Below are 72089 nucleotides of genomic sequence, written 5' to 3'. Positions count from 1 at the left end.
ACCAGTTGGATCAGTATTATTGATTTTTGCACTGAGATCTGTTTGACACTGTTCTGCACTAAGTACCTGAGCACTGTTTGTCAATGTTCTGCACTAAGTACCTGAGCACTGTTTGTCAATGTTCTGCACTAAGTACCTAAGCACTATTTGTAACTTCTTTGACCTTTGATAAGTAATGTTTGAAAGCTGTTTAAAGTGGGACTACACCTCGCCCCTCACCTTAGTTCTAACTAAGGTCCGATTGCTTTGTGTCCAGGGGTGGGTGTTACCACTCCTGGCCACAGTGGCAAGTAACCTTTAAAACACCAGAACCCACCAGCAGGCCCAACACACCTGTACTGGGACACTACAGTATGTATTAGCATCAGTAACTCTGATACAGCAGTGGTGTAGTCAGGGCTATGGGATGTCACTAGGTGAACAAAGTGAGATGCCAGAGGACAGGATGGCATCATAGATGGAATGGAGTAAGGGGTCAAAACCAGGAATAGAATAGCAGGAACCAGTCAGACATTTAAAGGACAAGGCAGGAGCATTGTCAGGAACATGAGTTGGGTCAGGACCTGGATCAATATCAGGACTAAATTACAATAGCAGAAACACAGGACAATATAAACCTGTGCAAACTTCTCCTAAGGATGCGTTCACATGTATAGGATCTGCACCAGATCTGCAGCAGATTTGATGGTGCAGATTTGATGCTGTGTTCAGTTACTTAAATTAAATCTATGGCGGATCTGCTGCGGATCTGCACCATCAAATCCGTTGCAATACGGTACATGTGAAGCTACATTTACAGTAAATTGCCAGGCTTCCTATCATCTGTGAGGATTAACCAGATTAACATCTTAAAGGAGAAGTCCGGCGAAAATTTTTATTAAAGTATTGCCTTTCACCCCAAAAGTTAAACAAATCACCAATATACACTTATTATGGGAAATGCTTATAAAGTGCTTTTTCCCTGCACTTACTACAGTATCAAGGCTTCACTTCCTGGATAACATGGTGATGTCACGACCCGACTCCCAGAGCTGTGCGGGCTGTGGCTGCTGGAGAGGATAATGGCAGAGGGACACTGAGGGACACTGAGCATCCCTCTGCCATCATCCTCTCCAGCAGCCACAGCCCACACAGCTCTGGGAGTCGGGTCATGACATTACCATGTTATCCAGGAAGTGACATCACCATGTTATCCAGGAAGTGACATCACCATGTCATCCAGGAAGTGAATCCTTGATGCAGTAGTAAGTGCAGGGAAAAAAAACACTTTATAAGCATTTCCCATAATGTGTATATTGGGGATTTGTATAACTTTTGGGGGGCAATACAATACTTTAATAAAAAAAAAATTGCAGGACTTCTCCTTTAATTATTCAATTCTGGTCAAAGGGTGTGAAGAAACATTCTCTTATGTTTTGTGCACAAACGCACTTTCTCAAGACCGTATCCAAGACCTTGAGCACCTTTGTGCACGAAACAGTTGGTGGTTTAGTAATTGGAATATTTATGTGGCAGAGGGGATCTATATGGCAGATGGGATTTATCTGGAAAATGGGGTCTATGTGGCAGAATGGGTCTATGTGGCAGAGGGGGTTTATGTGACACGGGGGGTCTATGTGGTCGAGGGGGTTTATGTGACATGGGGGTCTATGTGGTAGAGGGGGTCTATGTGGCAGATGGGGTCTATGTGGCAGAATGGGTCTATGTGACAGAGTGGGTCTATGTGACAGAGTGGGTCTATGTGGCAGAGGGGGTCTATGTGGCAGAATGGGTCTATGTGACAGAGTGGGTCTATGTGACAGAGTGGGTCTATGTGGCAGAGGGGGTCTATGTGGCAGATATGGTCTGTGTGACAGAGGGGATTTATGTGGCAGAGGGGGTCTATATGGCAGAGAAGAGTCTATGTGGCAGAGGGGAGGTCAATGTTGCAGAGGGGAGGTCTATGTGGAAGAAGGGGTCTATATGGCAGAGGGGGTCTATGTAGCAGATAGGGTCTGTGTAAAAGAGGTGATTTATGTGGCAGAGGGGGTCTGTCACTATGCACCTGATGATGAGATACTAATAACTGATCCACAAATGAAAAAGTACCGCAAGAGGATAGACATTGTACTAGATGAATCATTTTAACCTAGAAAAATCTATGCTATGGATTTATTGGATGTTGTCAATTTAATGCAATACAACTAACCAAGGTCAGGTAGGCATATGTTTGTGAGGTCTGTTTAGACTCATGTGTTTTAAGCATTTTATGAAAGCGCTTGTTACAGATTCGTAGAAACAAAGACAATGCATCACGCTGGAGATCACATTGTATCATGACTTGTGGCTATGTGGTCACAGAACTTGCTCTATACTATTAAAGAACCCACTACAGGGCAAATTAGACTGAAAAAGGTGAAAAAGCTCAGCGGTTCTTTTCTGGCCGCATGGCGGAATCTTCCTTATTAGAATGGGGCCTATGGCTGCGGGCAGATCTTCGAGTGGGAGTGCGCGGGGGTGGATGTTGGTGCAAGCACAAAATGAGAATGTATTGTACTATAGACTTGTACTTTAGACTACTTAGCTTTTGACACCATGCTCACCTGTTCCACTGTTCCACTGTCATGCTTTCGCATGCTTCTCTATGTTTCCTGCTCAGTGATGGCCCACTCAGCCAATCACTGGCTGCAGAGGGACAGCACAGTGATTGGCTAAACGGGCTGTCAGTGTGCAGGGACTTGGAGAAGCATGGGGGTGAGAGCTGGTGGAACATAGACAGGTGAGCATTGGTGTCAGGAGCTAAGTAGTTAACCTTTACAAGTGCCATAGACTTTAATAGAAATCAGTATCCCAGCAGATTTTACTGTGAATAACTCACAGTGTAAAATCTGCTGTGAGTGAGGCACATGTAAATCCACTCTAAAGTCATATTCAACTTATTTTGAGTACCAGATAACGGCCATTATTTAACATACATTAGCGTCTGTCATTGCCATGATGGCCGTTGATACATTATTTAATTTATGGTTGCATGATGAACACTTTCAGCACTCGTGTGAACAACTTAACTTCTATGCATTGTGTGAACTAATGGCCGCTGTTACCAAAGACTTCAATGGAAATAATTGAAGACTGAAAACAACAGCCGTTATTTTGAGCACTAAAAAAGAACATGTGAATATGGCCCTAAAGTGTCCCCCCCCCCCCCCAAACATTAGTGTCAGCAGCACTCGGCACTTGCAGATCACATATCACAATCTATATTATGAGCTTCAGCCTGTCTGTTCTCTTTTACCTCTTCCCTATCTCTGATAGAAGTAAATAACGCAATTGTTCAAGATTTGTGGTACACTTTGCAGAAAAGTAGACAACACCATAAAAATGTACTTATGACTAGCGGCTGCCCCTAAATCACAGATTATGTGATGTCAGCAGTAATGGAACGAAGAAAACAAATAGGTCATAACCATGATTATTATTGAGCCTAAATGTACTTCTGCGTGCCATAATATAGAAGATTATTTAAAAGCAGAGCCGTCCACCTATCCCGCACATGACACATTACTCCAGATAGCGCCTAAACTGGGAAGAAAATTGCGTTTATAGGCTGTGATCACCTATTTATTTATAGTGATGTCAAACAAAGTGCATTGGCCTTCAGTAAAACGCGGCTATATCATCAGCCACCATATCATAAGAAATATGCAGTGATAGCAAGAACAGGCTGCAAAACCCACTAGGATTCACTTTAACCCATTGATATTGGAGGCATCGACGGGCACAATGACCAGACACTGGAGACGGATTACAAAAAGATCAGGGAAGGGTTTTTTAAAGAAGCACAAAGAAAAAAGTATTGTCATAAGTAAATAAAGAAATGGACAACTAATCCAATGGTAACATGATATTACATGTGTGTATAACTATGTAAGTGTGTCATTGGTTTTATAAGGGATTCTGTGGTGTTAGTTTCTCTTTAAAGGGGAAGTCCAGCCAGGCCCATTTTCTTTACCAAAAAACTAAGAATTGTCTTAGCTGCCCCTAGCAACCAATCAGATTTCACCTTTCATTCCTTACAGATCCTTTGAAAAATGAAGGGTGGAATCTGATTGGTTGCTAGGGGCAACTAAGACAATTCTACTTTACACCAGTTTGATAAATCTCCCCCATAGTGCTGAAAGTGCACTGAACTGAACAGACTGGGACGGGGCTGATGATTTACATAGTACAACACTGTAGGTGTTCTGTGAACGGAGAACTGAAACTAGGTATAGGTGTCATGTGTGAGCAGAAATGAAAGAAATAGTATTACAGCAAGGAAAGGGTTACACTAAGCACTGAGCTGCTGTTGATTAGAGACGAGCGAATCGCTCATCTTAAAGCGTACCGCTCTGTTTGATCAGTGCTTCGTCCATCATGCTGCCGGCCTTTCAGTGCTGCTCTGCTCCCTGCCGCTCCACCCCAGGTGCCGGGAAAAAGCTGGATCCAATCCTGGGAAACTGAGAGAAGTTTCCCAGGATTGGATCCAACTTTTCTCCGGCATCCTGGGAAGATTAGTAGGGAGCAGAGCAGCACTGAAAGGCTGGCAGCACGAAAGGCGGAGAGACCGATAAGACTTTATGAGAAGAGCGTTGATCAAATGAAGCGCTTCACTTTGTTAAGATGATCAATTTGCTCATCTCTAATCATCATCAACAGCAGCTCAGTGCTTAGTGTAACCCTTTCCTTGCTGTAATGCTATTTCTTTCGCTTCGTTTAGATGAGCGATTTGCGATAATGATGATGATAATGATGAGAATCTAAAGGTAGATGGGAGGCAGAGGTACCATGTGTCCCAGCTGGGTATAGCCTTTAAACCCCACACCCACTTCCTGTGTCCTATCCTGATCTAGCTACTACAGACAGAAATGCCCTGACAACAGACAGCTGATTGCATGAAAGGGAGACACCTAAACTGAAGGGCCCCACCAAGTTTAATAGATCTCTCCCATGTGAATAGTCCATACATTTAATAAAAACAAGTAGTAAATATATACATACTAGGTGAAGGGGCTATGCCTGGTCCAGTGAAAGTCCTTAGCAGACACTGTCACTTATATAACAGTCTATAGTGTAGAGTAATGAGGATATAATCCTTTCCGTGATAAGCATGTAAATTTTTTTTTTCACTCAACTTTATGAGTCGATAGCTCGCAGTAGGCAAATAAAGCCAATGATTCATTCAAAGCAAAGATTATGTCATCTCATTTATTTCTGTGTTACATTCAGTGAAAGCATTAACCTTCAGAAACACCAGAGAAAGGGAATTAAGTATTCCAGACTGGTCTCGCCCCAGCTGTAATATGATATTACACACATACTAGTAATATCGGCTCACTGCAGGCGGTACTGAGGGGAGGCCGCATTATTAGCTCTGCTAGTGTCCCATAGATCTATGAGAGTTAATAGACAGAAAAATGTTACCTGGACTGACCAGATTCCAGCTGTCATATAGAAAGCAATGGTGTGACTGGGTGGTTTAAGTAACATTTCAATTTCCAATTAAAGTATAGCAAAATGCAGTTGAATACAATACCCATTGACTCCCATTGTACTCTTGTACATGGAGTGAGGGGGCATACATTGTATGCCTTGCAGCTTAGTTAATATTCACAGGGCTGAGTAAAGGGCAACTGCAGTGAGTGTATGTGGCCATGAAGTAGGTTATCTGGCAAATGTAAGAAGTGATGTATAATTTGTTCTGTCCCACGGATGTCAGATTATCAGAATGATAGTTTTTTGTATTATTGTGTTGTGTATGATTTTTTGTGTGCGTAGGCCTCATTCACGCAATCGGTGCCGTGGAGGAGTTTGACTTGTCCCTTGCTAATGTTGAAATGTTCCACACCCTGGCATCCTTGATGGTGTCCTTTATCATATCATATACCGGGCGGATTGTGCCTGATTGTTAGTATATTTGTATTGTCTGCAAAAGTTTAAATAAATTCTTTAAAAAAATAAATAAATAAATAACTTTTTGACATGTCATCAGGCAAGTCAAAAGTTATTGATCGCTATATAGCCAAGAAGAGAGCTTGGTGCCCATGCGATCCTCTCCCCAACCTCACACTTATGCTGACAGTTTAGCCTCATAGACTATAATGGGGCTACAGTATTGGAATAAGCTGTGGAGCGGGCTGCATGGCCACTGCGCTCTCTCCCCAGCTATATCTCCTATCACTGTGAGTCGCAGCATTGAGACCCACTGAGATCAATAACTTTTGACATGCTTAATAACATATCAGAAATTATTTTTATTATATTATTTTTATATATTATTATAACTATATCAGTTGAGGTGGAAATACTTCTTTAAAGGAACTGTACCATTAGGCCTAGGCTGAAGCACTGGAGGCGGGCTGACCCACCTAAAATGGGAGGAAACCCCCATTTTTCTATGATACAGCTCCATTGATTCTAATAGAGCAGTGTTATAGAGGGGCGGAGGTTTCCTCCCATTGGGGGTGGGTCAGCCCGCCTCCAGTGCTTCACTGTATAAGATAGCAGCATTATATACCAACAGACCCTAACTTTACTAGATCTATACCAGTTGTATACTGAAATGGTCTCAGAAAATTGTGCTTGTTGGTTCTTCAATGACATCTAAGAAAGAGAAGATCCATTAAAAAACAGTAACTCATCTGTCTACCAGAGACACTCAGGAATGTATGAAATCTTAAGATACACTGCAAACTCAATAAAGGCATACTGCATAAAAATAACAGCACTGTTCTTTATGTCTTTATACACACTACTTATTCATGAAGGAGAAAATTATATAGGCTATACACTTGCCTCACACCATATGTGCTGTCTGTGCAGCTACACAAGGGCCCAAGGGCACAGAGACCTCACCCTGCTGTCTGCTTCTTACACACCCTTTGTGGCATTCACAGCTGCAAGTGGCTTTGCATAGGTCTGGATCAGCTTGCCGCACTTTGCCAAAGGAATTTTTACCACTTATTCAAATCAAAACTGCTCCAGGTCCTTCAAGTTAGATGGTTTCCACTGGTGAACAGTAATCAAGTCTGACCACTGATTCTCAATTGGATCAAGGTCTGGGCTGTGACTAGGCCATTCCAATACTTGTCAATTCTTTGGGCGGATAGCAGAGTGTGCGAGACATCCTATTGCATGGGTCTCCAAACTGCGGCGCTCCAGCTGTTGCAATACTACATTTCCCATCATGCCTAGACAGCCAAATCCAAAGCTTTAGCTGTCTGGGCATGATGGGAATTGTGGTTTTGCAACAGCTGGAGGGCCGCAGTTTGGAGACCCATGTCCTATTGAATCAATGGGACAGGCAGAAACCTTTAAGCGGAGTCCGTAGCGTTGACTCTTGAAATTCTGTGCTGGTTCCATAGTGTGAACATATCCTTAGACGTTTCCCCTTAAACCACTTGAAAACCACTGCTTTAGCAGTATGCTTTGGGTCATTATCATGCTGGAAGGTGAACCTCTGTCCAAGTCTCTAGTCACTGACAGACCCAAACAGGTTTTGTTTAAGAATATCCCTGTATTGCACTATCCATCTTCTGCTTGACTCCATACATTTTTGGAAGTCTCCCACATGCCTTTTGGCAGACTCAAAAAGAGCCTTATTATTTATGGCTATAAGTAAAGGCTTTTTCTGGCCCCTCTTCCATAAAGGCCAGCTCTATAGAGTGTGCGGCTTATTGTATGGAACGTTCCTCCAGTCTCTGCTTGGGAACTCTGCATTAGAGTTAATCGAACCTCGGGAAATACTAGGTTCGTTTGGTCTCGAACATTCACGAACCTGCCGCATTTGATTGCTGATGCCTTCCCGGTCCATCGGGAAGGAGGAGAGTGCCCAGGTACCGCCTAGGTAATAGGCTCAATCTCAGAATTCCAGGTGGTACCGGGGCACTCTCCTCCTTCCCCACGGACCGGGAAGGCTTCAGCAATCAAATGCGGCAGGTTCGAGTTCGATTTTACCTAGGATTTTTCCGAGGTTCGATCAACTCTACTCTGCAGCTCCCTCAGGGTTACCTTTGGTCTCTGTGCTCCATCTGTAATAATGCTCCACTTGGCCACTCAGAGTTTTGGTGGGGGCCCTCTTTTGGCAGCTTTGTTGTGGTACCATGTTCTTTCCATTTGATGATTATGGATATGCTGTTGCTCCAGGGATCATCAAAACCCAACCCTGACTTCTCAACAACTTTGTCCCTGACTTGTTTGGAGATCTCCTTGGTCTTCATGGTTTTGTTTGGTTAGCGGTGCCTCTTGCTTAATGACTTTGCAGCCTCTGAGGCCTTTCAGAAAAGATGTCACTAACAAACCATGTGATTCTTAGATTGCACCACGGGGACTTCATTTTACTAAAGAAGGAAATTGGTGGCATCAGAACTTTTTAAGGGTTGAATACATACGCACATGCCAATTTTTTTTAAAAAATATATATTTAGCTTTTCTCACTTTATCAGCTTAGACTATTTTGTGCAGATGCAGCACACACAATTCAGAATAAAAAATAAAAAAAAACAATAAAAAAAAAGAATTCTGAATTTTAAAGAAAACCATTTAAACACAGGCTGTAATGTAACAAAATAGGTAAAAAGCGAAGGGGACCGGTGTACTATTTGTAAAGCTTTGTCTCCATTTGTTCATATAGACTTGCTGTTCATATAACACTGGCTGTTCTGTGACCCGGACGGGTCTGGCGTCACTGAAGATGATGTTATGATAATGATGATCTTCATTTCTGGTGAATTCGGATGTGGGTGCATCCGTGTGCCCACATCCCACTTTACCGCTGCGTACAATGGAGTGTGCGGCCAGAGACGCACGCTCCATTGTGTGAACTGACATGTTCTGTGTGGCTGCTATTTAATGAATGGCGGCTGCAGAAAACTGCTGTGATTTATGCTAAATATACGTTGAGTGAACATGGCCCCTTAGTATAAGGTACTATAAGATACTGCAGCTGAGCCTATACATAAGCACAGTTTTTGTTCAATGATGTTTTGCATAGCAAAACAGAGAAGTATTTCTGATCGCAGTGACTTAAGAGAGAGGGATGGTGGGGTCAGGTTGCCTTTTGTAAAGCTATTTTTCATGTTATGTACACATACATTGACACAGTTATAGAATGCATATCTATATAGTGTGTACACAACAAACAGAACATACCGTTCTGTCTGTACAAAAACCAGCTGGAGGAATCATCTAATAAACACGCCCTTCCAGAGATAGCTCCTGATAATGTAAGGGCCTTAAAGAGTGCAGTGTGCCATTATATTGCCTCTGCTGCCCAGGGCCGGCTCCAGGTTTTGGAGGGCCCTTGGGCGACAGAGCCTCAGCGGGCCCCTTTGTATAGCAAATCATGTGGCATCACATGAGGGTCTCTATCTCCCCATTCTGTGTAGGTATACAGCAGTGTATTATATACGTATTATCCTCCTGTATGAGTGTGTATATATCTCCCCATTCTGTGTAGGTATACAGCAGTGTATTATATACTTATTATCCTCCTGTGTATATAATACACTGCTGTATACCTACACAGAATGGAGAGATATATACACACTTATACAGGAGGATAATAAGTATATAATACACTGCTGTATACCTACACAGAATGGAGAGATATATACACACTCATACAGGAGGATAATATCTCCATTCTGTGTAGGTATACAGCAGTGTATTATATATGTATTATCCTCCTGTATGGGTGTGTATATATATCTCCATTCTGTGTAGGTATACAGCAGTGTATTATATACGTATTATCCTCCTGTATGGGTGTGTATATATATCTCCATTCTGTGTAGGTATACAGCAGTGTATTATATACGTATTATCCTCCTGTATGGGTGTGTATATATATCTCCATTCTGTGTAGGTATACAGCAGTGTATTATATACGTATTATCCTCCTGTATGGGTGTGTATATATATCTCCATTCTGTGTAGGTATACAGCAGTGTATTATATACGTATTATCCTCCTGTATGGGTGTGTATATATATCTCCATTCTGTGTAGGTATACAGCAGTGTATTATATACGTATTATCCTCCTGTATGGGTGTGTATATATATCTCCATTCTGTGTAGGTATACAGCAGTGTATTATATACGTATTATCCTCCTGTATGGGTGTGTATATATCTCCATTCTGTGTAGGTATACAGCAGTGTATTATATACTTATTATAATACACTGCTGATCACCTACACTAAATGGAGAGATAGATATACAGGTGGAGAAGTTGCTGCCCTACAAAGTCCTGCAAAACATTTTAACAGAAAAAATTGTAATATAACACAATGGATTTATTGCATATTGTGAATCCCCCATGCAAAGTAAAGGGGCAAATCTGCAATAAATCCACTGTAGCAGATAATCCAGAGATGACCCTAAAACCTTCCTACTCCCAGCACACGCAGACAGACACACACACACCCACACCCACACACCTACCTCTGCATACAGACTTACACTCATATGCATGTATACCCAATCACAGCATACACTCACCTCTGTATGGATCTGTCAGGCAGCAGTCCTGTCACTTGTCACATGTTCTCCCTCTGCCCTGGGCCGCTGTGGAGGTCAGGAGACCCAGGAATACAGCTGAAGGAGGGGGCAGGCCGCACAGAAAGCTGGGCCCTGACCTGCTGTTTGGCCTCTACAGGCTGCCGTGCAGTGAGCCCCGCCCCCCTCTCCTCTGGTCCGACGCATAGAGAGGCCTGGAGGAGCCACAATATGCTTTCAGTGGCTCACCAGCGCCCCCCTCATCCCTGCGCCCGACTCATCCCCCCTCCCCCCACAGCCTCAGGTAATGATGTGTGCGCTCACAGCACAGCACCACCTGCACACAGTGCGATGTGTGTCAGTGTGTGCGCGCGCAGTGAGAGGGGAAGAGATGGTGTGGGCAAGTGCCGGGGGCCCCTTGAGGCACTGTGGGCCCCGGCACTTGCCCGAGTATGCCTGGTGCTGACGCCGGCCCTGCTGCTGCCATATACAGGACGTTATCTCAGCTTTCTAGGAAATATGCTATCGGGCAAGGAGCCTTACCAGGGATTTTATATTAAGAACAATTCAGAATCCGACAAGACATTTCCCTCTTTTTCCAAACTCGTGCACTCGCCATTCTATTCTCCACAGCTGCAGAAGTTGGATGCCACCGTCGGGCTGCTAATAAAACATGGATATAACCTATGGCCTTCCTAGACATGCTCAATCGTATGGCCAGGCTGCATAAAATATCACTGGATTGTCCGTGTGGGTCATTCAATGCATAATTGTTGTCATCAGATTGCCGTACACAGGGCCATGTGTGGCTGACAATGATGCAATGAATGGGTTTAAAGGAAACCTTTCACCCTGGCGCCCGGGGCAGAGCCCACCCGAACCCCCGATAGAGCCTTGGATATTTACCCCATCCTGCAAGTCCTGCTCCAGAAGCCGCTCCTGCCACCGCCCGACAGTCTGCACGTGAGGTGCCGGCGTGAAAGGCTTCCTTTAACAAACAATCCAATCAACCAATGAACGAACAATTCCTCTCGTTGGCTAATCATTGAGCCTTTTACATAGGCCTAGCAACACTCATTTGCCCAATGATCGGCCTCTATAAAAAGGCTCTTACTCAAGGACCTCATCTATTAGTTAGAAAGAAGAGGAGCTATAAAAAGTGAACCTTTCTTACTCCGGAGGACTTGTCCCATAGGCAGTGCATTCTTTTCCATGGAAACTGTATACTTTACATATGGTCTAAGAATATTCTGAAAAATCTTTCATTCACAAAATTTAAAAACTATTTTGGATAAAATTGTCCAGGACTCTTTGGGCCCTATTCCACCGGACGATTATCGTTCAGATTATCGTTAAATCGTTCGAATCTAAACGATAGTCGTTCGGTTGAGATGCAGTTAACGATTAATGACCGAACGAGAAATCGTTGATCGCTTTATAAGACCTGGACCTATTTTTATCCTTGCTCGTTCGCAAAATGTTCACATTGAATAAGACGTTGTTCGGTCCTTCGCAGTAGATACGAATGCAATAGCAAAGAAAAAACGATCGCAAATACGATCATAAGTAACGATTATCGTTCCATGGAAATGAGTGAACGTTTTCATGTCTTACGCAATAGCGGTCGTTTAAGATTGTTAATCGTTAACGATTATGCAAATGATAATCGCCCGGTGGAATAGGGCCCTTAAGGACTGTATCCGACTTTTTTGGCCACTGGTAATCAAATGTGGCTTGCCCGGGTTCGGACCAACCAGAGCATGTGAGAGTTGGGCTCATTTCTAATAGGCACCTTTAGTTAGCACCAGGCATTTTGGTCCTCTGGGACCTTTTTAATTATTTCTCTACAGAGCTAAAGAAAAGAAAGCAACTAGAGCCTGAAACATAGCTGGGTCCATGTATTTAAATCTGCTACTTGACTCTATTGCTAAGCTTCAAGCTTTCATTAGCTATGCAAAGATACCAATAAAAATAGTGATAGAGGAGTGGCTGTGCTAACATACAGTATGCTTCTGGTGTGCCAACGCTTAATAAAAAGGATTGCAATTTTTGGAGAGTAATTTAACAAAAGGGAAGAGTGACCCCTTCACTAAGGGTGCGTTCACACCTACAGGATCTGCAGCAGCTCTGATGCTGTGTTCAGTTATTTAAATGAAATCTGCTGCAGAAAATCAGCTGCAGATCCTGTAGGTGTGAACGCACCATAAAGGTGTTTTTAATAGTGTAGGTAAAGTTTTATCCATTCTGTTAAATTAAAGAGATGACTAACCAGAGATGAGCGAAACTCGAGTATGCTCGAGTCCGATTGTTTGGCATGTCAATACTGGTGGTTTTGGTGGTTTTCTTACAGGAGCCACCCCTTGGCTGGGTCCTTTCCGGAGGGATATCTGGTTAGTCCTGTGTTGCAAAACTCTTCAATGAGGCTCCACGGGCTCTGCTTTTGCATATTTATGTTTCCCAGGGGGCAATGCACCTAGGATTTCACTGCATTGAGCGCTTTCACTAGCAGCTAGCAGCTGGCAGTGTCATCGTTTGACTGGTCTCCCTGAGATCAGCGATCTGTTTCTTCTATGGCTCTATTGCTCCCACCTAGCTAGAATCCTGCTCCACACAGATGAGGGGCAACACCCTGAAACAGCTGTATGTGGATGGAAGCCTGGCCTTGGTTTTCCCCTTGTCATTACATTGACTTATAGGGCCACTTGATATGATGGTTTTGGTGGTTTCCTTAAAGGAGGAAAATCAGGCTAGTCCTGTGCTTGGAGACTCTACGGGCTCTTCTTTTGCATATTCATGTTTCCCAGGGGGCAATGCACCTAGGCTTTCACTGCATTGAGCGCTTTAACTAGTTAACTAGCAGCCGGCAGTGTCATCTTTGGCTGGTCTCCCTGATCTGTTTCACTTATGGTTAAATTAAAGAGATGACTAACCAGCTAGGATGTACCTGAAAGATTCAACGTATACCAGGATTTCCAAGTAAATACAACCCATACGGACATCTATACGGAGCTGAGCAAATCTACTGAGATTCATTGGAATCAGGAAATTCCATTTGGAAAGGGTAATGACTAGAGATAAGCGAAACGCGTGTCCGATTGTTTGGCATGTGAATACTGGTGGCTTAAGAAGTTGGATGCAGCCCTAGGGAGCCCGGGAAAATATAGATACAGCCATAGGCAACTTTTTCAGCCACCGGTATTCAAAAGCCAAACAAACTGACTCAAGCATGGTTGAGTTGCTCCCATCTCTGTGTTTAATTATATGGAAATATTACATAGAAAAAAAAATATATAATTTCTGTGTCAAGAATCATTCATTATCTCCACCAGTGACTCTTTTCCCTGTTTTTATGATTAAAAAAACCCCTCTCTATCCTAACTCATGCATTAGTGATGACCTCCATATATTACCTCAAATTAATTTGTAAGCTTCTCTGGATTCCAGCAATTTCTTCATGTTTGAGCAATACTCAGCTTGCTGTATTTATTCAATGCATTAGAATGTGTTCCATGGGATTAGGAAAGAGTGCCTACTGGCCCCAAGTTCAGATATGACAAGCGGGTGAAGGACACCGTTCAGAAATCACTGCCAAGACCAACCTTCATGCATAAGGATGATTTCCTGATAAAAAACCACCAATGTCCTTCATAACTTAGAAATACGTTATGCTTTCCAGTGAAGCGGAGTAAAATGATTAAAAACCCTACTTAATAAATTTGTTTCAAAAAATGTCACTCTGACCCAATGACAATCTCAAATTGGACTGATTCCAAGGAGAGCCAGAGCCACTTAAACAGTAACTATGACTCCATGCCGGCAGCAGGTTACACATTTAAAAAGAAACGGCCTATAGAATTGCTGGAAGTCCCACAGACAGTCGGAAAAATATACCGACTCCACCTTCAAAAAATTCTTGCAAAATTTTATAATTGAATTTGTATATGAATTTTATTAATTTTCCTCATTAATATAGTTTATGTTCTATAAATCTAAGCCCCTTATTTATATCCTCCAGGTATCAGTAATAAAGCACTGGCCCTATTAGATATGGGTGATTGGGGAGAGGTTGTCGGTCACTTTTTGGCAGTTTGTGTCTGAGCTGGAAGAGTCCATTGTTTGGGGGTAGATCTGTGCTGTTCTCTTCCTGGATGGTTGTAAATGAGCAGCAATGTAATATGAAGATATCCTGTGTAATATAGAGAAGGAGAAGCCACAAGAAGTGTAGCAGTCACCTTTGTCCTCAATGTAGTGTTTTCTCTCTGGGAAAAGATTTTGTATTTCCCTTCAGTGTGCTATGGCTGCAGCAGTGTGTGTGTGTGTGTGTGTGTGTGTGTGTGTGTAGACCGCACACATACTAAAGAAGCAGAGGGCCAAGAGCACTGGAGTGGCAGCTGCAGGGACTGGATGATGGTAAAAAGCAATTTTTTGCAGTTGGCTGGACAACCCCTTAATGTTTTAGCTGAAGGCTTGATGGCTCAATCTCACAACAACTTTATAACTTTTACAACAAAACTTCATGAACTTTAGCCTGAAAGGTGGCAGGTGTAGAACTAAAACTTTAAATTTTTTAGATTGTGAGGGGATATTTGGCAAATGGCTAAGTAGCATAACTGAGCATTAAGAGTCACATGTTCAGAAGAGTTTAAACCCATTAAGTGTTTCGTTAAAATTAGCGTTGTGTGAACTTGCTGAATATTCGTGTTTGCCTGAACCGGAACAATTGTCATTTGACTCCCGCTGCCTGGAGAAGATGGATGCAGACTTGCGCTATGTTCACACAACACAAGATTACTACACAACCTATGTGCAGTGCAGTTAGAGGGAATCCCAGCTGGAGTGTATACACATATACGCTATGTCCGGGATCGCTAGCGGCATTACAAAAAACTGGCATGAGTTTTCTGCAGCCGTTATTCATTGAACAGCGGCCGCAGAGAACCTGTCAGTTCACACAATGGAGCGGGAGTGGAGCCGCACGCTACATTTTGTGCAGTGGCGAATTGGGATGCGGGTGCGCAAGGATGTGCCCGCATCTGAAGAAATGAAGATCATCCGGTCGGAACTGCAGTATGATCTTCAGTAACACCGGCTGTTCTGTGATCCGGCCGGGTCACAGAACGGCGGTGTTATACCAAATGTGAACATGGCATTAGGCCGCAGTCACACAATCGGTGCTCCCTCTGTCAATCACGGAGGGCATGGACGTAGATTCCCTGTCCTGCAGTATTCCCCGCACGGCATGACATATTAATATCATGCCGGGAACAGGGAAAACGTTTGAATGTTCGCGTAACGTTTCACTGTACTCTGTTACCAGGACCTTTCAAAAGTGTTTTTTAAAAATATTATGACACCTTAAAAGGAACACTCTATGCAGTTCAAATCAACTGTTATGCCTACTGAAATGCCTGGGTGGGTGGTGCATGATTCAAACACCTCCAAACAAGTCATGGTTTGTCCTATGACAGTATCAGTCATGCTAAGAGTGTTCAAAAGGGGCATTTACTAGTTCTGTGCAAGGTCTATAAATACAGATGATGTGCTACAGAATGGAATTCAGAGTTCCCGCCACCATCATTAATTATGATGCCAGGAGCTCCAAAACTGTTTACATCTTCCTGCTACTGTACTGACATGCTGTGTCAGTACAGTAGCGCAAAGACAAACTTTTTCAGATCTCCCGGCATCCTAATGAATGAGGATGGTGGGAGTTCCGAATTCCGGTGCGTAGCACATCATCTGTATTTACGAAACACGTGAATGTCCCCCTAAATGTATAGGTCCATTATCAGCAACTTTGGGATTCGGTTTTAACCTATTGGAATAACAGAGCGCGGCTCACACACACACAAGTCAGTTTTCAAAACAATCTTTATTTTGTTTGAAGGTCTAATACAATGTTTTAAAGCAACTTAAAACGAGACACGGAGCTTTATCAAAGCTATAGCTCAAAGTTTCAGAGGCACAACTTTATTAATTGCCTTGTAAAGGCAAATAACTACTAACCATCCTTTCCTCCCAAACAAAAGACCAAAGAATTATTGATGTTTAACAAAGTAATTTTTTTTTAATGTCGTATAAACATTGAACATAATTTTTGTTTGAAATAGGAATAAAAAAATAGCAGCACATTGGGCAGCTAATGCAGTCATACGGTGACAAATAATATGAAGTCATTGACATAGCGAGTCAGAAATATTGACGCATTAAGCTGTTCTTTAAGGATATAAAATTTGGCATGTTTCGCCTCTGCCAGGCAATGAGCACGATGCTGCCCATTTCCAAAAAAAAGAAGATCCTGAACACCACGTTAAAGAGGTCTGCCCGAAAAATAGACAACCATGCGTGACCAAGCCTATAATATATCGTGGACTGTCCGGACTGGAAATGAGACTTCAACAACTCTAGTTCAATGTAAACTAAACCCTAAAAGATAAGTGCCTTTACATGAAGGAGCATCTACTGACATTCACAAGTATATACTATAGATGCAAATGTTTACGCAACCCTCCCAAACTGAAGATATCTGAGATCGTTCCAAAATGGCGATATTCCGTGAGGCCGGCCACTTGGAAACTTATGGCTAGTTAGAGATCCCAATTGTTTGGTATTGAGCGAGTTTACTCAGATATCTTAAGTTCTAACAGTGGACACTGTCCCTCCACATAGCGGATAGACTTGCGTTTTAGGTAAATTGGGTTGAAATGGCAATTCACAGTAGGGACAGGTAGGCTTTGGCACTCCATTATTTGCTTTATTGGTGGTCAGCACCTTTTTGAGCTGAGCACCATACAGAACATTAGATCAGCGCTGTTTAGAGTGCTGAAGGTTGCCTGGATAGAGAGAACCACCAAAGCAATAATACAAGTTACCATCTAGAACACCTGCTCTATGCTTATAAATGCATCAATAGGACATACAACAACATGTTGGTATTGTAGAACAAGGGTGATATTCACACTTCAGGAAAAAAAAAAAAATGAAAGAAACCCCCTTTTCCTATTGCATCGACTTGTATCGTAAATTTAGCGGCCATGAAGACCAATCCTACCAAGAATAATCAGGTTGTCTTTGAAGGAGTAGTCCATGTTAAGAAAAAAATGCTTTTTCAACAGCACCACTTGTGTTCATGGCTGGTAGTGCAACTTTGTCCCATTCACTTAAACAGGGAACAGTTGCATTATCAGTATGGGGTTGGTTTCTGGGGAATAAAGCGGACATCTTTTTCTAAACCTGGACAGCCCACTTCGATCCATCCAGCCTATAGATCCCTCTTACAATATACATTTAATTTACATTTTTCCTCGTTGAAACTTGAATACATTGTGCTTCAGAAATCTGCATGGTGTACCTTGAATCTGGTGAATAGTGCATGTGCAATTCATAAACTTATTTCATTCTATCTTATGAAAACCTCTTCCATTCACCTATTTAGCGGTATGAGAGATTAAAACTACAAACAAGTTTAGGGGAGGGGGGAAAAAAAAAAAGGTATGGCTTAGATCGGGACTTAAGTCAAGTATACTTTTCCCAGAGTCTTAAGGAGAAAACTAATCTTACCACCTTAACTTATAATATGGTGCATAATCCAAGTACCAAATAGCTCCTAGCCGTGGAACAACTTGCACAATTGACCGGGCCGCATGATTTCCAGAAAGTTTACAGATTAAAAAAAATTTAGATAGCGATGGTTTACCGTGATGACGTAACATTGACTTAATCTACAGAAGCCAAAAATTTGCTATAAAATAAAGACGGGAGTCTGGAAAAATACAGACCCCGACATTATTAAAGTTTTTTCCCCCAGAATACATCATGTACTGTAATAATAAAAAGCTCATCTCCACCCCCTTAAGTATTCTGAAGCCGGAGATAGCTGGCAAATTCAACAAACTTGGATGAAGAATACCGAGCACAATTCACCCTGGTCTTAAAAAGGTAAAAGCAATGTACAGGGACTAATGTAAGATAATCACATAGGCGACTGGATAATGTCAGCAAATACTACAAAGGCAGGCAACTGCAAATACTATAGAATACAAAACTCAAGCGGTACGAGTCACTGCTTTCCAGAGCCAGGATACACTTAAAACAATTGGTCTGTGAAGGAGCAGCGAAGAAAGTGCCAAGAAAGTTAGAGGGACAAAAAAAAAAAGAAGAGGTACATCGATGATGTTTGTATCCCACAGTATTCCATGCTCATCTGTAATCTTTTCCAAATAAGATATATGAAGGGCAGACATTTAGGTAAAAATTTTTACAAGGCAAAACAAAAAAAAAAAAAAAAAAAAAAAAGTTTGCCCTTCCTCCCAAAAAGCCTGATTCTCAACACGTCTTAAAAGAGTCTCCTAAAAACTAATGCGGATGAAGTTTACGTACGGCAGGGTTAGCATGCTACACAATTGAAATGATTGGGGATTTGTCACGTTCATATTGAGCAGGAGGGCAGAAAGTTTGTGCAGGCTTTCTAACCCAAGTCACAAAGTAGTAAGGACAGAGGACAAGAATGCCCCAAAGCACATCGCCAAGTACCATAATTAGAAACAAACCATAATAAAACACTGTCAAACTCTGATTTATTATGTTTATATATTTATATATATGTTTAAGGTTTATTTTTTTCTTTTTCTTAAAAAAGCAGCTTTGAAGCTTTATCAGGCACCGCCCAACAATGCATTTAATCAAATATCTGTAATGAATTTCTGAATTTAATTTCTTCTTCTTTAATCTTGGGCCTAAAAGCCAAGTTAACTCTATACAAGGTTTTTGTTTTTTTTACGGTAAAATAGCTCTTGTTTAAAGTTCCCATGATTCTCTTCACCTCAGCTATTACCATTCAAACTCCTACCCCTCCCCCCCCGACCAACGTTCTCTACACGTTTCTTAAACACAAAAATGAACTAAAAACAAACAAAACAAAAAAAGTAACATTTCATGGACAGAAAGGTATGTCGTCGGTACGTATAAAAAAAAAACAGCTTAAAGAAAATGGATGTTGCATAGCATTAAGGATTCAGCAGTCAGCAAAATAAAAAGACAGTTTGGTATTGATAGGTTTCTTTTCAATAGCTTGTCCTCATTGCTATGTACATATATATATTTATATATTTATATATATACTGTTTATCAGTTTCCATCTTGTCATCGTCCATATTAAATAGGTTCTTTTAACAGAATTCTTTTTTTTTTCCCCATCATAAAGTTTTTAATAAAACACTTCCTGGCACTTTTTTCTTTTTGCTTGGGTGAAAGCAAAAATTCATAAAGGTTCCATTATTCCAAAAAAATTTCTCCCGAAGTGCCGTTCTGCTACATTTGTAATCTTTTTTTTTTTTGGGGGGGGGGGGGGAAATGAAACAATCCACAAGGCTGTGTGTGGGGGGATAAGATCCACTTAGCAATTTGTCACTGGTCCTTGTTAGGCTTGTTATGGAACGGTATTCCCCCCCCCCCCCCCTTTTTATTACGAAAAAAAAAAAAAAAAAAAAAAAAAATGAAGAAAACAGTACGCTTCTAGCAAAAAGACACCTTGGCTTCTTGGATCTGCGGTGACCAACATTCAAGCTGGTAAAGCTTCAATAGAACGTAAACAAGCACCATGGTGAAGGCCTCGAGGTACCTGCAGGCCGGGAGATAGGCTTATAATAGCATATCTTTCTGTTTGCTGTGCTTTCCCCGATCTTACAAAGCGAGCACAATAGCTTAGAAACATACATTCACAGCTTTAACACTCATCTCCTTGCTTCCATGGCGGAAAGAAAGCTCTTGTCTCATCTGAAGGTAGCTTTGATACTGCAGCTCAATCTTGTGAAGTAGGCGGACGAGGGAGCTTTTTATTAGGATTTTAGTTTTCCTTTGTTATAACGCCCAAACTGGCATCAAACTTTTTTTTGTTTTTGTCGTCGACGAGGGAACAGACTCCAGAGAGTTTTGTTTAGGTGCTCATCGCCTCTGCTGTGCATATACTGGGTATGCTAGTGTGACGTTCAGAGAGTCATTGTGCTGTACAAGTGACGTGTGTTGGTAATGTAGCACCAGTTCTTTCAGAGAGTTATATAAGTTGTATGGTTCTGCAAATCCATAGCCAGTAAGGGTTTTGTTGATGACGCAGTGCTTGACCTCCCCATCCGCTCTGCAATAGGGGGGAAAAAAAAAAAATCATGAGTAAACTGGTCTAAACAACATGGCGGATAGGTGTTTGTGGGTAGAGTAAAGGGATACATACACTACAGAGCAGGCGTAGCACCCTTGCTTGCTGCTCTCCCGTACAAGGAATGTTCCGTCGCGCTTTCCACGTAACAGGCTCTCGGCTTGATTTCTGTTAATATTCCCTACATTCCACGTCCTTTCGTCGTGGTGAGGTAAATCCTCATCTTCCACCGTAGAGTACTGACTAGAAAGGGGGTAAAAGAGAACAACTCATTTAGTTCAATGATTCAGAGAGTATACAGCAGCAATACATTCAATAGATATGGTGTCGGCTATCTTGAGCCGGGGTTATGACGCGCATAAGAATCCTTTAATTGACAACTTCAGCTCTGCTGTGTCTTAGGCGGATAGCTGGGCAGCCACACGTAGCCTATTATGCAATGACATGCTCTAGCTGGTACAGCAGCCAGATAAATCCACATCTAGATAGACTCTGAACTGCTGCACTTTATCGCTGCGAGACCTCAGGGTGTCAGAACACGTCATTGTTCCTTCACGCTAGGAAGGCAAAGAGGTCTCCTGCCTGCATTAAAAGGAGACTTTAAAGGAGTACTCAAGCAAACAAATCAATTGATGTCAGACAGTTATATAGATTTGTAATTTATTACTATTTAAAAATCTCAAGTCTTCTAGTACTTATCAGCTGCTGTATGCCCTGCAGAAAGTGGTGGATTCTTTTCAGTGTGACACAGAGCTTTCTGCTGCCATCTCTGTCTGAGACAGGAACTGTCCAAGGTAGTAGCAAATCCCCATTGAAAATCTCTCCTGCTCTGGACAGTTCCTGACATGGACCGAGGTGGCAGCAGAGAGCACTGTGTCAGACTAGAAATACACCACTTCCTTCAGGACATACAACAGCTGATAAGTACTGGAAGACTTGAAATTTTTAAAAAGAAGAAAATTACAATCCTATATAACTGTCTGACTTAAGTTGACTTCAGAGCAACCTCTCCACCAGTCTATGTTTAAATTCTTTCAGCAATGATATGTTGCATATCCACATGACCATTGCAGCCAACCACTGGCCTCAGCGACTGTCTGCAATGATCATGTAGATGTATAGCGCCTCATCACAGCAGGGGATGGATCGGTGGAGGATATATCAGGTAAGTAATATAGATTTTTAATTTTATAACGTTTTTCTGTTTATAGGTTTATTTCTTAAATCCCTGGAAAACTCCCATAAAGAGTTTGTCCAGGGTTAGGGAAACCGTGCCAACTCTGTCCTCAGGTTGTGTGTGGTATTACAACTCAGCTCCATTAACTTCAATGGAACTGGGCTGTGATACCACACACAAAATGAGGACAGTGGAGAGTGGTGCTATTTCTGGAATAGGGCAGCTATGTTTTTCTTACCCTCACAATGCCTTTAAGTGTACTTTAACCATAGGAAAGCTACAATGAGTATTTACACTATGGGATCTTCAAGAGTAAGAACCAAAGAAAACCTAGACTTAGTATAACTTGGACATAACAGTGAGCTCTCCATGGTAATAAAACTGCTTGCATTGCTAACTTATACAGTATGGTGGGGTCCCAAACAAACATGAATGTACACAAGAAGCCCCCTCCACTCTCATAGAGACAAAAGCTATAGACACTTACTCTTCCGTGTTCTCCGTGCCCAGCCACTCGTTCAGCTTCTTCTGCCTTACTCCTTTCTGTGTCAACCACCTATAGTACAAAGGAGACAAATATGAGTTTGGAGGCCTGACGTCCTGTACACAGCATCAGTCAGGCAAAGCTTCACACAATAGGGATCACAATGCTGGAGGGACTTACAGTAAGTACTGATCTCTGGTCTTCCTCAGCTGTATCAAGTCTGGTTTAATACTATTCATACGCTTGTCAATCTCCCGATATTCAGCAGCCTGCTTCTTCAGGTCTTCCTCCAGTCTTCTTTTACTGTCGACAATCTCGCTGATTCGAGATTTTAATTTTTCATAGTTATGAAGAATTCTACAAAAGAAAACAAAAGGAATGTTTTACCAATACAGAAAAATTACAAGGTTAGCGGAGAGTAACATCTGATGTTCAGGAACTAGGCCGCTCCCTAAGTATTCTTCCTTGGCTAAGGGGACCCTGACAGGACTTACCTCTGAATCTCCTTCTCATTCCCCTCCCTTTTGAACTTCTCGATGTACTCCCTGCTGTACTTCTCCTGGGTCTGACACTGTTCCTCGAATATTTTAATGGTTTCATTAAAAGCTTCGATGGCTGTTCTTTTCATTTGGATTTCCTGTAGACATCAGTGTTGGATAGGTTACAACTTAGCCCCTTACGGGATACATCATACAATCCTATCACTTAGCCTCTTTATTGGATACGTCATGCAATTCTACCACCTGACCCCTTACTGGATACACTATACAATTCTACCACTCAGCCCCTTATTGGATACGTCTGACGTATCCAGTAAGGGGCTATGTGGTAGGACTGTATAACTTACCCCCCTTACTGAATACATCATACAATTCTATCACTTAGCCTCTTTATTGGATAGGTCACACAATTCTACGACCTGACCCCTTATTGGATATGCCGTACACTACTACCTTATTGGATACATCATACAGTCCTACCACCTAGCCCCTTACTGGATACATCATACAATTCTATAACTCAGCTCCTTACTGGATAAGCCATACAATTCTACCACATAGTTCCTTATGGACACATCATACGATTCTACCCCCTAGCCCCTTACTGTATACACCATACAAGTCTATGACTCAGCCCCTTACTGGGTACATCATACAATGTCATCATTTAACCCCTTATTGGATACTCCATTCAATTCTACCACGTGGCCCCTTATTGGATAATCCATACAATTCTATCACTCAGCCCCGTACTGGATATGCCATACAATTCTACCACCTGGCCCCTTATTGGATACTCCATACAATTCTACCACCTGGCCCCTTATTGAATACTCCATACAATTCTACCACTCAGACCCTTACTGGATATGCCATACAATTCTACCACCTGACCCCTTATTGGATATACCATACAATTCTACCATTTCGCCCCTTATGGGATATGCCATGACAGTCTGAGAAACTTAAACAACTTTTTAGAAGTTTCCAAGCAATGTAAAGCCTTACCTGAGAAGTCCTTGTATAGTCCTCATACAGCCTATCATACTCCTGGTTCTTTTCTTGGAACTGGAGGTTATATTCATGCAACTTCTTCCCGACAGCTTCAATACTGTCTTCTTTCACTACTTGATCCTTCAAAAGAACAAAAAGGGAACATTAGTGACTCCTTCACACTCTTCTACCACTTACAGGGTCTTCTGTTGGGAGGCCACAAGGTATAAGTTACCTGTTGGAACCTGGATACTGGAAATGAGAGCCTAACGTCTAGTTTAGGATTGTACTGGGCCAAAGACTCATTCCGGTAGTGGTTGATCAGCTCGACCACCGAGTTGAACGTCAGCGGGTCGGAGAAGCCATATTTTCCATCCCGATGAAATATTTTAATGAGTTTGTTGTTTCCCCCTTTCCTGAAAGGGAACGCAATACCGGGGGTTAGTGATATAGATAGGATAAGAGATGTTGCAATAACTACAGGCATCATCACATATAGTATCCGGCTTACCTTAGTGTAAGTGTGTAGTCCCCATGCATTTTGGTAGATGCATCTCGTACCAAGTAGGTACCATCAGTGGTATCTCGAAGTTTCTCGTTCACTTCCTCCCTGTGGTGAAACATCATGTATGACATTAGACTTCCACTGGGTTAATAGTCAATGGAGTGCAGTACTAACCACGCGTCTAGACAGGGGTCAGAGTTTTTGCAATAGGATATAGCCATTTGCTGGCCAATACAACTCGTTCTGACAACTATTCTTGACTATTCACTCGGTCAGGAGCCTGAGGCAGTCAAGTAGCCTGACACTTAACCCATAAGTGGGTGTTACATGGAATCCTAAGTGGCTGAACAGAAACTTCTATATTTACTCGATTCCTCACTCAGGTCCTTCTCTACAGATGTTCACAGCAATCAATTAAAGGATTGCATCACTCCTAAGGAAGTGCGACTACAAGTCCTACATAGACAGCACAGCAGAGAAGCGAACAATGGGATTGGCATTACCTTGAGATATCGCCCCAGTACCATTCGGCATCTTGCAGAGACATACTGTGGTTAGTACCGTTGTTTGTTACAGCAGTGGTGGATTTAGGAGGTTTTGGAGGCAGTGCTAAAAAAAAAAAAAAAAGACAAAAAAGATAAATAAAAATAAAATAAAAAAGCTCAAATGCAATAAAATTTGCAACCTATACATTGCACCATGTTGCTAGGCAGAAGCAGGTGACTACAACATGGGGGCTCAAAGTAGTACTTTATAGATGAAAAAGAAAAAAAAAAAACTGCTTAAACATCAATACCTCTGACCAAGTCAAACTGTGCTAAAAGCATCAATCTGTGACCCAGATACGCCTGCCGCTAATCCCCGTATAAAAAGACGACATTTTAATCTGGCTCAGTATCATCGCAGCAGCTGAACGCAACAAAAAGCACTGGGTTTAACCCCTGGAGCGCCCCGGCCCCCCATGCCGAGTCTTGCGAACAATAGGCTCTCCGGGAGATCGCTGCACGCAACTCCACTGTCTGCTAACAAAAGGGAGAGAAGTGCAAAGAACAAAGAGGAGAAAAAGAAGGATACACACTACAGCGACTATACCTGGAGCATCCATCTCTATATAAAATATCAGATCGCCTGCGAAATGTGGGTCAGACGCATCACATTGTGAGACCCCTTCATCCAGGCTCCACATAGTGTTGCACATCGTAATGACATCTAAAGCCCTGCGCTGAAATGGTGTCTTGGAATTCATTTAAAAACCTTTAAGGGGCTGCACAGAAACCTATTACATCATCATCAGAGCCGGCCAATCCCATGGACCACTCATCAGCCACTCCTGTCTCTCACACCAACCTTAGAGTCAGATTTTGCATCTGACAGCACCACGAAAAAAAATAATAAAAAGGTTTTTTTTTTCCCCCTTCCCCTCCTTGGCTGCTGCATCTGATAACGTTACTTGCACGACGTAATTCCCCTGTTTTATGAGCGTGTGAAATGGTACAGTCCATGGCAGGCAGCCTGATGAGCTGATCCCCTGCGGCACGTACCATTGACACTTTCCTTTCTTCTCTCCGGTGTCGGCACATGTACGTCCAGGCATGTCCCGGGTGCTTGTAGCTGACCGGACAAGACAAAGGCAGCTGAAGCAGCATAACACAAAGCATGTATGCTAGCCGGCATAATGTGACCATGTGCAACGTGCACTAGCCTACACACCCCCTATAGGAGGTATCAATCACATGATGCGGGTCCTTGCTGCATTCCTGCAGGACCCCCCCTCCAACCAAGATCCCAACTACGAGAAGTTGTGCGCTCACTGGGGACACTTACTAGAAAGTGTTAAAAGCCAGTCAAGCCCTCTGTCACATTTACATGAGCAGGCGAGCGTGCACGCCAAACCAGTCTAGCTTGCTGGGAATGTCTATGTTAAGCAGCATGGGTAAGAGGGAAGAGACAGGTAGATTTCCACTGTCTCAGCGAAGTGATGGATGCAGGCAAAGCGTGACCACAGTTTAACCCCTTCCTCCCTAACAAAAAAAGTAGAGAAAAGACGGCGATTTAAGAAGCAACGTGTCGCACTAGGAAATGCAATGTACAAGGGAACTGTGTACTTACCCATAATGTCGTGCATGGTCCTCAGTTTTTAAAAAATTTTTTTTTTACAAAAATCAATAAATCCAGAAAAAATTGAAATAAGAAAAAAAATCCAAGAGGAAAAAAAAAAAAAATCAAGCAATTCCCAGGATAAAAAAATAAATAAAAATAAAGTGCTTATAAGTAATCCAAATCTGAGGAGTCGAATAAGGTCCAAAAAAGCCCTTAATATCCCATAGGCGAGGTGGCGGCAGCGCCAGTTCCTCCGGGCGGCTCAGAAATCAGACGGCAGAGCCCGTGCGCTGGAATCTAGTCCTTCATTCGGAGTTAATGATTAAAAAGTGAAGGCGATCTGAGAGCAGCAGCGCTGGCAGGGAGGGGAGGGGGAAGAGCCGCTGGCTCGCACGTCTCTCCCAGATAAAGATCTCAGTTTCATGATTAACTCAAGCAGGTTCAAATATTTGCTGAGCTAGGGATTTAAGAGGAGGGGGGGAGGGGAGGGTATAGAAGAGGCTGTCAATCACCCGGGAAGCTGTCATCAGCTAACAAGTGGCTGCTGCTGCAGGGTGCGCACTGCTTTTAGCTCAGTAACTGAGACGACTATTGTGCGGGGGCTTAAAATAGCCGCTGTCACTGACGGGCGAGGAGCAGGGCTCAAGTACAGGGGGGAGCAGCAGCAGCAGACTTTATCTCTAGACTGAACCACTTCCTGAATGTGGTCAATTTCAGACAAAGAACATAAAAGTATAAATAGTTTATACCTCCAAGAAAGACCGACATGTCCGTATACCACCCCCCCTCAATACCGCAAATCCACTCCACGATCCAAGACCAGAACAGGTACCCTGCAAGAGGTTAACCCCTGCGCTGCCGGCACATGCAGAAGCCGTGACTAATCGGTTTACAGATTGTGCATTGTTCTGCACGTATTCCCCTATCACGAGTGTGCTGCGGCTTATGACAAAGGGCACAAGCTAACATGTCAGCTCAGCCTGAACTAGATTTCATGACGCCATGTGCAGCGATGATCCCCCTCCTCCCCCGTCTTATGGCAGGCAGATGGCCAAACTGAACTGATGCTGGAGCACAATGCCAAGGATTGTCTATGATAAATGAAGCAGCGTCTAACACGCTTATAACATGCGGCAGCCCAATACAATGCAATATAATCCAGAATATATTGCAAAATCTTTAATCTGTACCCATAGAGCTTCGATAACCTCGTCTCAACCCTTCACAATCATTATTACACTTTCTCAGCTACCCAGCCTGCGGGGCACAGATTTACTTAAAGGGACAGTATTTCTTATAAAGTTACTGTAGTTGATACAAAGCAAGCGCTCTGGTCGCTATCATGGAGTCTCGAGTTACACTCAGGGAATGACTTCATGTCTTGCAACCAAGAACAAAGACTTGGATGCGATTAAACTTGCTAAAGGGCTCCATCTGCAGGTCAAAGTGGGTATGACCAGCTCTATAGTGAAATATACAGAAAACGGAAAGTTTCTTCTAAAATGATGCAAAACGTATGAAAGAATAAAAGGAGTGCGCTGAAAAATAGGATGTTAGTTTAGGAAATTAACTACTTTGCACTGAAGTAGTAACAACATCATGGGAGACAAGTGAAAACATGCAGCATAAAAAATAAATAATAATAAAATATAAAGACTTAAAGTGACACTGTCAACTCTTTTTTGCATTCTGACATCTCTACACAGGTGTAAAGGGTAAATTTAGTGGTTTTCATACCTTATTTTATATCATACGTCATGGTGCTTGTTCAAGTAAAAAGTAATCTTTTATCAACTGCAGATTGTGTAAAGTGGGCGGGGCCTCGTGGCATTAGCGCCACTTGGCCCCGCCCACAACACCACAGTTGGCCCCACCCCCTCGACAGCCATTGGAACAGGCTGGCCGAAAGGTCTAGACTCCACCCCCTTTATGTCGGCCAACCAATGGGCGTCAAGGAGGCAGGGTCGACTGTGCCGTTGTGGGCATGGCTAAGTGGCGCTAATGTCGCGAGGCCACGCCCACTTAATACAATCTGAAGTTGATAAAAGGACACTTTTTACTTGAACAAGCACCATGACGTATGATATGAAATAAGGTGTGAAAAACGCTAAATTTACCCATTACACCTGTGTAGAGAAGTCAGAATGCACAAAAGGGGGTGACAGTGTCACTTTAAGCAAAGGAGCCTAGGGACTTTTGCATTTTGTAACACCTTTTGCCGATGTACGGCCAGGAGAGTGCAGCCGAGGACAGATGTATGGATGCTTTACCCTGCGGTACGGCGTGTCTCAGGGCCACACAGAAAATATGTACAAACAGCTCTTGGTTTACAGCTCAATTATAGATGTAAATGATACGGACTAAGAATACATAAGCGCGTCTGCTGACTGGCCTCGGGTAGGAAGGCACAACACGACCTGTGTTATCAAACAGTGACTCTATAAACAGACACGCCCTGCCGCGCCATAATTCAGGTCTCCGAAAAACTGAGGACAATACAGGCGGAGCCGATACAGCAAAGGGAGCTGTGGTCATCACTGATACATAGGACACAGAGCATCCTCTACAGCACAGGCGTCAAACTTGTGGCCCTCCAGCTGTTGCAAAACTACAATTCCCATCATGCCTGGACAGCCAAAACTTTAGCTGTCCATGCATGATGGGAGTTGTAGTTTTGCAACAGGTGGAAGGCCACAAGTTGGGTATCACTGTTCTATGCGCTCCAGCTGTTGCAAAACTACAATTCCCATCATGCCTGGGCAGCCTTTGGCTGTCCAAGCATGATAGGAACTGTAGTTTTACAACAGCTGGAGGGCAGAAGGTTCCCTGTCCCTCCCATACATGAGCAGTATGTATTCCAAGGGACAACATAGTAACAGTATTTATATACAAGACATTGTGTTTCCTTCTGTATTTTACTTCTCTTTAATGGAATCAATTCTCCTTTTGACATGAACAACAAAAAGTAAGACATGAAACCGGGCCTTATAAAGAATTAGTTATAATGGAGGTGTGCATGTATGTATATATATATATATATATATATATATATATATATATATATTCATCCAATACAGGATATCAGTGATGGCTACATAGTTCTAGAATCCTTAAAGGTCAAAGGGCAGCAACAATCAGCCAATAAATCCATCACCTCAGAGCAACAAAGGAAGACACCTGGCTAACCACAAAGATTCCTTAGCAGCCGGACTATCCTGGGGTCAGGACTCTATATAGTCTGTTTATTGGTAACATTCCCCTGCATTCAGCCTGGAGTGTGCGGCTGGCCTCTCACGTAGCATTCAAGTGGTACTCCGGAGGAGGGGGGGGGGGGGGGGGGGTTCGATCTGGCCGGGGAGGAGGTGGCTGAGGGCAGACTCAGTCACTGACTGGCTGAGCGGTCTTGAAACGTCACGTCTCAAGCCCGCGTCAGCGACCAGAAAGCGGGGACCGGAGCGTCACGATATGGGACCCGCAGCTGGAACCTGGAAGGTGAGTGGACGTCGCTGCCCTCAGCCACCTACTCCCCGGCCAGATCGAAAAAAAGCCCCCCCCCCCCCCCGCAGTACCCCTTTAAGTGTAAATCCTTCCAAATACATATGCACCCATCCTGCCATGTAGAAAGAGAGCTTCCTCTAGGGCCCAGTGGGCCGCCATACGTGCAATATCCCACGCTTAAAGCGGGCAAGCCCAGTGACGTGGAAGTGCATAGGATGTAACCAGACGCACGTGAGCAGATGTCTGCTGAGCAATGAGCCTGTAATTATTGGAGGAAAAAGTAGAATTAGCCTGGAAGGCTGCCAATTCTCACCATGTTCTGACCCGCACACGACTCTGTACGCAGGGTTGACACGTACCTTGCTGAGCCACGTGCATAACTGCATGGGCTGCACCATAAACTGGAGAAGTGTTTAACATATTCCACCAATAATCGAACAGTGGCTACGTGTGAACCCAGCTGTAAACGTTTGCACGCAGAAAAAAAAGTTTTTTTTTTTGCACACTGATAGGACGCAACTGTAACTCAGACTTAAAGGGGTTGTCCAAGATTAGAAATAGACTTTCTTGATAAACAGCACCCCACCAGTCCTCAGGCCGCGTTTGGTATTACAATTCAGCTCCATTAACTTCCATGGAATTGAGCTGCAAAACCCACACCAAAACTAAGGAAAGGAGGGCTGCCGTTTGGATAAACCCTTTTAAAGCTTTTTAAAAGGGGCTGTCCAAGTACACTGGTTTGCATGAAATCGCTCAAGTATCATACACAGGTGCTATTCTACTTAAACGTGGCTGCTTTCTTCCATAGACAGCGCCATTCTTGTCCTTTGGATGCGATTTAGCCACTCAGTTCCATTGTAGTGGAGCTGAATTGTAATATCGCACACAACCTGAGGACAAGGGTGGCGCTGTTTTTGCAAGAAAGTAGCTGCACTAATCCTGGATAGCAGCGTCTGTCCACAATAAGAGCAAAAAAAAAATGCAAAACAGCTCTATTCACTTCAATGAAAAAAAAAGGTGCAATACCACACACAAAACATGAGGACAAAAGTTTTTATAATCCTGGGTAACTTCCATTAATGCACAATACTGCACCCATCCACCCAGCAGTAGATCAGCCTAGAAAACCCCTTTAAGAGACGACCCTTCCATATAAATTTTTTTGCAACAAGTTACAACCAAATCACCTATACATAGGTATAACCAGCATCTAGCTATACTAAAGTCATCTGACAGCAGATTTTCTCCAGAACACATGTAACCCTTAAACACACATTGGCACCTGATCACATTAGTCTGAAAGGTCATGGTAAGTAACAAAGTCAATAAAAAGTAATAACCACATAAAGTCTTTCAGCAAAAGAAGCTGCAGCGGCGGCGCAGCTTACATGTTGTGTACACAGATGTACATCACTATCTATCTCACAACCAGCAGGACCCGCATCGTGCAGCTGCTGGCCCTCTGGCAGTCACAATTTTTTTTTTCCTTAAGAATTTAAAGTTAAAAAAAAAACAAAAAACCCAAAGGCAGATTTCAATGCAATAAACGTAGATAGTGAAAGAATGGCAGTACCTGGCGCGGCTTGCTGCTCATTCCATTGGCTGGCGATAAGAACTTCCAGGATCTGAGTGCTGTATTCTGGACTGTCCGTGCTGCAAAATGCAGAAAAGAGGAAAATATAAAAAAAAAAATCAGGACTGCTGTACAAACTAATATAGCATCAAGTCACGTATGCTGAGTCTCGCCGCCTACCTTCCCAGCTGGTTCCTGAAGAGAAGGGGGCTGAAGATTTCTGCCAGTAGCTTTGCACTTAGCAAGTTCTTGCTGGAACTTTGACAAAGTTGATAAAAGTGCTTGAGCGTGTACTGCAGAGTGAGCCAGTATTGTTGGGGCACATTAGCAGACTGGATGATCTTCCTCAGCAGCTGAGCGTAGTCATCGGAGGTCAGGGATTCTGCAAGGATATAGAAAGGCTCAGTCCAAAGTCACAGAAGATCCTGAAGATGTTGAACTGAAACTGTGACTATAGACCACACTAACTTAGGAGGAGCCACAAGTCACCGACCATTGGCTGAGGAGCAGCACCTCCAGGTATTGTGTGAAGGTTATCAGCTCAGCATCCGGTTCTGCAGCATGTGACCGAATGTTAGGATCTGGGGGGGTATGATACCAAGATGCCCTCTACATTCGTTCTGCGTGGACTTTGTGAATAGATAAGCATTGCACAGCCAGCAGCAGCAGGTGCTGAATCCTGCAGACCTGGAACACCGAGTCCTCCCCAAACACAACGCCATTCGCCAGCGCTGATAAAAAGGTTAACAATTACCTCTCTCCGCACACAGATACAGAGACCTTCGTGTTGTTAAACATTACACACGGCAGCTTCCTCTCCAAAGGGTAACATTGAAAATGCAAAATATATATTATATGACGCCTCACCTCTTACAGCAGAGACCATTTCATTGTAGGTGGTGGCTGGAATGACGGGGTTAGGGAGATCCAACAGGTATCTCTTCACAGCATCGCTCAGGGTCGCCAAGTCAAAATGTTCATATTCACCTGATGCAGTCTCTATATAAAAAAAAAAAAAAGTTTGCAAAGTGAAGCATAGGAAGATGCAATAAGCCAAGCGACAAGGTTATTGAAGCCGATTTTAACAAGTCTATGTTTTGCCGGTAAATATTTAGTGTAAACACATGCGCGGCCTTCTAAGGGCAAGGAAGGCTCCAGGCAAGGCAAAAAAAAAAAAAAAAAAGATCTAAAGTCTACAGAAATGGGAGGAGGATAAAAAACCAAAAAGATGAAAATAAACAATGAGCTTCAGATTTCTTTTCTTACGAGAAACGCAGGGGAATTCAGACAAAGGAAATAGATGAAGAAAATGTAGAGTGTTTGTAGAACACTCATAGTGTTGGAAATTTCTACCGAAATCCAGAAAGATCACAGGAAAGAATAAAAAAAAAAAAAAAAAAAGCAGACTATGCTCATCTCTCACGCCTGTCAGGAAGCATCAGGCATGATGTAAAACTGGATTGTGTGGATTTTGGCGCCACCTACTGGCAAAAAAATTGAACAGTTCAAAAATGTACTGTCACTTCAAAAACTTCTGTCATGTCAGAGACATGTAATAATTCTTAACTGTTCAGGCTCCAGGTGCAGAGGCCCTCAATTGCTGGAATAAGTAGTGCTTCTCTCCCCATGGTGCTGTTTACTACATTGGGCTCCATAAACTTTCTATAGAATCCATCTCCTGCTGCGAGACATGGGCCAAAGGCTATTCTCCCAGCTCTTTCTAGTGATCATTTGGGGTCTAAACACTGCAATTTATTCTCAGCATGACTGCCTGTGACTTCTAAGGTAAAACTGAAGCTACTGAGCATATATCTACTAGATATATCACCTATTGTATCTAGTATAACTACGCCATCACATATATCATGCATCTTATAGGCACGTACCATAATCGAGGAGCTGACGTAGCTCGGCCACACTGACGCCACTCTGGGATCTGTATACCGTGGTGGACTCCAAGCCTGAAGGAGACAACAGGATGAACAAGGTTAGGGACACACAACTATAGAGAAGCAGGTAACTACTAGTTATAGGGATGGCAGCAGGACAGTAGACTGCTTTGCAACTTAAAAGGGCTGGAAGATTACTATTTACACATGGCTGCTCTGTTCCACAAACAGCGCCAGTTGTGCACACAGGTTTTGAAAGGTATCACAGCTCTCCTCCCTTCATTTCAATGAAGCTGGGCTGCATATCCAGGAATAACTTATATACAGGTATGATAGCTGTAGCAAAATTACAAATCCCAGCATGCCTTGGCTGTCAGGGCATGCTGAGAGTTGTAGCTTTGCAACAGAAAGAGCCAGAACTTGGTGATCACTACAATATTCTGCAATCCATGTCTCTCCAGCTGTTGCAAAACTTCAACTCTCATCAAGCCTTTGGGTGTTGGGTCATGATGAGAGTTGTAGTTTTGCAACAGCTTGCTCTGCAATAGATTGGGAAACACTGCTATAAACCATGATGACAATGCTCAATGTTATCACAGCATGCTGGGAGTTGTAGTTTGTGTACTGTCATGCTGCTAAGTGACAGATGAAGATGGAGCAGTCTGTACCTTTTCTTTCTATGGTCTCTAACAGCTTGACAAGGACTGGTGGAGCCGTCTCTGGTGGTGCGAACTGTTCAGCCAAATCAGGAAGCATGAAAGCTACAGGAGAAAAAAAAAACAAAAGCCATTAGTTCTTGACTTCTTAGAAACCAGAGAGTTAAAGTGTAAACTGTAAGCAAACACTTTTATATTTGACAAGTCTGAGCAAATGTTATGCAAGTCGGATCTGGCTAGGGTAGAGAGGAGGCCGTGTCATGTGTTAAGCCTGCTGCAATGGGTTATGGCTACAGCTAAAGTAAATGAGACAATCCAGCCTATAAAGAGAGGAGTGTGCAGTGTGCGCGCCTACAGCTAGGGGGAGCCAGAGACAAAACTTAACTTCACATTGCTTCAAAATGCAGCTGTGTATAGTAACCAGAATTGAAAAAAAGAAGTGCCACAAGTCCTCAAAGAAAGGTGACCATTTGTACATTTCAAAAAGTTAAAAATGAATAAAAAAGAAATTTCTTCGACTCAAATGTCAAACTCTTTCATTACACAGTTAGTACAACTACAACAATCAGTTAAAAAAATAAAATAAATTGGAAAAGATGTCTACAAGACGCCTATGGCAGCTGGCACAGACATCTGCTTTCTTTTAACCCCCTCATTCATTCCAGAAGCAGGGCACTGGGGCAGCCATTTTTAAAAAGAAAAAAAAAAAAAAAACCTTCAAATGTTCCAATCACATCCGACTTCTGCAGCGAACAGCAAAATCTGCTTATTTTAGAAGCGCTCACTAGCTCTGGATCCAACTAAAACATAATGGGAACAGGAAAAGCTCATACACTGCAGGCTTTTAGCCTGAAAAGGTACATTATGAGCGAGGCACAGCTGTGGCAACAAGGGCAGGGGGTGCGAAAAGTACAGGATTACTTTTCAAGTATTGCTAAACCCTTCAAGGTGCCGGGTCCTGCCTGCATTGCGGCTCTGCAGAATTTCCTTAAAGGCCACCATTATGGGACTTTAAGGGAGGAAACCAGTTTGTATTTATCCGGTCAGGAATGTAAATAAGAGGATCAGTGTGCGCTCTCTCTTCTGACCCAAAGGCTTTCAAACTTCCCCCCCCCCCTGCACTGTATAAAACAAGTGAAATTTACAATTTTAAAGTAAAAAAAAAAATCTGTGTATGTATAATATATATATATATATATATATATATATATATATATATATATATATATATATATATATATATATAAAAAACACAAAAGTAGGTCTCTAACCAAACACGTCCCATGACAGATGATGAAATATTTCTTTGCTTTCTTTGTGCTACAACCAGTCGGATAACTTAGACATCCAAATAAAACAAAACCAAAGAGCTATAACAAAAAAAAAAAGTGCCAGCGTTGTACTGACAGACGAAAGAACAATTAATCCTCCGCTTACTGGAATTAAACAATAACCCCGCTTAATCCCGTGCAATTTACAGGCAGGTAGCTACCTCCGACCAGATTGCAACCACTTAATCTTTTCTGTTCTTGCAGGGCGGCTAGACTTGCATATTCAGCAGCACAGCAGAGGAGGGCAGAGTGTGCGCGCCCTCACCTCTGCTACATTCACTCCTAGAGAGGAGGAGGAGGGCAGAGACAGATACTGTAGACTGGGGCACATGATGGATTGGAAATTCCACCCGGTAGATATTTCATGAATTTCCAGGAGATGGCAGAATGAGAAGTCTCTAGTTTTGCTTTGATGTCCACTATGAAAAATCCAGGCTTTGTGGTCCCTCATGCTTTACATACCCATCCCTCCCTAAGTGGAATGTGGAGACTAGAAGATTGCTTGTCCTTCAGATATCAATAACTAGCAGAAAACCTAAAACCACAATAGATTGCATTTAACTCCCAACACATTATATGAACTATCAAGTTGAGGAGGGGAAAAAAAAAAAAGAACGCTGATTCAGCAGAACCCCAAACCCCCCCCTCTTCTCCTCCCAGATCAGCATAGTGGGCATCTGTTCTATTACATGAATATGGTGGAAGGAGGAATGTGAGAACTCCCTCTACCTCCTGCTCTGAGCTTAAAAATGCAAATGCTGGACTGTGCGGCCGGAGTGTGAATGGCATCTTTTCATTTTCGGAAGAGGGAGACAGGAAATGATAAATCGATGAATTGTAGGCGGGTTAGGGCTGAATAAGGCTTAGGAAATAGAAGGGGGGGGGGGTGTAAATGCATAAAGAATAGGTCCAAGGGAGAGGAAGTCGGCAGCACTTGTAGCCCACACTCACTGGTCACCCAGTATAGAAGGCAAGTGACAGGGGTCTACAACTCGCAGCACACAAAGTCTCTACCTGCCACCAGGATTTTGGCTTGCTTGCAGCTGTGCAGGACGGCCTGTAGTTTCGGAGCCCCGAAGCCCCCTTTCAGAAACTTGGCGACCTTGTTGATGCCTTTGCTACAGTCCTCTATAAGTTTCTCGCGGAGAGCAATCATCTTCCCTCAGCCGGATCTGTCCTCCTTAAGTTCTGATCAGTGCCCGAAGCTCCTCGCTCCGAGTGTGGACGAGAGTGTGAGTGCTCGGGATCTCCAGCAGGTAGTACAAGCCGCCTGTCAATGACATGTCACCCACGCAGCATTTTCCACTAAGTCTATTTTTACTTGCATGGAGCAGCTAGCAAATCAGTTGGCTCCATAGATCAAGATGCCCTCCAATCCCCCTGGCTCTTGTCTCCTGGTAACAGAGACAGGCCCGAACAGAGACGCTGGAGCCGACAGCATACCTTACATTGAGCTGCTCTGCCAACATAGCTACGCAGTGCAAGATGAAACCGGCTCACAGCTGCACCTTTTGGAGAGGTCCTCAGCAGAGGGAGAGATTATAAAGCCAATACCTGGCACGGCCGAGTGGAAACATAAAGCGTCTATATTTGTTCCAGACAAACGTACCTGAGCCCAATCTTTTCTTCTGTCTGCTGGGTGAAGAAAGGAGATTTCCAACACCGAGGGTCTCTCCACTGACCGATGTGTAGAAATAGACAGGACCCTACGTTCCTGGTAGGAATTCATAGCCAAGGACTTCCAAACACTTATTCGGAAAGTATTACTGTTCCCCTCCTTAGATGAAGTCCTTAGGTCTGCCAATTTGTTCCTAGAAAGTACTAGATTCTTGTCTTCCTTGTTGCTTATATAGCGTCAACATATTCCATAGTGCAGTACACAATTGGAACCGCTTCTAATAGATTTCACATTCTAGTATCTTAGACACATAGACTGGACACCCACATCAGATAGGTGCCCAATGAACGCTGACGTGTATAGGGCCTCCCCAATGGTGGATGTCCGGAAGGAGAAGGATCGGGCATGCTGGATTTCTAGCATTGGCCTTCTCATAACACGTGTATGCCCAACTGAGCCAAAGTCCATGTGTATGATGGAGACAGTATCAGGGGTGCCAAGGGGCCAATGGCAGAACTGACGCTGGAACCCATCCAAACTGATCTGTTTTGCCCATTTGAGACCTATGTTCTCCATAGGAGCCTATAGATTTAGGCAACCTTGTGCAATGTTTGCACTATATTAGGGCCACGCGCTGACTTCGGCCTTACAGAGCAGTGCAGGTGAACGGTCTGCGAGGTGTCGTACATCATGTCCCGACAGTTCATGCCTCAGTAGACGGCTGAATTATGACCTGTCATCTATGTTTTATCTGCTATAGAATATACTTCTTAGAAATAGGAGCTATAAATAAGAGAACAGATGGCTTTTGTTGGCTCCAGTCAAAGCAGAGAGACACTTGCTGGAAGGGAGCCCCAAGGAATTAAAGCTGGATTGAGCTCTGCTGCCCCCTACATGTCTGTTCTGCATTAAGCAGCTTGCGGCTTTTCCACTGAAATGCTGTATAATACAAATTGGAGCGAGGAGGGGGGGGGGGGGGGGGGGGGGGGGTTAGATGCACGCGGTCCCACTGCCAGATTGTCTTTTTTCTAGGTAGGATCGCTGCACTTAAAGCCCCTCAGCACTGCTACACGGCTCATCCATTTATCAGAACAGCACATGTAAAGTGACATCACGCCTGAGAAGTTTCCCACCGTGTAGCCTCTACTGAAGGACATCTCGATGACCGTATGGAGTCTGCGATAATGTCAGCCGCACAGCGAGATATCAGATGTGTCAACAGCCAGTGTATGGGAACCGACATGACTAAGGCTTCGTTCACATCATGCTTTGTTTATATACACCAAGTATGCCTGTTATGTAACTGTGTCCATAGTCTTCCATTGCCATAGAGGCCTTCAGAGAGTTGGTATACATCTGTATATTATTAAAAAAAAAAAAAAAAGGAAACGCAAGGAATAGCAAATTGGACCATCACATAAGGAGACGAGCCTTACCCAATAGTCATGCCATTATGCCTGGGCACCATCTACAGACGTATACAACACAACCCATAATACGGCCATGCGCATAAGGCCTATGTTTTATATGTTTTACCACATCACACCATGGCTAGCATATGCCATCACCTCATGACTACGAGGGTATTTTTATATATATTATATATATATATATATATATATATATATATATATATATATATATATATATATACATATATACATATATATACACACACACACACACACACACACACACACATATATTCATTCCATAGTACATATCAATTCCCCAACCCGTTACTAGCTCCCAGGCAGTGACCTTAGCAGCTAAAACCCATCTGCAGTATGTGCATGGAATGGGAATATAGTGGTATACTGGTGGTATAGCTGTCCCATGCTAGCGGGCCTCACGTTACATTCTATGGAAACCTTTGCGGATCTTTCTTTACCTGCTAATGATCTGGAGGGCGGCCTATAGGCGATGACAGGAGATCTGTTCTCTGAAATGCCAACGCTGCAACACAGTACGGCAGTCATGACCGGGGGATAAGAGAAGGTGACCTGAGCGCAGGGCAGAAAGTCTAACAAATATTACTGGCCGGCTGACAAAGACGGACGGGTCAGATCAGGCCTGCTCTCAATGTATTTTTATATTCTGCGTCACCCTATGAATTCTCAGTTTTTCCATAGTGTATTGAAAATACTGTATTCAACTTGCAATTTTTCACCCCAACCCAAAGTGATATTGGGATCTCCATGGATTTCAGGTTAGAAGTAGTTGTAGCTAGCTAGGTAGCTGTAATCTACCAACCCAAGTAGAAGATGGACTATCTTAGTGTAGAGGCTATTCTATTAGATAATTTTTTTTACTGTACACATTCTAAAGTTTTGAAAAGAGGTTGTTATTTGCAGTGTTCAATTCCTCCGCAGTGCAAATGAGGTACTACAGGATGCAAATCATAACTAAGGGGCACACTGGGTGCTACAGAGTGAGTGATGCTCTATAGCTACTATTTTGGTTACCACCATCATAATCGCAGATAATGCCTAAAATTATTTTCACCGTGAAGCCCATTGAATAAGAACATCTTTGAAATGCCTTATTGTAACATATGGGGGGAGATTTATCAAATATGGTGTAAAGTGAAACTGACTCAGTTGCCCCTAGCAGATTCAGATTCCACTTTTCATTCCCCAAAAAGTTATACAAATCACCAATATACACATATTACGGGAAATGCTTATAAAGTGCTTTTTTCCCTGCACTTACTATTGCATTGAGGCTTCACTTCCTGAATAACATGGCGGTGTCACAACCCGACTCCAAGAGCTGTGCGGGTTGTGGCTGCTGGGGAGGTTGATGGCAGAGGGATGCTCAGTGTCCCTCCAGTGCCTTGTGGCCCTCAGTGTCCTGCTGCCATCATCCTCTCCAGCAGCCACAGCCCGCACAGCTCTGGGAGTCGGGTTGTGACACCGCCATGTTATCCAGGAAGTGAAGCCTCAATGCAATAGTAAGTGCAGGGAAAAAAGCACTTTATGTGCATTTCCCATAATAAGTGTATATTAGGGATTTGAATAACTTTTGGGAGGCAAATACAAATTTTTGCCGGAATTCTTCTTTAAGTCTGACAATGAGATTACAAACGCCCGAGACAGAGCAAGATGCTGCCTTTCAATGTCATTTAAGCACAGCACACGCTGTTATGTTCCATCTTTGTCTGTCCGTGCAAGATAAGGATGACAAGACCCAGTGTATCTGGAGTGCACAGCCACGGGAAAACAACAATACACGTGCTTTCCAGTAACGTACGCCGCATGACACAGTGGGCCGGGTGGGGGATTTACGAACCTGCTGTTGTAAAAACAGTGGGGTGCTTCTAAATTTCACTCTCAACTATGCAAAGTATTGGACTGCAGACTTTAGAGGAGGTGAAGTCATGGCGGCCATTAAGGCCTTGGTGACTGCCTTAATTTCCACCATCGCTGGATCTGGAAATAAACTCGGTACATACTTTACTACTGAAGCGCTATCATCTCAAGCCCAGAACAACAAATTGAAACCAGATCAGACTCTTGCTTTTCATTGCAAGTTTTTTTTTTTTTTTTTTTTAAGTGGACCCCCATCCCCTGGTAGGAGGCAGAATATTGCCCCCTGTCTCTGTATTTTCTCTGGCATTTGGTCAATATTGTAATCTCGCCAACAGACATGCTCTGATTTCTTTTTTTTTTTTCTAAAAAAAAAAATAAAATAAAAAAAATTCCGACTTGCCAACTTAAACAGCAGTCTCCTCAGGCGATCAAATAATGAAAGGCACATGTACTCGCTTGCACGAATCTGACAGATGAGAACTTCTTAAACTTAGCTAAACTATTGCACAATCCCCGCTCTGGAGGGAGGAGGAGGAGGAGGAGGAGATCGGGAACATTCCCCCGCCATTGTACATACTAAAAGTAGCATCGATATGCAAAGGGGGAAAACTGAGGAAAGAAAAAGGCACTTTATTGCAGGAATACCAGACTGTCCTCTTGCCTCCGCGCTGAGTGATTTGCTAAACCCTTTCCATGGAGGTTAATCCTATAGGCTTAACGTTTTATGTGAGACAGTTGCTAAACTGGATAAGAGCCGTATACACCCCCTTCTGCTGTTCTGGTATTGCCATCTATATGAACCCAGGATCACATATCCAGGTCTGGTTTTACTGGTCAGGCCCTATCACATAACCCAAACACCAGTTTATGCTGAATAAAGCAGAAATCGTGTAAGTTCTGCTAAATACCGATTACAGGGAGCACAAACAATGGGCCCCATTTATCAAGAACTGTCTAGTACTGGGGTGTCAAACTCGTGCAGCCCTCCAGCTATTGCAAAACTACAATTCCCATCATGCCTGGACAGCTAAAGCTTTGGCTGTCCAGGCATGATGAGAACTGTAGTTTTGCAACAGCTGGAGAACAGCAAGTTTGACACCGATGATCTAATACAGCTTACAATTGTCTAACGTGTTCAGAACACAACAGATCACTAGGACGAGTAGGGAGAAGCGTGCAGCTAAGTGCTTCTATCCTTACAGTTCCTCAGACCTACACTAGGGGTCCGTCTCCATTACTTGCACAGAGCTTGGAAGAGAACATGCTTAGCCTGCACGTATTCTGGCTCATTCTAGTGAACGACCAGGGTCTAATCGAAAACTTAATTTTTTTTAAGTGCCTATATAAAAAGGTTACCAAGGATAAGAGGGGGGAAAAAAAAAAAGAAAGAGCTAATTTCTTGCAAAAACGGCACCACCTCTGTCCTTAGAATTATTTGTGGTATTACAATTCAGCTCCATTCACTTACATGGAACTGACCTGCAATATCACACCTAAACTTAGGACAAGGTTGCTCAACCTGTGGCTCTCCAGCTGTTGCAGGAGAGGTGGGCATGCTGGGAGCTGTAGTTTTGCAATGGGTAGAGTGCTGCATTAGATAACTATCCCATCATGCTTAAGTTGGTAGTTTCAGCCAAATGTTAACCTAAAACACATGGTAAGTTTCAAGAGATTCGGCAGCACTCGGAAAACAAGTCTGCAAAAACCGCATCCTGGTCCAGTGGATTATCTAACCCTGTCCGAGCCCCTTTAAGAGTTGTAATTTCCCAATGGCTGATGCACAGCGAGCTGCTGACCACGGGTGAGAAGTAGGCCGGGTCTATTACTGCCAACTATGATTAACACAGCACCAAGAAAACTACAGAAAACCACTTCCTTTCTTTCACAAAAATAGAATGCAGACTGTTTTTACTCTCGCACTTGGTTCACACCGATGCACAAATGGATGTACTTTTCACGTAGCCGTCGGCCATCCGTGCATGGCTTACACCTGACTTGGCTGAGAATCCGTATACTTTAATTGGGGAGAGGGGAAATCCCAGTGGATTTCATCCCAGCTACATTGACACTAATGGAATCCACTGTGATAACACATCTGCAACAGACTAAGCTGCAAATCCACGCTCATACTGGGGAGATTGGCCACCATCACATCCACTTGCCTGTTAACGTAATACGCCATGGATTTTACCTGTGCAATCCCACATCCTGTCATGTATGCGTATGGCCCAACTAGGTCATGTAATCTAATGATACCAGTAGACGATCCGGAATCCTGCAGGTCTCTCCTCTCCAGGACTGCGGACGTCACCATGTACAGGACTCTGAATTTTCCATGGGAAATTTTACAACCTTCTGTAGACATGAATGGAGAGACCAGGATAGGCTCCAGGAAATTAAAGGGAAATGTTGTGATCATACAGAAGGGGGGGGGGAATGGTTGTTTTAAAGCGGAGGGCATCATAATCAGATGATGGATCATGTTTGTATACTGTTGTCATCATAAGACGCAAGGCAAAAGAAATGTCACCATTGTCACCAGTGGGGGGTTGGTTCTGCAGCAGCACACAAAAGGACAGACATGCTGTACTTGCAGACGTTCACACATTGGCACTGGCGTCATGTAAGTGTTACAAGGTGCATGTCGCATTTTACTCGTGAAGCTTCTGGTGTGGCTGACCACAATGTACTGGCTGGTGATGTCAACACAGCTCAGACTTTACAGAAGCAAACACAAGGGTACAAAAGGGAAAAAGTACTGTACAAAGAACAAACTGATCAAATCTGGAGAACAGCAGAACAAAAAATTCACTGATGTTCCAGGGGAAACACAAGCAGCTGGGGTCCACCAGTCACAATACTAGACTAGACAGGAGGGGCACTACTTTAAATCCAGTTATCCAGCAGAGGGCAGCATTTTGTAACCTGCGCCATAAAAAAAAAAAAAATTGACATGAACTTGTGTCTAGGAATCTCAGATATCTCAGGTATGTAACCATGCTGCATCACCTTACTGCTTGTAACCAATGCGGTCAGCTCTCCAGATCTGCTGGTAGCACCCGTCCATTGTAATAAATCACCCAGGATCCCCCACCTCTGTACAACACCCACTGTCAAATGTGAATAAGGGAAAATGGAGGCCCTATTAGATAGCTCTATGTGTGCCGACACTGGTGATCGACAGGTCTGGGCAGACAATATTAGGGTTCTGATCCCGCTTCCCTATGCGCCATCCCTAGTGGGCTGATCACTAGCAATGAGTGCAAGTGGAGCATGCTTCAGGCTGAAGAAGTTGGATACAGCCCTAGCGATTCCTGGAAAACATACAGGGGGAGATTTATCAAACATGGTGTTAAGTGAAACTGGCTCAGTTGCCCCTAGCAGCCAATCAGATTCCACCTTTCATTCCTCAGACTCTTTGGAAAATTAAAGGTGGAATCTGATTGGTTGCTAGGGGCAACTGAGCCAGTTTCACTTTACACCATGTTTGATAAATCTCCCCCACAGTCTATGGCGGCATCCAATTTCTTCAGCCACCGGTAACCAAATGCAGCCCGCTCGGATTCTAGCATGCTCCACTTGCGCTCATCTCTACCAATCACTCAGTTTTGCACATTCCCATTTGACGTCATGACGTTATATCAGGTCCTGGAGCACGACGGCTACCTCGGATTGTGATTCTCACTTTCGGCTTTTATATGAAACCTGACTCAGTTGGGCAACGAACAATCACAATTCCGGGGACTGCTAAGCCGGTCAGCTGTAACCTGGGGACATGAGTCTTTGGTGGATGGAGGCCAATGGATTCCGGCAGATCACAGCTCAGGTCTGCTAGGGTCATTATATCAGGCCGAGCCAACATGTCCGCCGCGCCAAGTATAAATGGCTGGAGAAGACGGGCTCGAGCCGCAAGTTAAAATCCTGTTTTGAAAGGAAAAGTGGCGTATAATGTGGCCTGTACACGCAGCTATCTGGCACAGGCCTGCACTGTGTGCGTTGGCTCATTGTGACCTTACAAATGGGAGCCGTAAATCAGCTCTCACCATACAGAGGAACTGGGGGCTTTTTTTTTTTTCTTCCTTTCCTCTGTAGCCATCTGGTTTTGGAATGCACCAGTAGTAAAATGTACAAGTCTGCTATGGGGGGAGGGAATGACAGGATAAGCAAATGTATGACACAAATGGTGCTTTCAGTACGCTTCATTGCGCGGCTTGCACTTTTAACCATTTTACAGCACAAAGATCCTCAAGGCGGCCATACACCCTCCATAGCTGTCAGACCAATGTTTGTTAGGTCGACTGCTATTTGATGCGATTCCTCCAAGTATATGCATGCAGCCATTCCATATGATTCCTTCATGTATACGCATGCTCAGTCTTGTTGAGCATGCATCTATTTGATGCGATTTCCTCTCTCTCTAGGTATTCAGTCTATCGGAGCGTGCAGCTATTACAGGTGATCCTTTTAATGGGGAGAGAAGAAAAGGGCAGCCACTTTGAATTAAGAGGACTCTATACACAGTAGACAGTCACCCAGTCTGGTGGTCAATCTTTCTACAATGGTTATGGGGGACTTAACTCTTGTATACATCAAACATGAGTGTTTCATGCCCAGTGACTTTTCAGCTGTAGCAAAACTACAACAACCATCAAGCCCTGAGAGCTGATGGGTGGTGGAGCAGCCACAATTTGGGATACCCTGGCATATAGTTATAATAGGAGTTGTAGTTTTGCAACAGCTAGTTGTACCGCCATACGTCACGCATGTTGGGAGCTGTAGTTTTGCAACAGCTGGAGGTTGCTCCAGGGATTCCTACCTAATGGCTGGATCAGATCCCAGTGCTCAAATCCCCAAGTAGTGATAATGAAATAATACACGAGGCACAAGAAGCCTTCTGCCTCACACCCTTCAAGGGAAAATAACACCGTCAGCTAAAGTGTGACTGATACAAGTGGCAGTATAATGCCGCAGTGAGTACACAATAGGCAGTATTCTTTGACAAGAACAGGCATGCCCAGCTGGACTAGTAAAATACAAGTGACTAGTCCATAAGCTATTCAAGTGTGGAATAGCCAGAGAGAATACACCACTTGCTGGAGACAAGACTAGAAAATCTGGTGTGGTTTCTCTAACAAGAAGAACGAAGAGGAGGGAAAAAAAAAAAAAAAAAAAGTCTTCATTACAAGAGGCGCTGAATTTACATACCCCTGGGGAGAAGAACAGCCAGACAGTGCCAAGTGCTCGGGTCGACTGGAGAGGCGGCATTCTTCACTGCCGCTTAATCTCAAGAAATATGCTAAATTCTGAGATGAAACGGAACAAAGGATAAATGTGTGAAGGTGAAGGGTCCTGACGGGGGGAAAAGGAAGGGGGGGGGGGTCGTTCCCTCTCTGTTCTGGAAGATCACAAGGGTCCACTGAAAACTATGAAATGAGGGATGGCAAGTGGTTACAACAACAGGTGCTCTAAAGGGGTACTCCTGTCTGACCTGTAACTAGTGAGCAGACTTGCCAAACTGCTCTGCTTCGGCAATGTTCTCTGAACCCGAACGATCTGAATTTGACTCCCGGCATCTGAAGAAGTTAGATGTCTTCCAGGACTCCCTAGGGTGGCATCCAACTTCTCCAGATGCCAGGAGTTATATGTAGAGCTCAGGTTTGGAGAATGTTGCCAAATCTGAGCAGTTTGGCATATCTGCTTATCACTAGTACCACCTTTACAAACCTCGAGAGATGAAAGAGACTTCAGGCAAACATTTATTTCCCCTTCCCAGCAAAGAGTCGTAGTCTGCCATGAATTATCCATCAAGCAGCCCTTATCTACCGAATATATAAGGTCAGAATCCCCCTTTAATCTGGCTGTACAGCCTTCCTACCTGTTACGAGGCACTCTGTTTTACCCGATAGGATATTGTTTCTGGTCCCCACCAGTGTATTGAGGATTCACACAACCTGCACGTACAGCTATATTAAGAAAGTGACCCAGCGGGTCACACAGGAGAATAGTGTGAACTAAAAGTGGTGTCCTATTGGGAAAGTGTCCAGGCCATTTAAACTAACCCTGGGAGAGTAAAACTATTTTTGACTGGAGCATCCCTTTAAAAGTAACCCCACCATGTAGCCCTTTCAGTCTCACCCAGCACAATGGAACCCAATCACCCAACAGTGGAAATTTGCATGGGCACCGCAGCCCCTTCTTTTCTCAGGATCAGTCGGGGTCCCAAAGGTTAAAGTGACAACATATTCCAACAATATTCCAACACTCTGAGATGAGCATACCTTGTGAAGCACAGGTCCAGATCTCACTCTAGGTTACGGCATATTAAAAGGTGTTGGGGCTATCCAATGAAAAGATGACACCTGACCATGCACACGATATAACATGAGCCAGGTAGAAATGAGCGAATGTTGACCAGGTTTGGGTTAATTCCATTCGTACTGGTGGCTGAAGAGGTTGCAGCCTTATGGCTGTATCCATGTGTTCCATTGTCTTACGTGGTTGGGCATTCTTGTGACCGGGTGCCATGCAACGCCAGGAGAGCCGCTCTAGTAATGAGAAAGCATTCTCCCAGCGTGTACTAAAGCCGCCATAAATACCCATAATCACTTTAAAGGAAACCTTGTAAAACGCAGTTTTCTCTATATACCTGTAAGAATCATGATCAAAGCAAAGTCTAGAAATAATAGATCCAACTTCAGACGTCAAAACAGCCCAGTCATGATGATAATGAGGAGGCGGCACTGGTGGAACAAAGAAGAAACGCTGTCCTTCAAGGTCTGTCATTTCACTGTGATCAGAACTGGGGGACATGTGAACCTGCTTACCCCAGGCCTTTCCTCCATACGAACACTGTTAGGCATGGGTGTATACGTGCCATACAGTGCATGAAAAACAGCTCGCCCCCAATGTGTATGGTACAGGTATATGAAGACCTCTGTGGTCTTGCTGTCATCCTTTACATCACAGGGGTCAAAATCGAGGCCCTTCAGCTGTTGCAAAACTACAATTACCATCATACCTGGAGAGCTAAAGCTTTGGCTGCCCAGGCATGATGGAAATTGTAGTTTTGCAACAGCTGGAGAACCTAGAGTTTAACATCCCTGCTTTACCTAAGGAATGAATGCTGATCAGATACAGATATCTGGACACATCGCATGACGATCTACATCAGCGCTGTACTGCATCAATTACAGATCTGTGTCAGCACTTTTTTTTTTTTTACACTATATACGAGGCATGTGCATTTCTCAGGGAGCCTCTCCTACCAAGAAGCCTATAATTTTACACGTGCCGTAAAGACTCTGGGCCATTCCCAGGGAGATATGACTCACCTCTTCTTTTCTAAACATGTCCTATAGATTGACACTATGGATCCCAGCCAAGACCAGATCGGCACATGCAATGGATTCCTTGACCACCTGCGCTACTTACTGACATCTGTTATAGTTTTACATGGAGATCAATGTAAAAAAAAAAAAAAAAAAAAAAAAAAGTCACGGCCCCAGAAACTGGGGAGTTACAATTGTGGTCAGTCCTGAAAAAAGTTTTGATAACTTTATATTTTAGTTTATACCCACTAAGAGTGTCCACCATAAAGAACAACCCCACTCCCATGGAACCTAAGCAGCTAGAATCTTAAGGTAATTCTTGAACTTCGCGTTGACCCAGGTGACTTAGAACAATAACCACTTCATTTTTAAAGTAGCACTTTACAGCCAGAAGAACCGGCTACGGTGTGAAATATGTAATGGGTAGAAGGTCAATACTTTCCGCACGTAGTAACCAACTTAAAATTTCTCATGGGATGACACTAGGCTCTTGTCAGGCATGCCGTAGGCATCTCAGGTCAGTGTCTGCTGTATAATAATACACTGAACGGGATCACTTTCACAGAGCGGCCACATTCTGCTCCAAAAAAAGTCACCGGTGTTAAGACTTTGGTCAATATTTTAGTATATATAGAGGCCGGAACGCATGACTGTCATCCCTGGGGCGAGACATCTGGACTCTATGCTTATAATGGATCCATAGAGTTTAGAGCAGTGGATGCTATTTTACTAAACCTAAAAATACATATGGCTGGGAGGACAGTGTGGACACAATAGATTTGTGTTAAAGGGTTATTCCTGAGGGGGAAAAAAATGTTTTCAAATCAACCGGTGTCATATAGTTATACAGATTTGTAAATTACTTACTATTATTTTAAAAAGTACTTATCAGCTGCTGTATGCCCTGCATGAAGTGGTGTATTCTTTCCAATCTGACACCGTGCTCTCTGCTGCCCCCTCTGTCCATGTCAGGAACTGTCCAGAGTAGTAGCAAATCCCTATAGAAAACCTCTCCTGCTCTGGACAGTTCCTGACACAGACAAAGGTGGCAGCAGAGAGCACTGTGTCAGACTGGAAAAAAATACACCACTTCCGGCAGGACATACAGCAGCTGATAAGTACAAGAGATTGAAATCTGAGATTTTTTTTAAACAGAAGGAATCTGTATAAAAGTAGATTTATAAATTTTGTCCTCAGGAGTACCCCTTTAACTGTAAAGCTGGGTTCTTGCACTGCACTTTGGTCATATCACCTTTTCAGCAGTATTTTCCCCCCAAACCCTGGGTATATACAAAAGCAGAGAAAAACTATAATGGAAAGATTTGAACTTTTTTACACCTCAGGTTTCGGTAAAAAGACTGACTTGTGTGTGAACCTAGCCTAAGGGTATGGCCACACAAGTGCAAATTTTGTCCCATCTGGTGACCTGTAGAAATAAATATCAGTCGTCTGTGATGGAGCTGTCGCTTGGCCTTCCAGCTACATAACAAACACAGGCAATATCTGGTAATGATGGTGTCAATGACTTCCTTATTAAAGCAGAAAAAAATATATATATATTAATAATAATAAAAAAAATATATAATTTTTTTTTTTTAACTAAATCATTTTCTGTGCTGAGGCCGCCTCGCATTATTCCCCGGGCCCCCGTCTGTGGCAGGACCGCACCGGCTCAGACTGGCTCTTTCTGGTATCAGATTACAGTGCAGCCTGTAGCTTAAACCTACAACTGTGGAAGCCATTGCAACACAATGCCGGAGATGTGTGCATGCTGGGAATAAAGAGAAGTATTATTCACTCTACAGCCCTGTCTGTACAGCACTGAACACATGAAAACCTGTGCACTAGCCTATAGCAAGCAACATGGCTGCTATTCTGCAAAGGTGATAGAATCCCATTTAACCAAAGTGTTAGAAAATTAAGCAGAAATTTTTTATAGGGCGATATCCGGAAATTTATCAGAAAATTTTGCAGGGCAGCTAGGACTCCCCCTCGAAGTGATCAAGCTCCTCCCACTTCCAATAACATTCTAAGATTAGAGACACAGTCATGACTGTATATTACTGAGGGAAATTCCCACTAAGTCACTGCAAAAAGTGTATGTCTTGTATAAAGGAAATAGAAGCAGTCATTGCAGACTGGGGGTAGCCCAGAGCGGCCACCGATATGGAGGCGGGTGATGCTGCTGACCCATTCACCTAGCATATGGGTGCCAAGCTTACAGGCCGCCACCTGTTGGCATGATGGGAATTGTAGTTTTGCAACAGCTGGAGGGCTGCGACTTTGACACCTGTGATCTAGCAGATCTCTGCATCTGAGGATTGCAGAAGACATCTCACTGGATTCTCCACCATGCTCTAGAATGACATGGAACTGGTGACTGATGCAATGCAAGAAGTCCTGGACCTTCACTGCATATGGAAAAAAAAGTCACTACTCCAAAACTTCAAGAACCACCCAGCTTGTGGGTACCACAAATGTTACCCTCATCACCGTCATATAGCTGAAAAAATCTAAAGGAAGACAACAGCATTGACCCTTTCCTGGCTGGTCAGTTCCAGTACATGACTGTCGCCCCACCTGCTTTTTAAAACTGCATCATGCCATCTATCTGTTATTCCTCCTGGAAAGGTGTGAAGAAACTGACAACTACACCCTGGTTACACCTGCTTGACCGCTTGTCCACATATTTCCAGGAGGTATAACAGAGGGATGGAACAATGCAGAAATTGAAGGGGGGGGGGGGGGGGAACAAAAAACAGGAATTTGCTGTAACAGACATGTCTGGAGAGGTGACTGCTCTTCTCTTAAAGGGGTTATCCAGCGCTACAAAAACATGTCCACTTTCTTCCAGAGACAGCTCCACTCTTGTCTCCAGCTTGGGCAGGGTTTTGCTGCTTGGTTCCATTGAAGTGAATGGAGCTTAATTGCAAATCACACCTGACCTGGAGACAAGAGTCATGTTGTCTCTAAAAGAAAGTGGCCATGTTTTTGTAGCGCTGGATAACCCCTTTGTTAGGTGCATGTTATCCTATCCTATTTGGAGGCCCCTTACAAAATGATGCATAGGTACTGGGTGTTGTAGTTCTGCAACAACTGCAGAGCCACAGGTTAACAAAAACTGATGCACAAAAAAAAAAAAGTTGCGAGAACATGGCCAGGAGGGCCGGGACCCACATCTGCTTCTCCTTACATCTCCTCATCCTAATGAAGAAATGGGACGCTGGTCTTTAATTAACATTTTAATTTTAATAAAATTAGAGGGGGAAAAAACTGAGAAATTGCAACATTCCAGTAACCGGGCCAAAGCCTACAAAACGCACTTTAAGGAACACATGCAAAGGGGGGGGGGGGGGGGGGGGCTGGGCGGTGTGTCAGCTGGCAGCGCCGGGCGCGGGGGACTGCAGGAGTATGCAGCCAAGGAGTACATGATGCAACTGGTGGTGCCCTACTTCTTATTGACTTAAAGGCTCCCATGATCTTCCAAGAAGCAATTCATTAGCCTAACCAAACATCTCCGCAATAAGCCCTGGCTGCATGTGCCAAGTATGATATCATGGTCTGTGGCCAGATTACTGGAGATTAAGTGTCAGAAAGCCAACCTCATCACGCCATGTAGTAGACAGGTGAGGGAGGCCGTTATGGCGAGTCCGTGAAAGGAAGAAATAATTACTAGGAACAACCAATCCATAAGCATGTCCCATTAATGGAGGCTGAAACCATATGGATTATGAGTGAAGCGAGCAATTACACCGCTCATCCCCATTAACGCCTGTAAAGGGCTCCTCTGGGACTCGGCAGGGCAGGTAGGCCGTCTTCGAGGAGGAGATCGCTTTGCGTCGTTGCAGGCAATTTACTTCGGGACACAACATATAAGAATAGGTGTCGGAATGTAATAGCATAGGGAGCTTACAGCCCAAGCACTCTGGGATCACGTCATACATGCCCACATGACTCTGCCATTGAATACCTGTTATATCCACCAAATGTTTGTGCTACAGAGCAATATAGAAATATTCATTAAACCGACGCTGCAAGATGGCAACACATCTGATTTTCAGAACTTTCAGCAACACTACCGTTGCAGGTCATCATGCACACCGCTATACCGAGGCTTCATACAGAACCCCAATATGACATCCATACCAGTCTGTGGACTAGGGATGGGGAACCTTCGGCCCTCCAGCTGTTGCAAAACTACAGTTCCCATCATGCCTGGACAGTTTTGCAACAGCTGAAGGGCCGAAGGTTCCCCATCCTCGCTATGGACCTCTATGTCACCAGAAAGCAAATAGGTGTCACCGTGATCAGCATTCTCCCTTAGCATCAGTCCCTAAAGTGAAGCTATTTAAAGGGCTTTAAAACCATAAATCAGTTCCTCATACTGTGGCTTGCATGCAAAGCAAGGTCATAAATCACAAGTCTAGATCCTCACCTAGGAGGCAGGATAAGGGCTGTAGCCTACTACATTAGGATCTATCAAAGAGCTTGTCTCCAAGACCCAATCGATGCATGATCTAGCCTGCACGTGTATCACATGGTCAGTGTGTAATTCCACATATGCCCTGTAGTGGCCGCTAGCAGCTGCTTTCCACAGATAGAACGGCTGATGCTGAAGTTAGACCCCATGGCATCTGGCTGATCAGCAGACTGGCATCACAAAGGGGCTGTCATAATAAAATCCGGACAGTATTTTGCAAAGCAAAACAAGTGTGCACAGAGCCATAAGCTAAAGCGTCTGCATAAAGCCTGGATCACGCAGAGGCAATAAGTTCCTATACGACACTGCCATATAGTGAATCTACAGGTCAATACATCTAAAAGGAAAATGTCTGAATAATATGGCAGGCTATGGAACATGGCAGGATTTTTCTTCTCTATGAGCCTGTGTGACTCTCTCCGCATGACATCAGACACGCAGAGGTACAGTGTGCACCAGGTATCAGATCAACCACCATGTTATACATAAAGAAGGCTGAAATATTCTTGTAAAGTCCGGGTATGTTCACATTCAAACGTAGTAACCTTATACAGACGTCTCAGGATGCACCAAAGTCAATGACACTACTACTATTACCAGCAAGGGTGGGTTCACATATATCCAATAACTTCATGTAACCAATCAGCTTCAATGTTTTGTTTTTTTTGACCTGGTAAGTTGACAGGTCTGGTATCACACCCCCATCTAAGCCTATGGAGTATTGAGGGAGGCAATGTATCTAGATTTTTGCCTCATTTGATTCTGGATGTGAATGAACCCTTTAAATCCATAACAAAAAAATTCTGTAACATTTAGGGAAAAAAAATGGATACAATGTGAACTTTGCCTTAGACTTGAACATGATCTTGTGTGGCTCTGCAGACCCTTCCCTGTAGGCCAGTAGATGGCACTTGCATCTCAGAAAGCAACTTTGCTGCCTTCATATTCTGGCCACATAGTATAAGAATCAGAAAAAAGTTACAGAATAGATGAATTCTAGTGCAAATGTGTGTGTGTGTGTGTGTGTGTGTATGTGTATATATATATATATATATATATATATATATATATATATATATATATATATATATATATATATATGCTCTAGAATATATAATATATATGTTATTTTTTTTGCACTAGAACTATACTATATATACTGTTGCACAACTTCATTTCCCATCATGCCTGGACAGCCAAATGCAAAGCTTTGGCTGTCCAGGCATGATGGGAGTTGTAGTTTCGCATCAGCTGGAGGGCAGCAGTTTGGAGACCTATGAGATATATATAGATATAGTGATTACACCAGCCAGATGGCTACACTGTCTATTGTATATAGTGAAATGGTGACCTGCCAGGGATTAAACAATTCCATATACCAAATCACAGCAACACTATTAACCCAGCCACAAAACAGCAAATACTACTAGGGCAACACAATAAACAGAACAGAACACAACTACAACGTAACAAAACGGCTGATGGGATGTAAAATGCTCCCGGAAACCAGACGGTTAGAAGGAATTTAAAAATATTTAAAACTTTTGCAAGCAAACATGACAGATACTTCAATGTAAACTGCACTCTATGTAAACAGCGTTCTATGCTTAGCACCAGGCAGAGAGTTGCGTAAGACTGTGCCCCCCTCGTAGGGCCCCCGAGCATGCTATGTGAACACGGCCGACTCATTCCTAAAACAGTGTTCTCCAACTTGTGGCTCTCCAGCTGTTGCAAAACTACAATTCCCAGCATGCCCTGACAGCAGAAGGCTGTCAGGGCATGCTGGGAATTGTAGTTTTGCAACAGCTGGAGAGGTATGGGTTGGGGGATACACACTCATAGGATGTCAGGGCACACTGGGAGCTGCCATAAAGCGAGCCCATGGGCCTGCTGCACTCTCATCCACTACAGAAACAGTTCTTGCCTATTGTCGTCCGCACAAAGCTTTGCAGACCTACATGCCGCACAGGAAAAGAGGAAGAAAAAAAAAAAATCAATAGTCAACGACAGGAACTGGGCTTCTTTGTGCACAAGCTGCACATTCCATGGTCGACTTGGAGTGAAGAATGTCTAGAACAATAAATGGGAGAAGAGGAGGGAAAAGAAAAGCTCAAGCTCAATACTAATGGCTGATAGTGTGATAGGAAAGAATACATACATTATAAGAGGAGCTGGGGCCTAACGGGGGGGTCAAGGGTCAAGTCTTTTAGCAATGTTCTCAGCTTCTGTAACAAGAGATGCGACTACCGAGATAGTCACACTTGTGCAAGCGATACAGGAACATTCCGCTATGTTTGTAAACAAGGTTGCTAAATAGGTAATATATATTGTATAAACCTCAGTGAGGGGGGACTACAGGTAAAAGCATGCATTACAAAAGTGACAGGTAGGAATTGACTCTCCAGCTGTTGCAAAACTACAACTCCCAGCATGCCCTGACAGCTAAAGCTGTCAGGGCATGCTGGGAATTGTAGTTTAGCAACAGCTAGTGGTCACAGGTTGAGGGGATACCTGCCTATAATTTACTGATATAATAATAAACTCGAAGCATGCTGGGAAGTGTAGTTCAACTGCTGTACACCAACTTATACATTACACGCGCCTGTCACCGCATAAAGAGACAAACTGGCAATGCATGCTGGGAGATTCAGACCTATATACCCTACTGATCCCATATACAGTATACCAGCACATGTCCCTCCATACAGAACAATTTATCAGGACATGCTGGGAGTTGTAGTTCGGCAGCAGCTATACACCCTACTGATCCTATACAGTATTCCAGCAGATGTCATTCTATACAGGACAAGCTGTCAGGGCATGCTGGGAGTTTTAGTTCGGCAGCAGCTATATACCCTACTGATCCTATACAGTATTCCAGCAGATGTCATTCTATACAGGACAATCTGTCAGGGCATGCTGGGAGTTGCAGACCTATATACCCTACTGATCTTATAAAGTATTCCAGCACATCACTCCATACAGAACAATTAGGACATGCTGGGAGTTGTAGTTCGGCAGCAGCTATACACCCTACTGATCCTATACAGTATTACAGCAGATGTCATTCTATACAAAAAAATCTGCCAGGGCATGCTGGGAGTTGCAGTTCTGCAACAGCCAGAGAACGCAGACCTATATACCCTACTGACACAATATACAGTATTCCAGCACATCACTCCATACAGAACAATCAGGACATGCTGAGAGTTGTAGTTCTGCAACAGCCACAGAATGCAGACCTATATACCATACTAATCCTATACAGTATTCTAGCCCACATCACTCCATACAGGACAATCTGTAGGTGCATGCTGGGAGTTGTAGTTGTGCAGCAGCTGAAGAATACAGACCTATATAGCCTACTGATCCTATACAGTATTCCAGCACATGTCACTCCATACAGGACAATCTGCAGGGCATGCTGGGAGTTGTAGTTGTGCAGCAGCTGAAGAATACAGACCTATATAGCCTACTGATCCTATACAGTATTCCAGCACATGTCACTCCATACAGGACAATCTGCAGGGCATGCTGGGAGTTGTAGTCATGCACTGATCCCATACAGTACCCATGCACCGCTCTCCATACACAGAAAGTTTAGCAGACCCCCCATAAGAGTCGATCACTATCTACACCTCGGTGCATCTATAGCTAGTTTTAAGCCAGGTTCACACTGTGCAGTTTTTTCCTTACTTAAATCTTAATTTACACCCTCAAAAAAAACAAGTCATCGAATCTGCACAGAGTGAACAAGCCCCATGACCAGTGTGCGGTTTAGAACAAGTTTTACAGAAGTTTGCGAAGAAACCGCAGGCATCACACACACACAGTTCTCACCCTGCGCTTCTGCCCCCGCCTCTCCTCGGGAAGCCCCAGGGGCCACGGGTAAGGGTCTGGGCGGTCGCGGTTTAGGAGTCGGGGGGCTGATCTTCTTCCGTCCGATATACTCCACGTAGGTGCCGGGGAAGTCGCCCCGCTCGCCCGTGTTCTCGTTGTAGCCGTTCAGCCAGCCGATGTGCTCGGGTCTGGCCTCGTTCCCCTCCCCGCAGCCCAGCGCCAGCAGGGAGCCCCGGTTGACAGTGAGGATATCCCCCACCCGCAGCTCCAGGTCTTCTTCCCTCTCCTTTTTGTACGGGAACAGGGCCCGGTACTGGTATCCCTCCGCGCTCATGCTGCCGCCGCTGCGGATACTGCTGCAAGCCACAAGCGGAGTCCGTTCCGTGCAATGAGGAGCCGGCTCGGCGCTCACACAGCCAAGGTGCCCGGGGACTGCCTGGAGTCGGAAGCGCCGGAACTTGCTCTCATTTCTCTGTCTCTTCCTCCTCCTCAGACCCTCCGCTCCGTCTTCCTTCCTTCCTCGACGCCGCCGCACACTCACACAGGAGCCGCTCACAGTACTGGGCGAGGGAGACGCTGGCAGCTGCGGTGGGCGGGGCGTGCAGATGCGCTACGGGTAGCCACTGCGCAGGCGCACAACTTCCTGCCCTTTACACATCTGTCATTCAGTAGATCTAGAGCCGCGACCTGATTGGCTGCTGTGAAGCTTACGTCACCACTAAGGAGGGGCCACAGGAGCCATTTTTTAAATGGGCAGCAGGCTTGTTGCCATGTGCGTGTGAATTTATAAGGGAAGATTTCGGTCGGCGCAGCGTGGACGAGCCCTGCATGATGAAAGTTTGCGTTTTCTTTGCCCCCTCCTCCATATTGCAAATGGTGACGCCGTGCACTGAATATGAACAGGGATATTGGTAATAAAGAGGTTTGGGGGGTTATGTAAGAAAGCTGCGGGTCGGCCAGAGGTGAGGCTGCTGTCACTGATCATGGGTGGAGTGGGGGAGTGTTCTCTCCGTGGACTCCATGCAGCTGCTCCCTCTGCAGTGGACACAACGTTCTGAAGACTCAACCGTTTGGATTTTAAAAGTATCCAATTCTTGTTACATTGTTTCAAATAATAACGGTCACTGGGAAGAGGGAGAAGAGCTGCAGAGAGCGCTTCAGCCCCTCTATCTGCCTGACTGTTACAGCAGGGGGTAACCTAGTGCCATATGGCCTGCCATCTAATGCACCAAAGCTCCCAGAATGGTTTTCATATGTCAGAGAAGCTTCTTACTATAATCTCATCCTTGCATTTAGTTATAAATACAGAACCGCCATGTACTGTGCCAGTATTCCCCAAAGGTGTAGCTCTCCAGTTGCTGAACTACAACTCCCAGCATGCCCTGTCAGTGTTTGATGGAACAGATTGGTGCTCTCCAGCCATGAACACAAGAACAAGGGCCACAATCTGAGGTCAGTTGGGGGGAAAGATGAGAAGCAACATGAGAAAATACACTCACCGGCCACTTTATTAGGTACACCATGCTAGTAACGGGTTGGACCCCCTTTGGCCTTCAGAACTGCCTCAATTCTTCGTGGCATAGATACAACAAGGTGCTGGAAGCATTCCTCAGAGATTTTGGTCCATATTGACATGATGGCATCACACAGATGCCGCAGATTTGTCGGCTGCACATCCATGATGCGAATCTCCCGTTCCACCACATCCCAAAGATGCTCTATTGGATTGAGATCTGGTGACTGTGGAGGCCATTTGAGTACAGTGAACTCATTGTCATGTTCAAGAAACCAGTCTGAGATGATTCTAGCTTTATGACATGGCGCATTATCCTGCTGAAAGTAGCCATCAGATGTTGGGTACATTGTGGTCATAAAGGGATGGACATGGTCAGCAACAATACTCAGGTAGGCTGTGGCGTTGCAACGATGCTCAATTGGTACCAAGGGGCCCAAAGAGTGCCAAGAAAATATTCCCCACACCATGACACCACCACCACCAGCCTGAACCGTTGATACAAGGCAGGATGGATCCATGCTTTCATGTTGTTGACGCCAAATTCTGACCCTACCATCCGAATGTCGCAGCAGAAATCGAGACTCATCAGACCAGGCAACGTTTTTCCAATCTTCTACTGTCCAATTTCGATGAGCTTGTGCAAATTGTAGCCTCAGTTTCCTGTTCTTAGCTGAAAGGAGTGGCACCCGGTGTGGTCTTGTGCTGCTGTAGCCCATCTGCCTCAAAGTTCGACGTACTGTGCGTTCAGAGATGCTCTTCTGCCTACCATGGTTGTAACGGTTGGCTATTTGAGTCACTGTTGCCTTTCTATCAGCTCGAACCAGTCTGCCCATTCTCCTCTGACCTCTGGCATCAACAAGGCATTTCCGCCCACAGAACTGCCGCTCACTGGATGTTTTTTCTTTTTCGGACCATTCTCTGTAAACCCTAGAGATGGTTGTGCGTGAAAATCCCAGTAGATCAGCAGTTTTTGAAATACTCAGACCAGCCCTTCTGGCACCAACAACCATGCCACGTTCAAAGGCACTCAAATCACCTTTCTTACCCATACTGATGCTCGGTTTGAACTGCAGGAGATTGTCTTGACCATGTCTACATGCCTAAATGCACTGAGTTGCCGCCATGTGATTGGCTGATTAGAAATTAAGTGGTAACGTGCAGTTGGACAGGTGTACCTAATAAAGTGGCTGGTGAGTGTATGATTTGACTGAAAGAGTAGTAGCTGCTTGGAACAATATTCCAGCAGATGTGGTAGGTAAATCTACAGTGAATGAAAGTAAGCCTGCCTGGGATAAACATATACTGATAATAAGAAAGGAAATAATATAAGGGCAGACTGGATGGACAAGGTGGTCTCTTTTTGCTAACAATCTTGTAGAACTACAACTTCCAGCATGTCCTGAAAGTGCTGGGCTGTTGGCTGGAATCCTTTAGAACACTGTCCAACCAATAGCTCCCCAGCTGTTACAAAACTACAACTCCCAGCATGCCCTATAAAAGTTTATGCCTCCAGCTGTTTGCAAAAGTAAAATTCCTATCATGCCTGGACAGCCAAAGCTTTGGCTGTCCAGGCATGATGGGAGTTGTAGTTTTGCAACACCTTGAGAGCTAAGGTTCCCTACCCCTGCTATGGATGTTTCCTGACTGCAGATAAATTGTCAGAATTATTGGATTTGTGCTCGGATTAGATAAGCCGCTATCAGAGGTGTCTGACTGCATCATATTATTCTCTTTCTATTTAGAACACTGCATGCTCTGAGAAGCTGAGCGTACATATGCATGCACAGGATTGGAGTGTTCGGCCTCCTATACTGAGTAGTAGGGACCTGACATTTTAAAACCCCACTATACCTAAAGTAAAGGGGGCACTATGATAGTAAAGCACAACCGCCTCTATACTAGTTTATAGTTCAGAGATTCTGCTGACATGGGGTACAGTAGGAATTTCAACGTGGGCCCTTTCACCTAAATTAGAGTTGTGTTATGGTAATCTGCACATTTCTTGCTCAGAGGCAATGCTGTGCACATGAAAAGCATAAAAACAATGCATTAAAATCTAAGTAGCATAAATAAATGATGGCAGCCCCCGAGTATTGTGTCCTGGCTGCGTGACCTCCATCTGTAAGGGCATGGCTACATGTGGTGCACTCGCTGCATATTTGGAATTACAAGTCTAGTAATTCTCAATGTCAGTTTGTTCCCAAGAATGGAAAGTTAAAAATTTATTACCCCTGATAATGTTGTTTCAGTTGCAGCCTGCAAGACAAGGGAATGCACCAGTCCTGGGGGTCTTAAGGAATCGTCTCCATCCCTTGCCCCCCTAGGTCTGAATGTACTAGGTTATACTGGATAAATATGGGTACAGCTAAATGCTTTATCCAGGATTCCCTAGGGCTTCATCCAACTTCTTCACCCACTGGTAATTAAATTCAGAGCGCTTGGCTTTGCTTAGCTCTAAAAATCACCAACCATCTCTCCCTGCTCTCCTGATCACTTTCCCAACACACAATGAGGCCAATGATTTGTTACATTGTGTTCGGAAATGTCATAAGGAGAACATGTTATATGTAAATAGAAGTAATGGAGCAGACTGAATTGCTGCCACTGGACTCTGCAAGGTGAGGGTCTAAGTGCTGGCGCTGGCAAGCACTTCTGCCCCTTTGTTCTAGCGATCGTCTGGGGTCTGAGCATATGGACCCCCACCGATACAAACATCTGACTTGTCGCTATGTTAAAAGTTTGTTTAAATGGTAAGTGCACTTTAAGGCTATGTTCACACTACGTAAGTTCTGCAAAAATCACGGCGGTTGTTACAACGGCCATGATTTCTGCAGTATTTATGTAGTGCTGCAGGCTGAGGGAATCCTGGCCAGAGTGTATACACATAGTTTACACTCCGGCCGGGATCCCTAGCGGCGCCATAGAAAACTGACATGTCATGACATTGAGAAAACCCTGTCAGTGCACACTATGGTGTGAGCCGCTCCGGTCGCACGCTCCGTTGTGTGCTGTGGGGAGTTCTATTGCGGGCGTACACAGATGAACCCGCATCAGAACTCAGCAGCGCTAAAGATCATCCGTCCGGTACTGCAGTACCGGCCGGGACGATCTTTTCTGAGATGTGGCCTTATACAGCGTATGACCATAGCCTAAAGGTGTATTCAAATACCAAAAAAAAAGATATTACACCCCACACTGTTACATGAGCCCCCGATGTCTGTTCTGATGCATGTTAGCATTAGGGTAGAAATTAAATTTGGGATAGCTGACAGTCGCTCTGCACCCGTGCTACCCTGTATCAGAGCGAGCGGTGATTGGACGTTATCCCTACATGCTCTGCTCTCTGTACTGCTCTTAAGTACTACATTTAACCTAAAGGGATACTCTAAGGGAAAAAAATCTTTCAAGGCAACTAGTGTCTAAAAGTTATACAGAATTGTAATTTATTTCTGTTTAAAAATCTCAAGTTTTCCAGTGCTTATCAGCTGCTGTATGTCCTGCAGGAAGTGGTGTAATCTTTTAAGTCTGACACAGTGTTTTCTGCTGCCACCTCTGTGACAGGAACTTTCCAGAGCAGGAGAGGTTTTCTAGGGGGATTTGCTACTGCTCTGGACAGTTCTTGACACAGACAGAGGGTGTCAGCAAAGAGCACTGTGTCAGACTGGAAAGAATACACCACTTCCTGCAGGACATACAGCATCTGATAAGTACTGGAAGGTCAATCAAAATTTTTCATATGTCTTTATGACATGTCAAAAGTTTTCCCAAACGACAGTGACACTTTAAGTAATATAATAGTTTTATTGCAGTATTGGAAACAGCAGCGCAACCTGATTTGGTGTTTTCACCTTTACATTTTGCTGCAACTCTCTGAGGTGTCTACTAGGGATGGTCCGAACCTGCCGAGGTTCGGGTTCGTATGAACCCGAACGCTCGGCAGCAGATTCCTGCTGTCTGCCCGCTCCGTGGAGCGGGCGGACACAGCGGGAGTAACGCCTGAAAAACTGGGATACAGCCTATGGCTATGGAGCGGGCAGACAGCTGGAATAATTACCGAGGGTTCGGGTACGTACGAACCCGAACCGAACTCGGTTCGGACCATCCCTAGTGTCTACTTTATTACTATAATACTATAGGAACAGCCAGAAATGCTAATGGCAGCAGACTCGGCAGGGGTTAGCTATGAGCTGTAGAAGGCGTGCAGTGTAAATGCTTGTGCTGTAGGTGGCCTCCTATTGTTTTCATAGTCTCCAGTGCTCAGAACAATGCAGAACAATGCTCTCAGCTCCTACAGTTAGCGTCAAGTGGACCCTTAACAAGACATTCTAGCAGCCCAGCTCTTCAAAGAACATACTCATGTATTATTTGGAAAGTAATGCTCCCATACACATATAGATCATACAGGCCTTATTATCTGTATACTCATGGCTTCTTATTTCTGGAGTTGTGCTCCTCTCCTCTATGCTTATTACCATTGCATTCTTTACAAATTCAGCTATAAGGGTTTAGATGTTCCTGAGCTTCCAGGAAACCTGTCATAAGAGGACTCTGAAGCCGTATTCCTTCCTAACAAGGTGTCATTTTCTCCCCTATTGTTCCTTTTCATATTGATTATAATGTCAATGGATGAGGCTCTCTGTCGGAGTAACCAGATGTCTCTACTGACTGTAGAATAATTCTCCCATATAATGTAGACATTATGATTAAGATAATTTAATGCAATGTCAACAAATCCCATGCGCTATTAGTTCCACTTATCTGTAGACTCTCCACTTCAAGGGCATAACCGCACCATTAGCAGAGTAATCATCCTCTACTTAACTAGCTTTTCCTGGGTTACATTATTAGAAATATCATTAGAGCTCCAATGTGGAGCTGGTTATTGGAGGGGTAAACCTAGTTTTTGGTTTCGGGATATTTCGGACTATTGGGCTTTTGTTAGTAAATTGCTAAGAGAAGATGCCTGTATGTATGTATGTATGTAGATATTATCAGGGCAAGAATTGATATAATTGTCTGTGTATCTAAGCTTTTTTAAAACTTTCAAGATTTTGTTCCTTTATTAGAAAATTACATCATATATTATTTTAATAGAAGAAGGGTCTGCATTCTAGTTGGAGCAATCAGAAAGAAACTGTTAACTCCTAACAAGCCTCACAGTAGTGTCCATGACTGATTCTATAGCGCTCTGGCCTCACAGTAGTGTCCATGACTGATTCTATAGCGCTCTAGCCTCACAGTAGTGTCCATGACTGATTCTATAGCGCTTTAGCCTCACAGTAGTGTCCATGACTGATTCTATAGGGCTTTAGTCTCACAGTAGTGTCCGGGACTGATTCTATAGCGCTCTAGCCTCACAGTAGTGTCCATGACTGATTCTATAGCGCTTTAGCCTCACAGAAGTGTCCGTGACTGATTCTATAGCGCTCTAGCCTCACAGTAGTGTCCGTGACTGATTCTATAGCGCTCTAGCCTCATAGTAGTGTCCATGACTAATTCTATAGCGCTCTAGCCTCACAGTAGTGTCCGTGCTTTATAAAATGACACCCTAGCCTCACAGTAGTGCCCATTCCTCATTCTATAGCACTCTAGCCTCACAGTAGTGCCCATTCCTCATTCTATAGCGCTCTAGCCTCACAGTAGTGTCCATGACTGATTCTATAGTGCTCTAGCCTCACAGTAGTGTCCATGACTGATTCTATAGCGCTCTAGCCTCAAAGTAGTGTCCATGACTGATTCTATAGCGCTCTAGCCTCACAGTAGTGTCTGTGACTGATTCTATAAAGCTCTAGCCTCACAGTAGTGTCCGTGACTGATTCTATAGCGCTCTAGCCTCACAGTAGTGTCCGTGACTGATTCTATAAAGCTCTGGCCTCACAGTAGTGTCCATGACTGATTCTATAGCGCTCTAGCCTCACAGTAGTGTCCATGACTGATTCTATAAAGCTCTGGCCTCACAGTAGTGCCCATTCCTCATTCTATAGCGCTCTAGCCTCATAGTAGTGTCCATGACTGATTCTATAGCGCTCTATCCTCACAGTAGTGTCCGTGACTGATTCTATAGCGCTTTAGCCTCACAGTAGTGCCCATTCCTTATTCTATAGCGCTCTAGCCTCACAGTAGTGTCCATGACTGATTCTATAGCGCTCTAGCCTCACAGTAGTGTCTGTGACTGATTCTATAAAGCTCTAGCCTCACAGTAGTGTCCGTGACTGATTCTATAAAGCTCTAGCCTCACAGTAGTGTCTGTGACTGATTCTATAAAGCTCTAGCCTCACAGTAGTGTCCATGACTGATTCTATAGTGCTCTAGCCTCACAGTAGTGTCCGTGACTGATTCTATAGCGCTCTAGCCTCACAGTAGTGTCCGTGACTGATTCTATAAAGCTCTGGCCTCACAGTAGTGTCCATGACTGATTCTATAGCGCTCTAGCCTCACAGTAGTGTCCATGACTGATTCTATAAAGCTCTGGCCTCACAGTAGTGCCCATTCCTCATTCTATAGCGCTCTAGCCTCATAGTAGTGTCCATGACTGATTCTATAGCGCTCTATCCTCACAGTAGTGTCCGTGACTGATTCTATAGCGCTTTAGCCTCACAGTAGTGCCCATTCCTTATTCTATAGCGCTCTAGCCTCACAGTAGTGTCCATGACTGATTCTATAGCGCTCTAGCCTCACAGTAGTGTCCATGACTGATTCTATGGCACCCTAGCCTCATAGTAGTGTCCATGACTGATTCTATAGCGCTCTAGCCTCACAGTAGTGTCCATGACTGATTCTATAGCGCTCTAGCCTCATAGTAGTGTCCATGACTGATTCTATAGCGCTCTAGCCTCACAGTAGTGTCCATGACTGATTCTATAGCGCTCTAGCCTCACAGTAGTGTCCATGACTGATTCTATGGCACCCTAGCCTCATAGTAGTGTCCATTCCTCATTCTATGGCACCCTAGCCTCACAGTATCCATGACTGATTCTATGGCACCCTAGCCTTACAGTAGTGTCCATGACTGATTCTATAGCGCTCTTGCCTCACAGTAGTGCCCTTTCCTCATTCTATAGCGCTCTAGTCTCACAGTATCCATGACTGATTCTATGGCACCCTAGCCTTACAGTAGTGTCCATGACTGATTCTATAGCGCTCTAGCCTTACAGTAGTGTCCATGACTGATTCTATAGCACTCTAGCCTCACAGTAGTGTCCATGACTGATTCTATAGCGCTCTAGCCTCACAGTAGTGTCTGTGACTGATTCTATAGCGCTTTAGCCTCACAGTAGTGTCCATGACTGATTCTATAGCGCTTTAGCCTCACAGTAGTGCCCATTCCTCATTCTATAGCGCTCTAGCCTCACAGTAGTGTCCATGACTAATTCTATAGCGCTCTAGCCTCACAGTAGTGTCCGTGACTGATTCTATAGCGCTCTAGCCTCATAGTAGTGTCCATGACTGATTCTATGGCACCCTAGCCTCACAGTAGTGTCCATGACTGATTCTATGGCACCCTAGCCTCACAGTATCCATGACTGATTCTATGGCACCCTAGCCTTACAGTAGTGTCCATGACTGATTCTATAGCGCTCTAGCCTCACAGTAGTGTCCATGACTGATTCTATAGCGCTCTAGCCTCACAGTAGTGTCCATTCCTCATTCTATGGCACCCTAGCCTCACAGTATCCATGACTGATTCTATGGCACCCTAGCCTCACAGTAGTGCCCATTCCTCATTCTATGGCGCCCTAGCCTCACAGTATCCATGACTGATTCTATGGCACCCTAGCCTTACAGTAGTGCCCATTCCTCATTCTATGGCACCCTAGCCTTACAGTAGTGTCCATGACTGATTCTATAGCGCTCTATCCTCACAGTAGTGTCCATGACTGATTCTATAGCGCTCTAGCCTCACAATAGTGTCCGTGACTGATTCTATAAAGCTCTGGCCTCACAGTAGTGTCCGTGACTGATTCTATAAAGCTCTGGCCTCACAGTAGTGTCCGTGACTGATTCTATAGCGCTCTGGCCTCACAGTAATGTCCATGACTGATTCTATAGCAATTTAGCTTCACAGTAGTGTCCGTGACTAATTCTCTAGCGCCCTAGCCTCACAGTAGTGTCCGTGACTGATTCTATAGCGCTCTATCCTCACAGTAGTGTCCATGACTGATTCCAAAGCGCTCTGGCCTCACAGTAGTGTCCATGACTGATTCTATAGCGCTCTAGCCTCACATTAGTGTCCGTGACTGATTCTATAGCACTCTAGCCTCACAGTAGTCCACTATTGTTGGCAGCACATCCCCCTATTTACAAATGAATATATACTCCAGCCATAATTATAGTAAATGTGTCTTTTTCCCATTCCCTGCTTAGGGCCAACCAACAACCATGTGATGGGTTGCATTTATGTCTTTTACTTTCGAGGCCACATCGAATCTAAACAATGCATGTGATATACAGTGAAAATGTACTCACACTCAGGCTCGGACTGGGCCACCGGGGGGCCGGGGAAACCCCCGGTGGGCCCCGAGCTGGAGTGGGCCCCCTGCTCCTAGGGGGGCCGGGGGCCGCACCTCCCTTTTTAACTGGAAGCGATCGCAACAATCGCTTCCAGTTAAATGTAAGCAGTGTTGTGATTGACAGGGCGGGAAGCCTACGGCTTCCTGCCCTGTCAATCACTCTTGTGACCGCAAGCAGAGATTTGCTTGCGATCACAAGAGTTACGCAAGCTCCGTTGCGAAGTCCCGGCAGCGTCATCACTGACCTCAGTGTGCGCCGCGGCGGCTAGGACTTCCGGTTCATGCAGCGCATACCGGAAGTCCCAGCCACCGCGGCGCACACTGAGGTCAGTGATGGCGCCGGCGGGACTTCACATCGGAGCTGCTGTCAGAGAAGAGGACACCGGCGACCGACGGGGGAGCGTGTGGTTAGGTGAGTTGTCTTGTGTTTTTTTTTTATTTTTTATCAGAGGGGGCAAGATAAGGGGGGGGGGCTGTATACAGGGGAGGACAACATAGGGGGGCTGTATACAGGGGGGAGGACAACAGAAGGGGGGCTGTATACAGGGGAGGACAACATAGGGGGGCTGTATACAGGGGGGAGGACAACAGAAGGGGGGCTGTATACAGGGGGGAGGACAACATAGGGGGGCTGTATACAGGGGGGAGGACAACATAAGGGGGGCTGTATACAGGGGAGGACAACATAGGGGGGCTGTATACAGGGGAGGACAACATAGGGGGGCTGTATACAGGGTAGAGGACAACATAAGGGGGGGCTGTATACAGGGGGGAGGACAACATAGGGGGGCTGTATACAGGGGGGAGGACAACATAAGGGGGGCTGTATACAGGGGAGGACAACATAGGGGGGCTGTATACAGGGGAGGACAACATAAGGGGGGCTGTATACAGGGGAGGACAACATAAGGGGCTGTATACAGGGGAGGACAACATAGGGGGGCTGTATACAGGGGAGGACAACATAGGGGGGCTGTATACAGGGGGAGAACAACATAAGGGGGGCTGTATACAGGGGAGGACAACATAGGGGGGCTGTATACAGGGGGAGAACAACATAAGGGGGGCTGTATACAGGGGGAGGACAACATAGGGGGGCTGTATACAGGGGGGAGGACAACATAAGGGGGGCTGTATACAGGGGAGGACAACATAGGGGGGCTGTATACAGGGGGAGAACAACATAAGGGGGGCTGTATACAGGGGGAGAACAACATAAGGGGGGCTGTATACAGGGGGAGGACAACAGAAGGGGGGCTGTATACAGGGGGAGGACAACAGAAGGGGGGCTGTATACAGGGGGAGGACAACAGAAGGGGGCTGTATACAGGGGAGGACAACATAGGGGGGCTGTATACAGGGGAGGACAACATAGGGGGGCTGTATACAGGGGGAGAACAACATAAGGGGGGCTATATACAGGGGGAGAACAACATAAGGGGGGCTGTATACAGGGGGAGAACAACATAAGGGGGGCTGTATACAGGGGGAGAACAACATAAGGGGGCTGTATACAGGGGAGGACAACATAAGGGGGTATGTATACAGGGGGAGGACAACATAAGGGGGTATATACAGGGGCAGGACAACATAAGGGGGGCTGTATACAGGGAAGGACAACATAAGGGGGGCTGTATACAGGGGGAGGACAACACAAGGGGGGCTGTATACAGGGAAGGACAACATAAGGGGGGTATATACAGGGAAGGACAACATAAGGGGCTGTATACAGGGGAGGACAACATAAGGGGCTGTATACAGGGGGAGGACAACATAAGGGGCTGTATACAGGGGAGGACAACATAAGGGGCTGTATACAGGGGAAGGAAAACTTAAGGGGGCTATATGGGGCAAGGACAACATAAGGGGGCTATACGGGGGAATAGACAACATAAGGGGCTATATGGGGGGTAGGGATGGCCAACATAAGGGGGCTATCTATATGGGGGGATGGATAACACAAGCGGGCCAGTTATAAGGGGGATAACACAGGGAGCCATCTATAAGGGACACTGGTTGGGGGCAATTTATAAGGAGGACAACACTGAGGAGGCATCTATAAAGGGCACTACACAGAGGGGGACAACAATGGGGGGCATCTATAAGGTTAACTATACTGGGTGCGGTGTGTATACAATAGGCTATAGGGGGCATCTACTTTAGTGGACTACACAGAGGGGTCATCTATAAGGGGACTACACAGAGGGGGCCATATACTATAGGGCAGGAATAGGGAACCTTGGATCTCCAGCTGTTGCAGTTGTTGCAGGCATGAAGGGAGTTGTAGTTTTGCAACAGCTGGAGAGCCAAGGTTCCCTACCCCTGATAATAGGGAATGCACAGAGGTTGTCATCTACTATAAAGGGATTACACAGAGGGGGATCTCTACTATAGTAGAGGCACACAGGGACACAGGGCCATCTATATGGAGGACTGAACAAGGGGCCATCTACAAGGTGTGTGCACAATATATATATATGTATATATATATATATATATATATATATATATATATATATATATATATATATATGAACACACACACACACAATAGTCAGGGCTAACCACTGAGAGAAGGTGTAAAGAGGCCAATACAGATGTGCAGTTTGTAGAGAGATGAGGATGGTGACAGAGTGAGGAGCCTAATATATTTCTCTGGCAGATTCTGTGGATTCGTGGCTCGGAGAAGTTCTCATAACGGCCCAGGGCAGATGGAGAAGTAGATGAAAAGGGAAGAACTCCGATCAGAGAAGACGTCCCCTGTGAGTCACTAAATCTATGTGCACTGTAACGTATATAGTGTAGAGCTGGGGCTACCTCTGTATGACTGTATGAGGGGATATTGATCTTTGTTCAGAGGATTTTATTCAGTAGCAGCTGGGGTGTTAGTCAGTAAATGGCGGTGTTAGTCAGTATGTGGGGGTATTATTTGTTACTTGTAATCTGGTGCGGTGTTCATTGGTCTTAGTATACCAGATTTGGTCAGTAACAATATGGTGGTGATGGTTGTGGTGTGGCGGTAATATTTCCCCCTTGTGTACTGGTAATTTTGGTCTCAGTATACAGGATTTGGTCAGTAACAGTATAGCGGTAATATGTATGGTGATACTATTTCCCTCCTGTATACTGGTTTATTGGTAATATCGGTCTTGATATACAGGATTTGGTCAGTTACTGTATAGCGGTAATATGTGTGGGGATATTTGCTCTTTATATACTGGTGTTATTGGTAGCATACAGTGTTATCATGCAAAGAAAATTGTCTTATAGCGCGATTACACCGGCCAATAATCGGTAACAAGTGCTCCTAGGAAGTCTATTCAGCCGATGATCGGCCCATGTAAAAGTGCCAGAGATTGGCTGACATGCAAGCAAATGCCCCATAGTCGGCTGATTTGATCTTTTGTGCGGCTAAGATCATTGCTGTCGGCTGCACATCTCTATATATTCCTGCCCTGCTGATTAGCAATCATTTGCAGCCCTACACTGCCCCATATCACGCCGTGTTAATGTACCTTTATTAATGTTACCATAGATAAGTGTGGTGGCAGAAGGGTGGGCCCCAAGAATGATTTCCCCTGGTGGGCCAAGGCACTCCAGTCCGACACTGCTCACACTGGACCAATGCTTTTTGATGTGTTGGTTTAAGAGTTTTATTTTTCTGTCGGGAGACTTAATGTGTATGACTGAGGTCAGTTTATAATATATTCATGAGATTAAACAGACACATGTTATGTCTGCACCTGTTCAGATCTCAGTGCAGTCCTCTGTCCGTAACATATGGCCACAAATGAGTTTTTGGCCATGATTCAGTGTGCATGTTTCCTACCAGTCTGACCTCTGTCTGATTCCAGCACTTGCAGTGTTGTCATTGACAGGTTCAACCACACCCGTCTGGTTTCTTCTGTTATCCCCAGCCAGCTGCAGATGGTTTACACTGAGTAGTGATGGACAGTCACCTTCTTCACTTATCTACCTTTCCTGCCAGTCTGTGTTTTGATTGGTCTGGGTGTCAAAGGGCTGGTCCAATAATTCTCTGGACCAGGACTCGGACTTCTCATAAGGAGTCCACTTGTGCTCTTGGACATTGTTTGCAATAGACTTTTGTAGCTAAAGGTGGCGTTTTGTATTGGATAATATCGCTTAGTATGCTGACCTTTTTGCCAGTCTTTCTGACCTTCGTTGTTGCCTTCAATTCTTGTACTGTGTCTTTGGTTTGACCTATTTCTGCCTGACTATTCTTTATTGTGTTTACCTGTCTTGTCTCGTACTGCATTTCAGATTAGGGACTGTTTTCTAGTTGCCTAGGTTCAGAAAGGCAAGTAGGCAGAGACAGTCTCAAGGGGCCAAGTGCTAGGGATCACACCATCTGTCTGTCCCTGTATTCCATTTAGATTCTGGGTTCCCTCACAACATTTTTTAACCCCTTAAGGACAGAGCCAATTTAGATTTTTGCGTTTTCGTTTTTTCCTCCTTGTGCTGAAAAGGCCATAGCACTTGCAATTTTTCACCTAGAAACCCACATGAGCCCTTATTTTTTGCACCACTAATTGTACTTTGCAATGACAGGCTGAATTTTTTCATGACGTACACTGCAAAACCAGAAAAAAATTAAATGTGTGGTGAAATTGGAAAAAAAAAAATGCATTTTGTTTATTTGGGGGGTATTTGTTTTTACGCCATTTGCCCTGGGGTAAAACTGACTTGTTATATATGTTCCTCAAGTCGTTACGATTATAACGATATGTAACATGTATAACTTTTATTTTATTTGACGGCTTGTGAAAAAAATCAAACCATTGTTAACAGATATATGTTCCTTAAAATCGCTCCATTCCCAGGCTTATAGCGCTTTTATCCTTTGGTCTATGTGGCTGTGTGAGGTGTCTTTTTTTTGCACCATGATGTGTTCTTTCTATCGGTACCTTTATTGCGCATATACGACTTTTTGATCGCTTTTTATTAAAATTTTTCTGGATTTGATGCATCTGATTACTTGATCGGACCATGCCGCTAATAGCCGCGGTCCCGGGCTACATGCGGCACCCAGGACCGCGGCAGTTCAGAGCGGGGTCACCGCGCGGCCCCACTGTGAACTCCCTTAACTACCACAGGGTGTAAATATTCGCCCTGTGTCATTAAAGGGGTGCTCTAGCATGGGGGCACTTTCTGGGGGGGGTCACTCATCGCAGCGCTCCGGTCCCCGGTTAAGGGCCGCTTCCTGGTGTCTGAAGCCGCCCGAGACGCTACGTCTCAGGCCCGCTCAGCCACTCAGTGAAGGAGGCGGGATCCGAGCGGACTTCAAACGGATCCCGGCTCCTTCACTGAGTGACTGAGCGGCCCTGAGACGTAGCGTCTCGAGTGGCGTCAAACACCAGGAAGTGGCTGGGAACCGGGGACCGGAGCGCCGCGATGAGTGACCCGCCGCTGGAACCGGAGAGGTGAGTGAACGTCTTTTATTTCAGCCACCTCCTCCCGGTCCCCCCAAAAAGTGCCACCTCACTGGATAACCCCTTTAAGGGGTTAAACAGCTTCCTCCATTTGAAAACAACAAACAAATCATATTCGTAAATCACTTCATTTACCAAAAATCTTACTCCTTACCCTATAAAAAGTCTAAACTCATGTCTACTCCGTATCTTTATTCTCTGCAATCTGCTGTCCACAGCCTGTTGTCAGGGAGAAATTTGTCTCTAGTAACAGACAGACCAGGACAAATTACAGGAAGTAGGGACGGAGTATATCTTGTGCTCTGTCTGCGAGTGGGCTGTGTATCTGTGGGCCAGTCTGCCTGCTGAGGATGATTTGCACTGTCCCACAAAGGGTTGAATAACGCCAGTAAGAGAACGAAAACATTCTAAAGGGTTAATATATCAAGACTATGCAGTTTTATTAAAAAAAAAATAAAGAAAAAATTAAAATGATAGGTACACTGACTTTTTAACTGAGTTTTAGCAACTTGTCACACAAGGGTTAACCACATTGCAGTCAGAGTGCTATAAAAAAAGTCAGTGTAGGTAAGTACCAGGACATAACCAACATTTATTGTGAGTAACTATGACCTGTATTGTGGGTATAATAAACACCAGGAAATGAAGTAATGCGTAGTAAAGA

The 72089-nt window shown here is 44.3% G+C and overlaps 1 protein-coding gene across 3 annotated transcripts; it reads right to left on the bottom strand.

Annotated features, from left to right (window-relative positions):
• Positions 1–16369: 16369 nt before the first annotated feature.
• On the bottom strand, positions 16370–56510 carry PIK3R1 (phosphoinositide-3-kinase regulatory subunit 1). Of its 3 annotated transcripts, XM_069962994.1 has the most exons (15): positions 55950–56510; positions 34054–34146; positions 33383–33457; positions 32364–32495; positions 31677–31878; positions 31497–31576; positions 24829–24934; positions 24332–24430; positions 24056–24236; positions 23836–23961; positions 22822–22964; positions 22508–22684; positions 22331–22399; positions 20742–20909; positions 16370–20648 (listed from the first exon to the last, which is right to left on the bottom strand). In XM_069962994.1, the coding sequence occupies exons 1-15, from the start codon at positions 56281–56283 to the stop codon at positions 20459–20461; spliced, it is 2175 nt and encodes a 724-aa protein (XP_069819095.1). In that variant the 5' UTR covers positions 56284–56510; the 3' UTR covers positions 16370–20458. The 3 variants fall into 3 exon arrangements, with proteins under 3 accessions (XP_069819095.1, XP_069819097.1, XP_069819096.1); XM_069962996.1 differs by lacking the exons at positions 31497–31576; positions 31677–31878; positions 32364–32495; ... (1 more) ...; positions 34054–34146; positions 55950–56510 and adding an exon at positions 26435–26714; XM_069962995.1 differs by lacking the exons at positions 31497–31576; positions 31677–31878; positions 32364–32495; ... (1 more) ...; positions 34054–34146; positions 55950–56510 and adding an exon at positions 25418–25538.
• Positions 56511–72089: the final 15579 nt, after the last annotated feature.

This window comes from Dendropsophus ebraccatus, chromosome 3 (genome assembly GCF_027789765.1).
Source record: "Dendropsophus ebraccatus isolate aDenEbr1 chromosome 3, aDenEbr1.pat, whole genome shotgun sequence".
Classification (NCBI taxonomy): Eukaryota; Metazoa; Chordata; class Amphibia; order Anura; family Hylidae; genus Dendropsophus; species Dendropsophus ebraccatus.
Note: the sequence above shows the minus strand (reverse complement) of the source record. Positions and strands in the feature narration are given on the sequence as shown.

Bases quoted from the DNA above. Each gene is read 5' to 3' on its own strand.
- PIK3R1 (XM_069962994.1), bottom strand. From the start codon at position 56,283: ATGAGCGCGGAGGGATACCAGTACCGGGCCCTGTTCCCGTACAAAAAG. The intron at 34,147-55,949 runs GTGAGAACTGTG...TTTCTCCTGTAG, and splicing joins GGCGGGGGCAGAAGCGCAGG to CTTTCATGCTTCCTGATTTG. The intron at 32,496-33,382 runs GTACGTGCCTAT...TTTTTTATATAG, and splicing joins ACGTCAGCTCCTCGATTATG to AGACTGCATCAGGTGAATAT.